Genomic DNA, 72,089 nt, shown 5'->3' with positions numbered 1-72,089 from the left:
TGGCATTTAACGTTTGGGGCTTTATCAATTGTAATGTTCTTTTTGAGTAAAATGTGTTGCTGGTGTTTGGCTTGGTAGTGCATTCTAGGATGTGTGTTCATATGACCAATTGCCGGCGGTGACATTATTCTCATATGAAGCAATGTTATCATTACCATAATGATGCAAACATTGGAGATTTCAAAATAAAAACAAATGACAATGCTGATATATAACGGCTGTCACTGCTATCCGTGTGACGGAAAATTATGGCAGGATATTTTCATTGCTGGGCAACAGTCATGCTTGAACAGAACAAATATTCGGTTAGAGACGAGCGTGATCCTTAAACTTGCGCTTGACACATTTCACGACTCATTGCCTCGTTCTACCGATATATTCTTATAAAATTCATGGAGTGAGAAAAAGTACCCTTATGTTCCATGACGTAGAAGTCACTATCATTAAATTATATTATTTGGCGATTAACCCCGGCTGGAAGCGTTATATTTCATGGCATTAGGTGAGTCTTCTGTAAACGAACCTCTCTCCCCGAGCCGATCTGGTGCGATCCATTTTCACCCTGAGGAATTTGTCATTATAATCATCACAGCCATGATTTTTGCCTTTAACTGTTTTAACTGCGCTAACGGCGGCTTTGACACCACTCTCCAGGCTCACCTTCAGCCTTTCCAGGGTTACTGGGACCAGATCTCCCTTGTCGCTCATCAGCAGCCCCGTCTCGTTCGTTGCCTTCTGTTTTGTAGGTAATGTTTAAATATGTAACTACGTAGTATGTATCGGTCGTCATTGATTTCATACAAATGCTTCAAACAAAGCAAGTTTCGGTGATAGTAAAATTACCATTATGATCATCTTGAAGATGAGATGTCTTTGAGTAGCCATATTTGATGTGAACGGTCGTTCCAGGAATATATTCGAAAAGCAGTTTCACTTCTGCAATGCATTGTGAAGTATAGTTTATTTATTTAAAACATTGGACGACGAGCTACTTTCTAGACCACCAGCTGCAAAAGTGTTCCAACTGCGAGATTGTCCAAAACATACGTAATACAGGAGTCTTGACCTCCTCGTCCTCGCTTTATTATTGCAGTGTTTGGGTGTGACGTCCTTAAGTTGACATTGCTCGCCAGCGCCATACCGGCAGGTCACTAAGGTAGAAGCCGTCGTGTGTTTGGAAACCGACTGGCCAGAAAACACGTTAACTGTACAACTCCTATGGTTCTCTTGTGTATCAAATTAGGTAATGACCTACAGCCATTTCTCCTTATACTTTCAAGCAGACAGGATTGCCATAGTTCCCACAACGGGCGAATAGATTGTAATGTCGGCGGGCATCCCTTAGGTGAGTAAAGGAACCGATTTACTCACCGAGCTTGTGAACAACGTATCAAATATTCAGTTAAGCAGCACACGATAAAGTATATCACAAAATGCACTATATATTGCCATTACCACAACTATACGAAACCCGCTTTGAAGTGGTCCGACATGGCTTATATATGTTATTGTGTGAGAGAGGAGTTCGCGAATTTGTGGCTGGGGTGGTGGTGATGATTTTAAGTAGGGTTCAACCATTTTGTTCTGTTTTGTACCTTTCTGTAATTCAAAAGCTCTAAATGCGAAAATTGTAGGTTTCCTCTTTTCCTCAGTTTCAGGTTCTGATTTTTGAGCTCACTGGGTATCTTTTTCAGTTTAAAATGGAGTTGAAATGCTGGTTCCAATCAAAATTGCGACAATACCAGTCTAATTTACTGGACTGTTCACTTAGGAGTTAAAGGGTGATTATGATGATTGCTTTCTTTGCTTTTTGGGGATTCACAAATGTACATATGCTTCTCCATAGAAATCATCTTTACCCCGCCTAGCCGCAAATTACCGACGGTTTCTAGAGGTGTTCGTCTTCATGTACCCGCTGTAACAATTCCTTCCGTAATATTTCATGCTTTGTACCGCCATCTACCGCTTAATTATACCAAGCAGGTACATTGCGCTATATTATACTATCCTTACAGTGACCCTTTCCGACGCAAGGGCGTATTTACGCAGATAGAGGCAGGAGTAACTCTTTAATTTAACAGATATTGTGCGCGAGGCGTTCAACTTACTTTGAAGTTGGGCATGCGAAGTTGTCTCCCCTTTAGTAAGCTACTCGCGAACGTACCAAAATTGGCCCAGCTCATCCACCAGCGAAATGTGCTTGCTTTGTGAGTTATTTGGCTCTGGGTGATAAAGAAACAAATTTGTATTTCTAATTTGTTTTAAAGCCGTCCTGTTTGTTTTAAAGTAACAATCAAGTGATAAATTATTCACGAGGAGGTTTGAATATTTACTCCATCGCTAAATCTGTTCCAGAAGCGGGATTGCTGCCCCAAGCTGAGTATTGTGTGTAGCGCCGTTAGCACTGTTCTCAGGAAAACCACAGCGGAACTTATTAAATTACTCTTGACCCTTCAGCAGCCTCGCACGCCAGGTATCCCTCCTCCTCAACCCTCAGTAGATACAATGTGTAATCACAATTACAACATCAATTGATCATGTTGTCAGCAACCGGTTAACCGGTTAACATACTCTAGGGGGATGGTACAATATATAAAGTATTGATAAATTGAGTGAGTGAGTTAGGTTTTACCCACTTTTACTTAATATTCCAGCCATATCACGACAGGAGACACTGGAATAGGCCTTCACACATTATACCCATGTGGGTGAATCAGACCCGGGTCTTTTACCGCCTCTGCTGTCTTCCCCGTCTGGCTGTCAAAAGTAAACACTCAGTGCGAGGATGCAACTCTCTAATAACCCCGCATGCTCATAAACACAGGTCTGCCTGATACATCTGTATCTATCTTCGTTCAATAACTTGACCCCCGAAGAAAAGAGACTTTAATCCATATCGCTAATATTATTAGTTAGATCATTTCAGTCTGAGATCTGTGCTCGTATATACCACAGTTTAGCCAGAGTTGATTGACAGATTGGGAGACGCGAGAGCTTTGCTCGAGCTTCCTCACACTTGTCAATCAATCGCTCAACACTTATGAACATCACTGAAGACAGATCGATGGATTTGATGATCAGACTTCGCTTGTACGTTGCCTATTAATAATGAAGGAAGCAGGGAAAATCTTCAGAAGTTTAACGACCGTTTCATTCTCAGTCTATGGATTACCAAGAATGGAAGTGCACTTTTTGTCTGGTGGACGAGGGACAGGAGGGCGACTTCACTGCTACGGAATGATCGCATCAGTCGCTGGAAATGAATTTCGTGCATTTGGAGGGACTTTTCCAGCTCATCTCTTCTGGCGAACAGTGAACTGAGTACGATCGCGGTACTCTAATGGTGGGGACTTTCCGGGTGAAATCGGTAGATATATGATGATTTTTTTCTGACTTCCGCCAGACTGGAAACACTGACCATTAAGAGCTTGCTGAAGAACCGATTTCGCGATACAGGCGCCCGACTGGCATAGAACCATTGAACTTTCCTGCACAATATTGAAGGTTCAAGTCACTCTTGCCGTGGGGCGTGGCTTTAGACGAAATCACCTTCAGGAACGAAGGCATTTATCTTCCGGCACCATGGACCACGGATAAGATCAAAGGAACCGGACACCTTGTACGGAACAACATTTGTATATTTTTCATGCACCAAGAGATCTAAAATTTAAAAATTAATAAAATAGTTGTACACAATGAGGTGAAAGCGATTTTTGTACCATTTCTCGGTAATATTCCCTTACGTTCCTCATGTTTGACACGAGTAGGTTTGGCTGACGCCGACTACTCGATTGTTAAAGCCTACATCATAGTACAGCGTTCGGAAAATACCGCTTGGTTAGCCGGTCGTGGTGGAGTGAGTGAATTTGATTTTACGCCGCAAATAGGCGTATTTGGGCGGAATGGAGGCGGTCTGTATATAATTCGAGTCGGACCAGACAATCCCGATCGATCAACAACGCGAGTATCGATCTGCACGATTGGGAATACCGATGTTGTTCTCAAACGCTAAGATCGAAGCGTTCCTGACCACTTGATCCGTCCGATAGCTGCCCGCATTGAAGCACCGGAGCGGTAAATGTGGTAAAAGCACTCCAGGCTGGCTACCTGCAAATCTCAGATAATTTGTTCCCATTCAATGGACATGAACATGATGAAGTCCATTATGATGGTGTTAAAATTCCGATCTAAAAGGGACTTTCAGCGGTAACTGAAATACCTTGTCGCTATAAAGACCGCTTTATCCTTCTGTTGGCAATTTTGCGCAGAAGGGAGGTAAAGAACCATCATTACAATACAATGTAATCATTTAACACCTTCGATTCAAAAACATTACACCAATTCGATAACGAATCGATAATATTCAATCGATATTTTGCGCTGAGCGGTGAGGACCGCGATGGCGAACTTCAGCGGCATTTATACGCTGAAATACGCGCTACGACAGTGACTTTTCAATCTTCATTAGATGACACAGATTATACGTATATATGGTGTACCTTGGTGAGACTTAAAATAAACTGTGTGTCTGACTGTCTGATCATGAGAAACGCATACAACGAATACGGATGACTTCTCAAAGGGCTTGAATAGTGCGCTGGGCAAATGCACTGGCAAATGCCATTAACCGTTATCAGAGCTCTCAGTGAATGTGCCTCAACACTCTCCTATCGAAGTATGTACCGAAGTGAATCGAAAGGTTACAATGGCGATACACCAAGCTCACTGCCAATAGACCATGAGCTTTAAATGTCAGGATATGCACCTGATTATAATAATACAACACGGACCCAATTAACAAAATGAAGCTGGGGCCGCACATTCTTGGTGGGCGTGCCTCTCCGCCACAGACAGGGTGTTCATTTCGTTCAGGTAATGTATGGCGCTATATTACTCATGTAATTACAACAAGACAATCTTTAAAATAATTGACCTCAACTCCCTAATTCCTTAGAATCTGCTTGGCTTCGAGCAGGTTAGGAAGCTGGACTTGTGTGCTGCTGAGTGATTAGGTGCCTGACCCACCAGGTAGGGTGTGGGTTCCAGATCCCGCATGGGACCTTCTGGCAAGCAGAAGTAGGTACTTAGACTCTTGTAATTTGGTAAAAGAAGTGTAATCCCAAATATAACGTGTTACGACAGATCACTTTCCTAAATGGCTATCATGTAATCATAGCCTAACATAATATTCTACAAACACCCCACAGCTTCTGCTGTATATCGCTCTGTTGTACATTGCTATTCAATTGGGCATTGTTTGAAAAAACAATACCAGCTGATCTGCTTAGGCCACCACAAGATCCTGTGGCCACTGGATTTTCCAGAGATGCTTGAGGTTCCATGTTGGGGCAGGGGAATAGAGTGTGACCCGTATGCATCATAATTATAGAAATGGGAATGTCAGATTTTGGCCTCTCCTGGAGGTTACTGAATCAATAGACATTTTGGTAAAAACTATAGCCCAGGTGTATTTTACAGAGCTTATTCGACATTTTAGAAGTTTCATAGTTGACTTTATTATTGTATGTTACCTTTATTTTGCAAAATTGTAAAGGAAACTAAATGCGATCATCATTCCAAGTGTCCATTATTTTCCATCAGTTACTATGTCATCTTGAGTCACCTTTGTTGTGATTTACTAAACCTTACCACAAGCCATTTTGATTATTAATTATTTATTGTCTACCTGTGTTTGATTTTAAAATTGTGTATGCTTCTCAAGTCTATAAAATGTAAATCATTAAGGAATAATCAAAAGTGATAGATGTTTGAAAAGGAAATTATTGACTATGTTTTGACTTAGTTTTCCTGGTTCTCGATCACATTTGTCTGAAGTGTGACACTGCAGCTAATGTGTAATCTAGCACTCAAGCTCATTTTCATCTTAAAGGCCAGGACAGAAGTTTATTTCTTGTTTTACGGATCATAGGGTCATATTTTTTTCAAGAATAAAAGAAAAAATAGGAATTAATTTGCCCCCGCTCAAAAAAATAATGTCCCATATGTTTTATTGGCCAAAAAGGTAAACTTACACAAAAATATTTGTTTGCCTTGATTGTTTTTTGCTTTATATAAACTTCATCAATTTCCAAAATAAAATACTTCTTAGTGCATTTAAAAGGTCTCTATTACTTTGACTGGTGATTTAAAAAAAAATGTCCCTCCTGCCTTTTAGGTTTTTCCTGAGGACAAAGATCCAAATAGAACAAGAAATAAACCATTGGTCTGGCCTAAAATGCCTAATCACCTCCAGATATGATGTGCATCGGCGTGAGAATCTCAAAACAAATCCACTGAAACCAAATATTTTGAAGTTGGAGTGAGTTTGGGTTTACCCCGCTGATAACCAATATTTCCAGCAAACCATCACGGCACAGGACACCAGAAATGGGCTCCACATTGTGCCCACGTACATGGGAATGAAACCAGGTCTTCGACGTGAGGGCTAACCAAGGCTTTAACCACAGCCCCTAATTTGAAGTTGCTTGTGTACATATACTTCTTATTAAGAGTGAAGAAACCCGATGGCACAACAACAACACTGCTATGTCGGGGTAAAATCTCAAAACAAATCACTGATACCAAATATTATTAAGTTGCTTGTGTACAAATACTTATTAAAAGTGAAGAAATCCAATGGCAAAACAACACTGCAGGCAATCAGTCCATGTAGCCTCATCAGTGTGTGTACCTGAATATCATTACTCATGATTATTATCCAGTCAATGCTTTAATTCAATGAATAACTTACAAATACTGCAGGCTCACCTATTGCAGTGACAGACTGTATCCTGTTCTTGAGCTAATGCAGAAACTGACACATTTTGGGTCAGCACACAAAACAGAAGAAAGTTAACAATTACCTGAAAACTGCAAATTATGTTAGAAATGACCACTATTGGTCTATAAATACTGGATCAAAGGGGTATAATATATTTGAATCCACCCCAAAATGTCAAAAGTCAATACCCAGTGTAAAGGGTGAGTATAGTTACACCCGCTTTTATCAATGTTCCAGCATATCAGTGGGGACACCACAAATGGGCTTCCCTGCACATTGTACCCAGCTGGGGAATCGAACCCTGGTCTTTGGCATGACGAGCAAACGCTTTATCCACTAGGCTACCCCACCACCCCAGTGTAAAGGATGTAAGTGGGCTGAATGACTTAGTTCCTTTATGAGCACAATAACTTTGGGTTATAATACAGAGGTTAAGCCCCATTTATACCATGTAAGCTTATATGGCGCTCTGAAGTAATAGTTGTCACAGTTCGCTGTGCTGAGTTCTAATCCTTTAGGAATGACATGACCCCTGCTTCACTAAGGACTTACCGCCTCCGTGGTGTAGTGGTTAGAGCGTCCGCCCGGAGAGCGCGGAAGGTCACGGGTTCGATCCCCGACCGCGTCATACCAAAAGACGTTAAAATATGGTACTTGTTGGTCCCTGCCTGGCGCTCGGCATTAATGGGTACAACAAGGACTGGTTGGCTCGGTGTCAGTATAATGTGTCTGAGTGGGATATTCCTGCTTCACTGCAGCATGGTATCTCAGTGGGCTAGCACTATAAAACCAGCTTTTCAGTCTGGGCTAGTACAAGCAGCCGCACATACACATAAACACGTCATCATGTGAGCGAAATATTCTCAAGCACGACGTAAAACCCAATTTCACCTCCCCTCACCTCACTGAGGACTTCCCCTCACTCACTCACTCACTCACTCACTCACTCACTCACTCACTCACTCACTCACTCACTCACTCAAAGGTTACACTTGAAGAAAACAGATGGCGTATAATCTGGATCCACAGGATGATGGTATATACAGTCAACTCCTCGTTAATCCGACACTTGTGGTTGCAGAGAAATATGTCGGATTAACGAAAATGTCGGATTAATGAAAATGTCGGAAAATATCAGAAATTGTAGATCTGGTTATCGTCTTCGTTTGTTTTTACCAGTCGTCGCTATGTAACTCTCAGCAGCCATTATGACCCGGATGTTGAATGAGTCACTGTTTACATACAACTAGTTCCACACTAACATATGGATGTCTGGTATGTCTAACATATGGAGTTTCCTGTAAATATCGGACGTCTTCAGTAGCTTAGCAGGTGGTGTACTCGTGATAGACATCTTGTCGTGATGAATGCTCATGTCGGTTGTAAACATTTTATACAGCCTCGCTCTTTGTTATTTCTTGATTAAATCGCCTCAATTAATTATCTTGTGTTTCTAATTAACAAGTGTGATGTTCACCGACGTGGGTGTTAAGCAGCCAGTAAGGTTGCTAGATTGGTGTGTCGGAGTCGGAATGCGAGAATGTCGGATTAACGAGAGTAATTATCACTGTTTTAAATGGTTCCCTAATTTTTTGTCGGATTAACGTGATTGTCGGATTAATGAGTGTCGGATTAACGAGAGCTGACTGTACTGTTTATTTTAAAATTATGTAGCACAAAAACAATTTAACCATGAATACAAATGTTAACCGGTTCTATGGCCCAGCAGGATGCTGTTTGATTCTATAAAACATGTCCATGTACAACATATTATTGAAAATTGCAATGTCATATTTACGTCTGCAAACGCCAAGTGCTTGTCTGTGTGTGAAATACGGATGTCGGAAAACACTCGTTAGATCTCCGAATCATCATCAAGTGCTTGTAAATAATATACAAATTTGCCCCATCAAATGAGGATTTGACATGCTCAATGCCTCTGAGCATTCGTTAATCACTGTGTATTGTGTAATTTGTCATGCTTTCTTGGGTTTGATGTCATCAAACTGTGAGTACTTAAGATTATGCACACGTTCCCATTACGTTTTACAACAATGCATCATTAATTAACGTGACACTGGCATCAGACCAGCATGATTCAACTTTGATAAATATATGGGACCATGGTGAAACCTGGTTTAGTTTGGTATTCATGTCAACAAGCACCTGCTGCAAATTATCACAAGCTCCTTAGATAGATCCCTGCCTAGCTGCAAATCTCATAGGCTGTTAAGTATTTGGTATTGAACGTTTTTACGTAGCATATACCCTTCAGTGTAATCAGCAAGCTTTTTAACTTATCAGCCTTGTCCTTTTTTCTGTGAAAATGTGAGTTAAAGAATAAACGATCCTGCCACATTGAAATCATTAACTAGAAAGGAAGACTATTCCATGGATATTTTGTTACAGGACAGTGATCAATCAGTGGTCATGAAATAGAAATTGATTTTTGCTACTTTCAAGCTTATACCCAGCTCAATTAGGCGCCTAGCTTTAGGTCCATTGGGATACCAGGTAAGAATAGAACCCCAGGAATTCTTGACATACAATGAACATCAGTGGAATTAGAGATTGGTCTGTGAAACTTGGGCAAAGCTCTTAACATCATATTTCACAGTTTTCCATGTTACCATGAGGAATTGATTTGTTGAGTTTACTATAGAGAATAGAATTTGACTGAGCTCAGTGCCTGAAAGCGTTGACTGGACGAGTGGACAGACTTGGTAATTTGGATGACTGTTACATGGGTGGAAAACTGCTAAAACCACCCTCCCTCTCTCTTTCTCTCTCTCTCTCTCTCTCTCTCTCTCTCTCTCTCTTTTTTTTTATCTCTCTCTCCATCTCTCTCTCTCTCCCTCTCTCTCTCTCTCTCCAACTCTCTCTCTCTCTCTCTCTCTCTCTTTTTTTTTTCTCTCTCTCCATCTCTCTCTCTCTCCCTCTCTCTCTCTCTCTCTCTCTCTCCAACTCTCTCTTTCTCTCTCTCTCTCTCAGACTTCCTTGTCACATTATTATATTTTCTCGAAAGAACTATCCTGTTTCAGTCAAGAATAGCACTACAAAGATGAATCAAAATGTCATTGACTCCCTGAATACATCGTTATGGACTGGGTATATAAATAAGCAGTGATTTTGAGGGTTTGTACAAGGTTTGTTTGCCTTATGCATTGGGTGTCTTTATACGCAGTGCTGTACAGTATACCACTTGGTTATGTATTACATTGCACTGTTAACATGGCTCAGTGAGGCCTGGGCTGACAGCTGTCATACATTATACAATATTTGAGTGTATACTTGTGGTATGAAAAGAGAAGGACTGTAGTCAAGGATATACTGATCCAGTCAGTTAGCACCAATTGGCTACAAAGATCAATGTACGTCTATAATGGCAGCGATAAAGGGAGGCCTGTGCGCTAAAAATTGTAAAGGAACATATTTGGCAATGTTCAAAAAAGAGTAAAGTAAGGTTGAATAAGGATATTTGACTACCCAAACCACCACCACCACCCCACACCATCCCCAGGCCTGTAGTTCCCCCCAGTTGCGGGTTAAAGCATGTGCTCTTCATGTCACAGACCCGGGTTCGATTCCCCACATGCACAATGTGTCAAGCCCATTTATGGTGTTCCCCGCTGTGATATTGCTGGAGTATTGCTAAAAGTGGCGTAAAACTAAACTCACTCACTCCTTCCATTTGCGTCCAAATGTATTTAAAGATGGAACTTGTTGCTGTCCTGCTTAGTGCTCAGTATTAGCATTGTGCATTGAACCGTGTTTTAATTGTTCTGATAGCCTGTTTTGCAACTCATGGGCCTGCTGTTACATATTGAGCATCCAGTTTCAATTTATATGTAGTACACACTATTTGCATCCAGTGAACCAGAGTGCTCATGAGTCACTCCTTGTGTTACATACCCATAGTTTTGTGAAGATAAAACACCTGTTATTGTGTTCATTTCCTTCTACACATGGCCAGAATGACTCAGGGCAATATGCATAGTAACTTGATTAAATTAAGTGACAAAAGTTCAGTGTAGTAGTATCAAATAACATAACGAACATTTACAAAATTAATAATGCCATTTGTAGTGCACCAGATTCCACTCCTACTGTGTGGCCCATGGTGCTACATTATTGTCACCCATATCAGGGGATCAGTGTGTGTTGTTATCATGCTCAGTTCGTAGGGGAGTATATGAAAATGGTGATGCAGAGAGAATGAGTGTGATATGGTATCAGAGAGTTTTGTAAATTGCTGGCACATGGCCATGATAACTTTGCTTCACAGATCAGAACCTGCAAAATTAAATGCTTGGGGCACTTGCACCTTGTTGCAGGGTTCCAGATAAGGGCCATATCGGCGTATGTACGGGTAAAAAATATGCTCGATACGATAGGAAATAATTTAGAATACGTAGCAGATACACATCACAGCATTGGTGTACGGTCTTAGAATCATTTACAGACGTATTTACCTGAAATGTATTGTTTTATTGTTCATTGACCGGTTTACACAAGAGTAGCAATGTTGTGGTGCACATATGAAACGAAACACAAGATTTCAATTAAATTCCATTCAGTACTCTAAATGTACTCTTATTGCTTTCCAGTATTGCTATATTGAAAGAATAAGGAGTATGTACTTCTGATCATGAAAAATTATCTGGAGCCCTGTTGTTGTGCTTACACACCCTCTTCTAAACATTAACATGACATGAGTTTGCTGCCCAGGGGTGCGTAATCCCTGTCGACCCTCCTCTAGACATTAACATGACTTGAGTTTGCTGCCCATGGGTGCCTAATCCCTGAAGACCATACTGCAGACTGTCACATGACTTGAGTTTGCTGCCCATGGGTGCCTAATCCCTGAAGACCATACTGCAGACTGTCACATGACTTGAGTTTGCTGCCCATGGGTGCCTAATCCCTGAAGACCATACTGCAGACTGTCACATGACTTGAGCTTGCTGCATACAGGTGAACACCCCTGTAGACCATACAGCAGACTGTCACATGACTTGAGCTTGCTGCATACAGGTGAACCTTCCTGTAGACCCTCCTGATGATAGTCATGACATTACCTTGCTGCATACAGGTGAACCCTCCCTGTAGATCCTCCCTTAAGATAGTGACATGACATTACCTTGCAGCATGCAGGTGAACCCTCCCTGTAGACCCTCCTGATGATAGTGACATGACATTACCTTGCTGCATGCAGGTGAACCCTCCCTGTAGACCCTCCTGATGATAGTCATGACATTACCTTGCTGCATACAGGTGTACCCTCCCTGTAGTCCATACTGCAGACTGTCACATGGCTTGAGCTTGCTGCAAACAGGTGAACCCTCCCTGTAGATCCTCCCTTAAGATAGTGACACGACATTACCTTGCTGCATACAGGTGAACCCTCCCTGAAGACCCACCCTGAAGATACTGACATTTCATTACCTTGCAGCATGCAGGTGAACCCTCCCTGTAGACCCTCCTGATGAAAGAGACATGACATTACCTTGCTGCATACAGGTGTACCCTCCCTGTAGATCCTCCCTTAAGATAGTGACATGACATTACCTTGCTGCATACAGGTGAACCGTCCCTGTAGACCATACTGCAGACTGTCACATGACTTGAGCTTGCTGCATACAGGTGAACCCTCCCTGTAGACCCTCCTGGTGATAGTGACATGACATTACCTTGCTGCAGACAGGTGAACCCTCCCTGTAGATCCTCCCTTAAGATAGTGACCTGACATTACCTTGCTGCATACAGATGTGGCCTTCCCTGTAGAGCCTCCCTTAAGATAGTCACATGACATTACCTTGCAGCATGCACAAGTGGAATTGAGTTGGAAGTACTACACATGTAGTTCAACATAAGCATGATGCAACTCTTTTCATGTGACTTATATAGTGTTGCATTTGATGTTTAAGATCAAATTACAATGACTGCATTGCAGGCACTTCTGTATGACAGGATAAACAACTTGACATTGTTTTTGTTGGCTGGGGTTTGCTAGAGGATTATTTGTTGTGTAAGGCAAGAGTTAACATAACCGCACATTCTGCCTGTTGTATGTGTTCCAACCAAGTCCCACTGTTGTTACTGTCACAGGTAGTGCATAAGCCTGACATATGTGACCTGGCCCAGTGTGTCGTGGTGACCTGGCTGACAGTGTGTCGTGGTGACCTGAGGTCATTGCTCATGCTATGACCTTCTGGTGTCCCTGTTTTTGTCATTCCACTGGTGTATTGCTGGAACACTGGTGTACACTCACCGTTTCCTTTTTCCAGTTACTGCCAGTAATGTACTGGTAAAAGTGGCCATAGAATGTTAAGACTTTACACTGTCAGTCCATGATTTTGAAAGGATTTATATTGTAAAATTGTGCTATTCCAGTAGACAAATAAATGTATAATTGTACAATGCACTGATAGTTCATGATTCAGTGGAAGCATGACTCAGTAGATAACTGTCATTTACATTGATTCAATACTGTACTCCATATTAATCATACAAATTAGTATTCAGATTGGATAGAACTGTATCCTTAGTAACCTAATTATGCCCAAACTGCAACTCACTTGATGAGTGGCCAGAGAGCAGACTGTTTGTGGTTTGATCACAAGCCATGCCAAACTAAAATATGTTCCAATATTAGGGGTGGGTATTGCAGAGAAATTTCATATTGCGATATATTGCAATGCAAAAGCATGTATTGCGATATGTATTGCAATATATTGCGTGAAGTAAAAACTACTTATAATCGAGGTAATGCTTGATTTATAGAGCAAATACACAGCAAAATCACTATGCTTGATTAAGCTTTAATAACAACTTTTATTCATGATTAAAAATAAATATGTGAATAATATTTGGCACAAATGAAAAAAGGAAATATCCGAGGATTTCTGAGTGTTACGAAGTTTTCCGAATGCAAGTCAAAATGCCGGTTTTCGATCAGCGTATCGCAATACGTATCGTTTTCATGTCTGAACCGGTAAATACCAGTAAACCGGTTATATTGCGCAGCCCTATCCAATGTGACAATGGTTGCCCTGCCTGTCATTAAGGACAGGTCTGTACTGTAGCATATTTGTACACCATTAATTGTGCATTCTTATGTTTCAGTTGAAGGGGCCATCGCCATTTCAATTCCGAACAAAGAGGGTAAAAGAATATCTGACCTCCGTGACACGGGTTTCAATTTGACCATGTACATCACCGTAGGTCAGAAGTCAAACAAGGACAGAAGCACCGATAAAAACCCAAGCAAGACGATAGTTGTGTTTGTATCAGTCTCTTTCATTGTGTTGATGATTATCTCCGTTGCTTGGCTCGTCTTCTACTATATCCATAGGTTTCGCTATGCTCATGCGAAGGAACGACTTGCCGTAAGTTTGGAATGAATGTGTTTTGAAAAACATTTTCAATCATACCTGGTGTCCCAATATATTGTATTTCTATTCTCCACTATTCAACTTTTGCTAAGGACCACACACCAGAAATTAAAGATGACCAAGTTTGTCCTTAGCAAATATTGAGTAGTGTATTGTGATAAATACTGTCGCCAAATTTTCTGTCACTGTTTCCTTTTGGCATGTTTTTCAAGCCTGGTTCAAATGATGTCATGTTTAAATCAAGTTATTCTCATAACTGAAAACACACCAGTTGTAAAAACACTGCTTCATATCTATACATATGCCTCCCGACACGACAATGTACATTACTTCCTTGATAATGGTGTAACAATCTACACTGAAATGTTGATCCTCTTTGTTTATATAGGAGTTGTTGATCCATATATCCTATCTTAGTACTCCAGCTTCTGTATGGCTCTCAAGGAAGTTAGATGTTACACATGTTATATTTCGTATTACACTTTGCAAGTAAAGGATAGATTGTGGTACTTTTTATAATGCGTGGGGATATAGTCGACGCCTCGTGACCTGAAACCAATGTTCAATATTTTTCAACAATAATTGGTAGATATATCAAACAGATCCTGAAGTAGTGCCTTTTGCTATTTACAGAAATTTGTCATTTTTTTTATCAGTTTCCATGTAGACATTTTGGTTCAATCGGGAGGGGTGTGCTTTGTTTCCGGAGCCAATTTTCAACAAAAATTGGTAAATATATCAAACAGAACCTAAAGTGGTGCCTTTTGCTATTTCCAGATTTTTTTCATTTTAATCGTTTCCGGAGCGCAACTCAAAAACCTTTCAATATGTTTCTACAAGACTTGGCAGATATATCAAACTGATGGCGGTGCCTTTTGCTATTTACAGATTTTTGGCATTTATATTTTTCATGATTTCCACAAAAACGATTTGCACTTAGTCTAAAAAATCAAGTTAAACTGTCAGATGATTTGTTCTTTCAAATGTGTCGGGGCTCTTGTTATTAAAATCATCCTCTGGAACAGGTTACATGGGGAAAGTATTGATTGAAAATGCTTCCAGTATCCACACTGATAAACTACTTGTGCACACAGAGGAAATAATAAGGTATTCAGTAGACTATGTAGACACATTTGATATTTGTATCAAACATGAGATGATAGAACTGGGAGTTCAGGAATATGTTGGTAAGCTATTACAGACATCTATCCATGGAGCTACATCCTTACAACAACATCTTATAGGGAACAAGGAAACATGTATCTGAAGGAATGATATCCTTGCTTTTCCTTCCTATCTTTAGGAGACATATTTTTTTCATCGCGATATTTTTCAACTTTATAACTTGAATTTGCATTTTTGATGATTTGTTTCGGTAAGTCCATACCGAAAGGTATCAGAATCTGCAAAGTTGTGTTTTACGTTGCATGTGACCTTTAAAGAAGCCTCTGGAAGTAAGTTAAATCTTTGATGGGCATTAAGAAGTGGAATGCATTACTGTGACCTGATTTTCACCTGATGAAGGAGCAAGCATATGCTCCGAAACTTCGTGTTATTCACAATAAAGAAGTTGACATCCATAAATCTTGCTTTTCTTATTAAAAAGGTAAGTTATTAAAATCTGCTGAGCTGTAGGCTTGTTATTCATGTCGCGGTGTGATTCTCGCTAACACACCTGAGAGATTCGTCAACAGTGTGGTATGCACAGGCGGTGAAACTTGTATTGTATTACATTGGGTTGGTTGCATATTGTTTTGTGTTATGCTGTCAGTTTGTATGTATGTGTGAATGAGGAACCTCACATATTATGACATTGAAAACAGACTAAACTTAACATTTATTCCATGGTCAATATCGCAATGTTAGTGATATGGTAGTATACGCTAGTTTATTTCACAGTTTTGATAATACCTTCTTTTATGCAGATAAAATTATTAAAAAATGAACGAATAATGCCATGCTTCTCTCAGAGTAAGGGAAGATAATTCATATACTGTTTCTGATCAAATTAGATATTTCTTTATCGTCCGAACAGAATTCACAAATTACGGATGTTTTGTGTGGGTGTGGGTGTGTGCATGCACGCGTGTATAACATCTAACTTGATAGGTATTAAAATCAGGTCGTTTGTACCATAATGACTATATTGGTTGGAAGACTTGAGGAACAAAAATACTTTCACTCTTCAAAAGGAACTGGAACAGTAACATTTTTCATGTTTTCATATGAGCTTCAAAACATTGAATGAAATAAATGCTGTATGATGAAATGGATCAGAGAACATTATCATGGCATAAATGACGTGTGAATGACACATGTAATGGTCAAAAATATATAATCACTATGTTAGTTAATTGATGACCAGACACGTCAAACTGGTACCGATAGATGTATATTTAATACGTAAAAATTCAGTATTTCTTAGTACTTGAAATAGAAAACACGAATTTGGAATGAGATGTTTTGATCTGAGATCAATCTGTTAGGTAGCAGTTTACTAAAGTAGAACTTAAATCAACTTCAAAAGATTGGTCATTCGCAAAGTGAAGCAGATCTCACTTATACTGCAGTAAACAGTATGGGGATACACAACGAAACATACCACTTACGTGATAACAACTCCCTGTTTATTGCATAGAGCGGCATTTCGATGTACAACGTTCAGGATAAAACAAGCTGATTGAATGTTGATTGATTCCATCACTTGGAGAATGGAGCGGATTTAGACTTGTTGATCTTACTCTCCTGTTGGCCCCAACGACGTGCTACTTGCTGAATTACCTGTTGTTAATTTGCTGCTTGTCACTATGCATATATACCTCTATTCACCTGGTTGTAGTAACTTTTATCTTGATAACGGCGTGAGAATATACATGGAAACTCCCCTCTATCGACCTTTGATCCAAACGGATGAGTTAACAGAAATGTTGATGCCCGTCTGTTAGCAAATTAACATTGGATTATAGAGACAACGATACTTAGCATATATACATTGAAATATAAAACACATAAAAAACATAGAAGGCGTAGTAAGCCACGAGTGGTAACGGGAGACTATATGGACATATTTATAAGTACGTTATAAATATATTAAAGATGAGAAAGAAGAGACGCTGAATCAGCAAACTGTCTAACAGTTAACATTCCATTTTGAAACTGGTGCACCAACGAGGTGTAGGAATAAATTTCTGTTCAAGTTGAGCATGAACCATTTCGAAGTCGAATGTACACTTTCATGCTTCTTCTCATTATATATCCACATGTAATTAGAGGGGAACTGATCCAGAGCGATTAATGTTTCTCGCCAACAGTCTAATTTCCAAACCAAACTGCAAGCTTGTCGGTATCTGCTCCCTCGACCGTGACGGACACAGGGACTGGGCTTCTGGCCACCTTGACAAAATTTCTTCAACCCAAACAGCGGGACATTAGGAAGGGTGGATGCTCATCCGATGCTGTTATTTGAGAATACCCCTGGTAGTTCCTGTCTAACATGTGAAACATTTGTCACATCAGACCTTAACTCATAATGCTGAGTATTTACTCCAGACACAAGAAATGCGAAATGGGAACCTTTGTCGGGTAATCTGCGTGGTATTACCATCATACCTGTTATAAATTCATTAACTGACCATCAAGTGAATGATGACAAATAACATGTGTAGGTTTATACCACCAAACACTGGTTACAGCAAAGGGCGTAGTACTTGCTGAATTGCATGCAATGTTAATTGCCTGAAAAAACTTATTGGCCGACACTGTTTGGAGGATACGAACGGAACTTCATTGTTGCATAAGAAATACATATAAGCATTTGATGTGTACTGAAGTTAAAATTGCATATACCTAAGTAAATTTTCATTTGTCATAAATATAATATGCAATAGACATCATATGTTTACATGGCATGATTAAATATCGAGGTAAAAAACACAGAAATAAGATCAACTTGGATCAGTCACTATGCCATCTATGCATTAGAAAATCCGAAAAGCATACACTGCTGGGATACTTTATTGCAATCAGACAGGAACTACCAGGGGTATTCTCAAATAACAGCATCGGATGAGCATCCACCCTTCCTAATGTCCCGTTGTTTGGGTTGAAGTCTCCCGTTACCACTCGTGGCTTACTACGCCTTCTATGTTTTTATGTGTTTTATATTTCAATGTATATATGCTAAGTATATATGCTAAATGAGACTGAAATAAAACACTATCTTTATACATATATTTGGCTCGTTTTCTCATTAGGCGTGCTCTCATTCGCATAATCCGGAATATCCTCTTCTATCAACACGTAGACCTATCGTTGTCTCTATAATCCAATGTTAATTTGCTAACAGACGGGCATCAACATTTCTGTTAACTCATCCGTTTGGATCAAAGGTCGATAGAGGGGAGTTTCCATGTATATTCTCATGCCGTTATCAAGATAAAAGTTACTACAACCAGGTGAATAGAGGTATATATGCATAGTGACAAGCAGCAAATTAACAACAGGTAATTCAGCAAGTAGCACGTCGTTGGGGCCAACAGGAGAGTAAGATCAACAAGTCTAAATCCACTCCATTCTCCAAGTGATGGAATCAATCAACATTCAATCAGCTTGTTTATCCTGAACGTTGTACATCGAAATGCCGCTCTATGCAATAAACAGGGAGTTGTTATCACGTAAGTGGTATGTTTCGTTGTGTATCCCCATACTGTTTACTGCAGTATAAGTGAGATCTGCTTCACTTTGCGAATGACCAATCTTTTGAAGTTGATTTAAGTTCTACTTTAGTAAACTGCTACCTAACAGATTGATCTCAGATTAAAACTTCTCATTCTAAATTTGTGTTTTCTATTTCAAGTACTAAGAAATACTGAATTTTTACGTATTAAATATACATCTATCGGTACCAGTTTGACGTGTCTGGTCATCAATTAACTAACATAGTGATTATATATTTTTGACCATTACATGTGTCATTCACACGTCATTTATGCCATGATAATGTTCTCTGATCCATTTCATCATACAGCATTTATTTCATTCAATGTTTTGAAGCTCATATGAAAACATGAAAAATGTTACTGTTCCAGTTCCTTTTGAAGAGTGAAAGTATTTTTGTTCCTCAAGTCTTCCAACCAATATAGTCATTATGGTTACAAACGACCTGATTTTAATACCTATCAAGTTAGATGTTATACACGCGTGCATGCACACACCCACACCCACACAAAACATCCGTAATTTGTGAATTCTGTTCGGACGATAAAGAAATATCTAATTTGATCAGAAACAGTATATGAATTATCTTCCCTTACTCTGAGAGAAGCATGGCATTATTCGTTCATTTTTAATAATTTTATCTGCATAAAAGAAGGTATTATCAAAACTGTGAAACAAACTTGCGTATACTACCATATCACTAACATTGCGATATTGACCATGGAATAAATGTTAAGTTTAGTCTGTTTTCAATGTCATAATATGTGAGGTTCCTCATTCACACATACATACAAACTGACAGCATAACACAAAACAATATGCAACCAACCCAATGTAATACAATACAAGTTTCACCGCCTGTGCATACCACACTGTTGACGAATCTCTCAGGTGTGTTAGCGCGATAATCACACCGCGACATGATTAACAAGCCTACAGCTCAGCAGATTTTAATAACTTACCTTTTTAATAAGAAAAGCAAGATTTATGGATGTCAACTTCTTTATTGTGAATAACACGAAGTTTCGAGCATATGCTTGCTCCTTCATCAGGTGAAAATCAGGTCACAGTAATGCATTCCACTTCTTAATGCCCATCAAAGATTTAACTTACTTCCAGAGCCTTCTTTAAGAGGCATAAAAACTTGTTAATTAACAAGGCAGTAGGCCTTGTTAATTGGTGACTATTAACTGCCGTGACTCACTCATCAATCAACAAGGGATTAGGTCCCGGGGCGTGCAAATAACAATGATTTACCATCACCCACCAGTTATCTCCCCTTGTAGACATTTCCAAAATTGTAAATCTTTGGAAACATCATCTTTCCAAAATTGGAAATGTCTTGTAAACATGGAATTTTTTTCCAGTGGGGGAGCCTGACCACAATGTTCTTGGGATGCAAGCGAGACATTTCAAAGGCGAGGTCCGCATATTTATCATGCTTTTCCTGAATCTTGCCAATCGCATTGCTGTCAAAAGGGACAGAAAATTCAATGATATAAATAAAGTCATTGGCTTTATCAAAAAGGACAAGATCAGGTTTGTTGGCTGGAATTCTTCTGAGGTTGTATATGGGCCTATTCCACAGAAGTTTGAAAGCATCATTTTCCATGACATTTCAAAGGCGAGGTCCGCATATTTATCATGCTTTTCCTGAATCTTGCCAATCGCATTGCTGTCAAAAGGGACAGAAAATTCAATGATATATACTAGGCACATAAAGAAACTGTCCATACAAAAATTTAAAATCTAAATTTATCAAACCTGTGTAGACACATAAGGATTTAAACTCAGAGATTAGTGACATGTCTCCAACATGCATGCACGTGCCACGTTCCGTGACGTCAGTGGGTTCGTCCTTGAGACGTGCAATACGTTGTTGCACGTACATTCCGGGAAAGAGAAACAGAGCAAATGAATGCCACACAATACTGTCACTTTGGAAAGCTCGACCCCTGCCCTTGTGATCGTTCAAAAAATTAAACGGCTATTGAAACGCATAGCATGCCAAGGCTCACGTCTGCACAACGTCATGAGGCCATTGGGATGGTCCGTAGGGGAATGTCTCAACGACAAGTGGCTGCACATTTCCACTGCCACCGGAACACCATTTCTGCACTGGTGAGACGCTACCAGAACACAAATGACGTCATCGATCGGCCACGTTCTGGACGTCCACGTGTAACAACGCCAAGACAGGACAGATGGATAAGGGTGACCCATCTTCGCCACAGGTTTCAGACTGCAGTGATGACTGCCCGAACCATCCCAGGACTTCGCCGTATCCACCCCAACCCAGTTCGACAACGTTTACGTCATCACGGGATCAGACCACGACGTCCCGCCATACGGCCTATCCTGACACAACGTCATCGACAAGCTCGCTGAATGTGGTGCCGAAATCATGTCCGCAGACCCTTGTTTTGGTGGAGAAATGTTGTTTTTACAGATGAGTCCAGGTTTAACATTTCCCATAGTGATGGACGTCAACGTGCCTATAGACGCGTGGGAGAACGTTATGCACAGGCCTGTGTCTTGGAGAGGAATCGCTTTGGTGTAGGTTCCGTGACGATTTGGGGTGGAATAACAGCACGCCAAAGAACTCCTTTGGTGATTGTTCAGGTCAACTTAACTGGTGTGGGCTACAGAGATCAGATTCTTCGACCTGTGGCAATTCCTTTTCTGCAACGTCATGGCCCTGGGTTAACATTCCAACAGGACAATGCCCGCCCTCATACGGCAAGGGTTGCTATGGATTTCTTGCAACACCACAACGTTGACTTACTGCCTTGGCCTGCAAATTCACCGGATCTCTCCCCCGATAGAGCATGTTTGGGACGAGATGGATCGACGTCTACGACGTCTTCCTCATCCGCCAGATAACGTCCTTGACCTTGCAACAGAACTTGAGAGAATCTGGCGTGACATCCCACAAGCCTTCCTTGCACGTTTGATAGGCTCTATGCGTCGTCGATGCACTGCTGTTCTCAATGCCGATGGTGGACATATCCGTTATTGAGCTTGTGACATGGTCGTGTGACCCCTGTCCCGCTTGTGGACTCGTGACGTCATTGTGATTGACTTTTCAATTGAAATTCTCCCGACTTGTTATAGTCTCATGATCCCTCCATTAAAGTTTATATGTACCTTTGACATTGTTATCGTACTTATCAACTGGGATAATATTTTGACAATGCACAGTTTCTTTATGTGGCTAGTATATATAAATTCATTGGCTTTATCAAAAAGGACGAGATCAGGTTTGTTGGCAGGAATTCTTCTGATGCTGTATATGGGCCTATTCCACAGAAATTTGAAAGCATCATTTTCCATGACGCCCTGGACATGTTCAGGGTCGTACCATGGATGGACCTCGGAGTCAAAGCCACAGGCATGGCGGAGACGGTAGTAAAAGCAACGAGCCATGTCGTTTAAGATATGCTGTTTGTGCCAAGGAAGGGCATCCACTGACAAGGTGATGGACAGTCTCTGTGAATTCATTGCAAAGTCGACATTTCATGTTAATATTCTCTTTAAAGGTCACATGCAACCAGAAAATCAAACATAATTAAAACACAATTATCACTTATTCATGACATATAATATACATTGCTGGTTATGAAAAGACATATAAACAAAGTTATAAGCGTACAATCGCAAATCAAAAGTGCAATATTTTGTACTTGGGTTTACTTCCCAAGAAACGAAGCAGCCGGGATACCGAGCCCAGTCAGAGCGGGTGGGTGTGCACTCATGTGTAACGGCTGGTTCATTTGCAGATGCCTTCACGGCTCATTGTGTGTGTATATATAGAGATGTTGGGTTTTGTAAATACATGCTCATTTTTTTGTGTATAACTTTTTTGCAATCAACAGACATCATAACATGTCATGTGTTCAAGTATCACACCTGCCTGTCTGTGTAATTACATAATGTGACAGAGACCGAACTCGGGCCATAAATCAATGCGTTTTGTTTATGGTGTATAGCCTGATTGGTGTTAAGTTCAAATTGCATGTGGTCAGTGATCGCAGTTGTGTATTGAATATTGTCATTAGCAGACAGGCAGGCAGACACACAGGTGTCAATAAAACAAGACATTGAGTTTTGTCTGTGACAACGACATATCTATATCACAGTTAGAAATTCTGTCAACGCTAAATAATGACATTGCTTTTAAGTATCGAATTGAGAAAGTGACTCGGTAAGAAGAACGTGTGGTGAAATAGACAAATGAAATTATATAAACAGTTTATTTACTGACATAACATATAAAAAGCTTGCGCCTGTGAGATTTCAACAAAACATTATGAAAATAGCTCACACCAAAGCCTTCACCGAGTATTCACTGGACAGCCCGCTTCCAAGTTGCGCGAACCTCTTGCACTGCGCACGTGCTATGAGCGCAGCCCAGCTATTGAAACCCGTTTTCCCCCGAAAAGTCGGGGGAAAATTAGTGAATCGTTTGAACTCCGATTTCGCGCGGTTTTTTTCATCGCGTTATTTTTCAACTTTATAAGTTGAATTAGCATTTTTGATGATTTGTTTCGGTAAGTCCATACCGAAAGGTATCAGAATCTGCAAAGTTGTGTTTTACGTTGCATGTGACCTTTAAGAATCACATTTAGGCGATTGCGAGTTGGAAGTGACTGGTCCTGAGCAGCAAAAAGAAAGCCCTCAGTTTCACATTTAAGACCAGCCGACTTCATCCAGGCGAAGGAGTCGGTGGGAATGCTATTCTGTTCCACACACTGCATGTACACACGATGCAATGGTTAGTCAGAAAGCTTCTCCATGAATGACCAACTCTGGGCAGACTTGGTGAAGGACTTCACCTGGTTTACTCCCATCGCTGTACCGTCCAACAGCACATTGCCATCAACAAAATCAACCTCAAATTTCAGATTCTTCTTCATATTATTATTTTTATTAAAACCATTCGAAACTCTCCCAGAAAATTATTGTTTTCATAATCCCGCATCTATGATTTGATGATAAAGTGTTTGAAAGCACGCCCACACAATCCATATATATTTCTGGAAAGATTCATGGTAGTTGATTAAAACGTGGAGCAGCTTTCCAGTTACCTCTGACATAATCCACATCGCAGGCAGCACATTAAAGTTACCTTAACCTCTCAGTCGTTGCAATCTGTCACGTGTTGTTTATTTCTACATGTCATATGATCGAGTTCAACAAGCTATGAACGTTTTGTCATTTGTCAGCGATATGAACAGTTGTCAGTAGGGTAGCATTTGAGACTACAAAATGGTTTAAAATTTGCCCAGATTTCTCGAAACAAACTCAAGTCTGAGTTTCGACTTAAGTTAGCGTTTTTACTCAAATTTGAAAAAAGCGCAGGAAAATGCATTTCCCAGAATGAACTGAAATCGATATTATACTCAAACTTAGTAGACAATTTGAGTTTGGTGGCTAGATTACTTAAGTTGTTTGGGCTTTCATATTGTAAAACCCAGTTTGAAATCTGAGTAAAAACTTAAGTTTGTTTCGAGAAATCCTGAGCCAAATTTGTATTCAATAATTCCAGAGATATGTGAAATTTGTATTTGGCAATAATCGATTATTTTGACATTCTATATTGACTCTTATTTAATGTTGTGTTATAATCTCATAATATGTGTGTGATGTATATGTGTTGTGGTTATCTCTTATTCTTTGGCATATTAGTCTATTACAACTAGTTTTAAATTGGTTAACATTTCGTGTACGAAATTTGCCACCCTATTTTGCTTGTATTGTGTATCTTGTGTTGTAACTTTCAGTAAATCTGACCTGATCTCGTGTTTAATTTATCCGAGCTGTGGGCAGCTCTTGTCCACAGGCGGATGATGTATGGTAAAATGCATCCTTAAACCATGAGAATATTACATCAGATTCCTTATTTAGACCACAACGACGACCTAAGTACGACTTCTAAGTGAGTCAGGGGCGGTGGGGTAGTCTAGTGGTTAACGCGTTGACTCGTCACGCCGAAGATCCGGGTTCGAATCCCCACATGGGTACAATGAGTGAAGCCCATTTCTGGTGTCCCCCGCCGTGATATTGCTGGAATATTACTAAAAGCGGCGTAAAACCAAACTCAGTCAGTCAGTCTTAGTGAGTCCAACGATCAATGTGAGGCCTCTTTCTATCCGTGCAGGTGGTTGAGAAAACAATAAACTTTCGTTTATTGCCATGTTACACACCAACCGATACCCACTTATATTGGCTGAGCTAGGGCTTGACATGGGCGATGTACGGTGATCGTTTACATATCACATACGGTTAACTAAACTGACGTACAAAAGAAAGTACACACTTGGCGTTTGTGGGATTATTTTTCAACAAACAACTTAGACATTTTGAGAAATATATAGCTTGTGACTTACAGTTTACAAACATTACGTACGTTTTGCCCAAACAAGACAGATATCCTTCACAGTTTTGAGCGTTGGACACCATGAAAATCATGATTCTACTGAATCGCAACTTCATGTTACGCATCAACAGTGTAAAAGCATGGATGGTTAGCAGTATACCACTATAAGGGAATACATCGAAATGACAAGATCGTTAGCAGCGGAACGAGAAAGAGCGATTGGAATGTCAGAGATGGGGGCTTAAACAGGCATACTGACAGAACATTCAGATGGACAAACACAACTATCATGAGTCTAATGAGACGCGTAAACCAGATTTTACAGATATCGGATAGCCCCAGAACTGAAAGACCGAGAGTGACGACCCCATAAAATGACCATCACCTGCGCGTTCTTCGTCTGCTCAGCTGATGCTCACAGTGACGTCATCAGCATCAATAGCGTTGGGTCACCTCATCAGCAGCAGGTACACAGTCATGAGTGAGAGACTGCATGCTGTCGGCATCCGGTTCAAGCGACTATTTGGTAAATGTCATGAACCCGTCAACAGTGACTGTATTGTTGGGTGAGGAACGTGAGGTGCTGGCAACATCACAGCTGGGTACTCCCGCCCCTGTGCCAACACTGTTCCCTCCCCTTACATTCTTCGCTGACCCTGTTCCAATACCCTTTCCCAGCCTATAGCTAACACCCTTCCCTGTGCCAACATTGTTCCCTATCCTTACATCCTTCGCTGCTGTCCCTAATCCCATTACCATTTCCTAGCCTAACACCGTTCCCTGTCCCAACACTGTTCCCTATCCTTACATCCTTCGTTGCTGTCTCTATCCCAATACCCTTCATTAGCCTAACACCCTGCCTTGTCCAAAGACTGTTTCCTATCCTTTCATCCTTCGCTGCTGTCCCTATCCCAATACCCTTTCCTAGCCTAACACTCCTCCCTGTCCCAACACTGTTCCCTATCCTTGCATCCTTCGCTGCTGTCCCTATCCCAATACCCTTTCCTAGCCTAACACTCTTCCCTGTCCCAACACTGTTCCCTATCCTTGCATCCTTCGCTGCTGTCCCTATCCCAATACCATTTCCTAGCCTAACACCCTTCCCTGTCCCAACATTGTTCCCTATCCTTACATCCTTCGCTGCTGTCCCTATCCCAATACCCTTTCCTAGCCTAACACTCTTCCCTGGCCCAACACTGTTCCCTATCCTTGCATCCTTCGCTGCTGTCCCTATCCCAACACCCTTTCCTAGCCTAACACCCTTCCCTGTCCCAACACTGTCCCCTATCCTTACATCCTTCGCTGCTGTCCCTATCCCAATACCCTTTCCTAGCCTAACACCCTTCCCTGTGCCAACATTATTCCCTATCCTTGCATCCTTCGCTGCTGTCCCTACCCCAATACCCTTTCCTAGCCTAACACCCTTCCCTGTCCCAACACTGTTCCCTATCCTTACATCCTTCGCTGCTGTCCCTATCCCAATACCCTTCATTAGCCTAACACCCTAGGCCTGCCTTGTCCAAAGACTGTTTCCTATCCCAACACCCTTCACTATACTAATCATGTCGTAACATCGCTGTCCTCAGACTGTTCCCTGTCCTAACACTGTTACCCTACCCTAACGCTCATCCCTGTCTCCAGTCTGTTCCCTATGGTAACACCCTTCCCTGTACTCAGATTGTCCCCAATACTCTTTTCTGTCCCCACACTGTTTCCTATACTACACACTTCCCTGCCCACACACTCTTCACTCTCGTCCCCAGTCTGTTTCTTATCGTAACATCCTTCCCTGTACTCAGGTTGTTCCCTGTCTCAAATTCTCTTTTCTGTCCCGACTCTGTTCCCTATACTAACACTCTTTCCTGTCCCCACATGCTTCCCTCTCTTCACACTGTTACCCACCCTAACACTCTTCCCCGTCGCTACACTATTCCCTAGCCCTAGCCCATTACCCGTCCTCAGACTGTTCGCTATCCTAACCCTCACTATCCTATATATGAATTTTAGGTGGCTTAGGTTCCTTCTCCACTAAAGCTGCACATTGTGAACTGGTAACTGACCAAAATATAACTTCTGGATCTCTTCATTTTTCAACATAATAAATGGTAATGGTATTGAGTTTCAATGGTATTGTAACCACATTCAGTTTACGCTGAGATGTGTCCAAAGATACAACATAATAAAGTCAACCTGTCCATTTTGGTTAAAACCAGATACGATAATTAGTACATCAATTCATTCATACGTTGTTTACAGAAAAAAAACTGTAGTACAAATCCAAACGAACAACCACAATGGCCGCTATTTTGTTAGCAGTTACAAGGGATTCGTTCTAGTTTTCTCAGTGAATAAAGTGACTTCCCATAAAATTTAGCTTTTATCCTTAAATAATAGTTCAATATCATGTCAATAATCAAACCAACAAAACATGGGCAAAATGTTCAAAACAAAAAACACAGCAAAAGGGGCCAAAATAAAGGTAACGTATCTGGCCTTTTCAAGTCACAAGTGACTTTTAACCAGTGAGGCATAACGGAAAATGTTCAAAACAAAAAACACAGCAAAGGGGGGCCAAAATAAAGGTAACGTATCTGGTCTTTTCAAGTCACAAGTGACTTTTAACCAGTGAGGCATAACGGAAAACATGGAACCACAATCGATAGAATTCAAATGTTAACTACTTTTCCAAGCACTGGTTATTGCAACTCTCTAATGTTTGGCATATCACAGCAAACTATCGACTCATCACTGGTGCAGGCAAATATGAACACATCACGCCAACATTACGTACACTGCATTGGCTGCCAATAAGACAAAGAATTGTTTTCAAGGTGTTGGTGTTTGTGCACAAGACCCTTAACAACCAAGCTCCAGAATATCTGACTGAACTAGTGTCATGGTATCAGCCATCACGAACTCTGAGATCAGCCTCTGCAAAACAAGCAGCAGTGCCCTCTAGCTACCCGCAGACTGAGTTATGCCGATAGAGCTTTTGCCTCTGTTATGGAACCAACTACCTGAAATTTGAAAAAACTTGTCAGACATCATTCCATTAAAAAAAGAACTAAAAACAGTTCTCTTCAACAGAGCATTTGACCAAGCGCCTTAGAGCCAACCTTGGATTCAGGCGATTTACAAATATTAACATTATTGTATTATTATTATTTTTAGATTTCTTTAGTTGAAAGTCCATTGAATTATGGTGCAGAAATGAGTGTACGCAACACCCAATTATCGATATCTTACTGCTCGAGTACAAATTTACTCAGTCTTGCTTACGCAAAATCTTTACAAACATGCGCAAGTTAAACATGTGGAATCGTTATATATTTGGTCCAGACTGCGCCTAGACACATAGGCATACAACAGCTGCGGTCCGTATATAGAACTGTTTTCATGACAATCTGTTGATTACTTCACAGATCAGTCATGGCTTGTATTCCCCGGCAGAGACACGTCTACACCAGTGTGGTGTTATTGTGCATATCCGTGTACATTTATGTCAGTGCATGGGCCATGATGTATCGGTCTATACGGAAACGAGACATACTCTGTGGAGTTAATCATGGGGTGGTCAATGGTGGAGGGAACGTCGTTACTCATCTGTGGGGAAACGTTTCGTCACATGGAGTTGAGGAGCGTGACATTTCAAACCCAAGAACCACCAGGAAAAGTCTGCTGAACAAGTGGCGTAACATCACGTCTTCCTCTACAACATCAGCACCACAAAGAAACGCAACGATGGCAAAATTCCCTCCTACCTTAGTACGAGGTAAAGACATTACTCCACTTATATCGGAATTCTTTCAGTTAAAGACTAATGAGACGAAAGACGATTTTGTCAATCTTCATAGGTACAAGTTTTCCCTTGACTCCAAGCGATGTAGATATGGTTCCACCTTCTTGGCTATTATCGTTCATTCGGCTCCTGGGAATACTCAAAAGAGGAATCTGATACGAGAAACCTTTGGATCGATTGGATCTTACAGAAACAGAAACATAGCTGTTGTGTTTATGTTAGCAGCAGTCAAGCAGCAACGAGCACAGGTCCTTTTACGACACGAGTCCCGGAGATATGATGATATTGTGCAAGGGAATTTCCCAGACTCCTACAAGAATCTCGTGAGGAAACATATTATGGCAATGCACTGGTTCAAGTATAGCTGTAAAGCTAAATACATTCTGAAGTTGGATGACGACACGTTTGTCAATCCATACAGAATTATTGACCATATTCTGAGAACTGAACCTCAAGGGCTCACCATTGAATGCAAATTGTTACAATATCGAAGTCCTGTCAGAAACAAATGGTCAAAATGGCACACTCCAGAATCGGAGTATCCCTTTTCTGTTCTACCACCATTTTGTTTAGGTTTCGCTTATCTGACAACTCCAGAAAGTTGGGCTGCCATGTACAAAGTTTCTGAAGCCAACAGGCTAATGAGCATGGATGACTTGTATGTCAGTGTTGTGTTGGCTATGAAAGCTGGAGTACAAAGGACAGACTTCAGCAACATTCTGGTACAGTGTCCGAGGAATAAGGCATTTGATTATACAGAACTAAACCGGAAAGCGATAGTCATCGACCGGGGAACATATTGTGGATCAATTCCCTTCAGCCATTGGAGACAAATAGAGTATGACAATGAACACTTTTGATTAATGAACAGCAAAGTGGCAAAGCAAGGTATTTCTAACTACTGTAGTGTATCATGCTGTTTCATAGAGCTGCAGTACACCCCCTGTGGCACATTTCATGAGCTTAATCGGTTCTTTACACTCCTTTATTTATCTTTACACAATAAACAGGCATTAGTCAAACCTCCACCTAATTCGCATTATACCTAAATCAACGCTGTCAACCTTAATTTGGACATCATTTGACAATAAAATTGATCACATACTCAAGATACAAAAGTAGGCATTATTACTGATCCTGAATTATCTGTTTCCAAGTATTTCATAGAACGTCCAGGTTACCATTTATTATTCATCGATTCTGGTGGTTGAGCTAAAATGTGAGCATGGTTTATAATGTCACTGGTAGTGTATTAGATGAAAGGAATAAATTAAAAGTATTCGTGAGGTTTGTGTCGCATTGTTCATAAGCCGTGTCAGTGTGTCATCGCTCGATGATGCTACGTCAGTATATATATTTCTGCTATCCAGGTGATGATAAAACGATTTACCAGCACGAAACCTTCTGTCTGTACTCAGTTCAAAGTCTCTGACCTGACCACACTTTTCAATATAACGGTAACGCTATGTTTCAGGGCATTATCATTTGCAGAAGCCCGAAGTCTTTCATTAACTGCCCGATGAAGGATGGCAGTTGAAAAATCCGAGGGCTTCTGCAAATGATAATGCCCTGAAAAATAGTGTTACCGTTATTATAGCTAAAATGGATAGAATTTTTAATACAATAAATACAAACAACGGTAGATCGGTTTTGAATAATTTACTGCAAACAACAAACGACAGGGTCACTGATATGCTTTTTACAAATATGGAAACGTCATAGAACATATAGCTCTTACACAGTTCTCGAGCATTCTAGCAAAGCTAGGCTCCATCATTATTCTCTTAGCACGTTATGGAATCATGTGGAACACACGGCATGATGAAAGCCATAAATATACAAGATTGCCAAGGGAGGAAACTCTGAAGCGCTATCAAAAATGCATGCCACTACAAATACTATTGACCCACACTCAAAACTTTAAACATTGTGATCCATAATAATTATCACTTAATCAATGTGATGTTACAAATTACAAAAATACCCACTCTCATAACTTTCTGTTACAATCATAGCAAGATAACTAACATAATTAGATGACATGTAATAATATGAATAACATGAATAACATGAGAAACATCTGGCAGAATTACTATGATATAATGCATATACAAACATACAGCAGCATCAAGTCATTATGCATTTACAACCTGGAAAGTACATCAGCACAAACATTGTCTTTGCCTTTAATGTGCCTAATCACAACATTGAACCCTTGCAATGTCAAACTTCACCGCATAAGTCTTTGATTCTTGTTCTTCATTTTGTGGAGAAAAGTCTTGAATCAGGACAGCACCCGCACCTACACCTACATCACTTGCATCAATTTGTAACTTAAATGCTTTCTCAAAATTTGGTGCCTGCAATACTGGAGAATTCATGAGTATGGTTTTGACCTTTTCAAATGCAGTCTGACAACTGCTATCCCACTGGAACTTTACCTTTTCCCCAAAAAGGTTGGTAAGTGGTGATACAACATCTGAGAAATTTTGACAAAACTTTCTATAATAGCCTGCCATACTCAAGAATCTCATAAGTTCTCTCTTAGATTTAGGTACTCGAAAATGTACAAGTGCTTCAACCTTAGCATGAACTGGCTGTACCTGGCCATGCCCTACGATATGCCCTAAAAATTCAACTTGTACCTTCCCAAATTAATACTTTGCAAGAATCACAGTCACTTTTGCTTCAGACAGTCTTTTGAAGAAAGCATGAATTCTCTTCAGATGGTCTTCCACTCCATGTCGTAATTGATGACATCATCCATGTAAGCTTCGACACTATCAAGACCAGATGTGACATTGTTGACGAGTCTCTGGAATGTTGCTGGTGCGTTTTTCAGACCAAACGGCATAACTTTGTATTGATACAGTCCATCTGGTGTCGCGAATGCCGAGATTTTCTTTGCATGGTCTGTGAGTGGAATCTGCCAGAAGCCCTTCAATAAGTCAAACTTACGTATATATCTAGCTTGACCAATGAAATCAATGCAATCGTCCACTCTCGGATTTGGATAAGAATCAGTTTGTGAAAGTGCATTGACAGCTTTCATATCGGCACAGCAGTGCCAACCACCTCCACCACTCTTCGGCACAAGAACACATGGTGAACTCCACGGACTGTCACTGGGTACAATAATGTCATTGTCCAGCATGTATTTCACTTCTTTCCACAGAATCTCAGAATTTACAGTATTCATACGATATGGGTGTTGTTTTACAGGCACAGAATCACCTGCATCTATATCATGGCTAACAACATTAGTTCGGCCAGGCACACAGGAAATAAATAAAAAAACTCATGAATCAAAACTCACATTTGAACTTTCTGCTCAGGGGATAAATGTGATAGTTTCTCATCAAGGTGAGCTAACACATAAGAAATGTTTTTAACTTTGGTGAAACATTATCACTAAGGTCATCAAACTTCACATTGCTAACACCATCATCAATATTGTCACCATTGTCTTTAGTACAATCAGTAACTGGAGAGAGTGTGGCAATACAATTGACCTGTTTGGTTTCTAACCTTGTCATGGTATTTTTGAATCATGTTACATGACACAACCTCTTCTGTTTATGACGGCCAGGCGTCAGGACGACATAGTCTGTGTCACTAACCTCATTTTTGCTTGTGAAGTTTTCTCTGGCCAACTCATATGCTTTTGAAAGTCTGTCCCGAAATGTAGACACATAGTCTAAAAGATTGATCTCAGGATTGTGATTGAGCCATTGTTCTTTTAGATGTTTGAGTGGCCCGCACACACTATGACCAAATACAAGCTCAAAGGGGGCTAAACCCTAAACTTTCCTGAACTGACTCCCATAACAGCAAACAACAAATGCACACCCTCATCCCAATCTTTCTCTGTCTCAAAACAATAAGTCTTGATCATATTCTTCAAAGTTTGATGAAACCTCTCTAAAGCTCCCTGTGACTCCGGATGATAAGCAATCGACTTAACTTGCTTAATACCCAACTGGTACATAGCTTGTTGAAACACCTTAGACATAACATTTGAGCCCTGATCAGACTGAACAACATCTGGCAAACAAACTAAGGTGAAAAACTTGATCAAAGCCTTGACAATCACAGGAGCAACAATCCTACGAAGTGGAATTGCTTCAGGAACTCTGGTAGAAGCACACATGATAGTGAGAAGATACTGATTACCAGACATATAATAACTCTACGGAAAGGTTCCTCAAAAGCCGGTATTGGTTTTAAAGGAGCGGCAGGAATTTTCTGATTTGGTTTTCCAACAATTTGGCATGCATGACAGGTCTTGCAAAATTCAGTCACATCTTGTCTCAAACTGAGCCAAAAGAAATGTGCCAAAACTTTCTCACACGTTTTGTTTACACCCAGATGACCTGCCATGGGACTTTCTTGTGCCAAGGAAAGTACATGCTTTTGAAATAATTTTGGTACCACAATTTGATGATACAATTTCCATTCATCCTCCGCGGGAACTTCCGGCGACCTATATTTCCTCATCACAACACCATCCTTGAAGAAATAACAAACTGGAACCTAGCTAACCTCCTCAAAAGAAACAGCCGTACTAGCCAACTTCTGCAATTCAACATCCTCGCCCTGCGCACTAATAAGCTGCTCTCTGGAAAGAATGTGATCACCACCTGACAAACTATCAGACTTGATACGTCATCAGCCTCTGCCTCAGGAAACGTATGATCCATGAAAGTACCTGACAAATCATTAATGAAATCATTTGACAAAGAAGTCTTGAAAGAAATGCCTTTCCACATTGAACGAGTCACTGCACAAGAAGGAAAAATACCCGGAAATTCATCCTCCAACTTGTCTGTACTAACTGAACTCTCCAGAGAAACAGTGACAGTGGGATCAGCACCAACTTAGGCCCCCAGAAGATCATTACCGATCAACAAATCGACACCCGGAACTGGCAGAGAGTCAAGAACACCAACTTTCACCTTAACAGAAATCAGATCTGAAGTCAAATTCACAAAACGGAGAGGAGCAGAAGAATTGCCACCTATACCCTGAAGCAAAACATCCGAGTTCACTGAAAGAACAAATAAACTTTGTTTTTTTGTAGTCTTGTAACCATTACATATAAACGATTTGTGGTTAGTTTTATGCAGAACACCAAATTCATTCTTAACAAAACTGTGGTTAATTAATACCGAGCGATTGCCAAAAGTCGCCTGCTTCACTCTTGCCCGCCAACGAAACCACAGACAGGTTACGTAACTCTGTTGCCAGAGCACTGCAGTGACGCCATTTCAGGAAGGATTTTCAGTTAGTTGTATATAAAGTGTGTAGCAAGCTCGTATTTTGATGATTTCTCGACATCAACGAAGACATGCCGAATCGTTGCGTTGCCGTCAATTGCTCCTAGGGGTCGGGCGATGGTGTCACCATGCACAGATTTCCACACGACCCCACAGTTTGTGCTAAATGGGTTATGTTTGTGAGTGCGAAGCGAGCGTTGTGGAAGTCTGAAACGATATCTTACTTGTGTTCAGATCGCTTCACGGAAGTTAAAGAACCAAAACCACTTACAAGCTGTAGTAAAATATGCATATGATTGATGACCGTAAAGATTTTCCATGACACAACTTGTGACATAACGATTTCTTCCTCGGAAGCGAGGTTGTGGTCGATGTAACAATAATATTGTAAGTGGTATTATATTGACACCTACTTCGCTTCCACGAGAGAAATTGTTATGTTATAAGCTATGTCATGCAAAATCCTATTGGCCATCCATCAAATACATATTTTACTACCAGTAGAAAGTAGTTTTGATTTTGTAACTCGGTGAAAACAAAACTAAATAGCATTTATCCTCAGACTGGCGGATGTTCGCGACAGGGCGCCGCCATTTTTGAAAATCGTAAAGTCACGGGCTAAAGTCTGTTCGAATTAATGAGATTATGGTTTGTTTTCATCAAGTTAGAAAATCAAAACTACTTTCTACTCGTAGTTAAATATGTATTTGAATCATGACCAAAAGGATTTTGCATGACACAACTTGTAACATAACGATTTCTTCCACGGAAGCGAGGTGGGGGTCGAAGTGACAATAGTGCGCGATAAATTTCTTGCGACATTCACGTGGTTAACGTCCACTCAACAGTATGTAGATACTAGTCAATGTACGTCTTTATATTTTGTCTTATAATCCTAATTAGTTTATTATCATGCTTGTATGCATTTTGAAACTAAATAAAAAGCAGACTATCTGCTGATACTTATAGTGAATTTATAACAGGACTGTAATATCTAGACATTTTATAGTTTTCCCAATGTGAATCATAATTCGCACACACGCCCTAGTGTATGTTGTCTGTCTCATTACACTTCACGGCGAAAACAATGATTCTGTTGAATGCTACGACAAATGAATAAAACAAAATGCAAATATTAAAATTAAAACAGATTAAAGTTATAGCAGAGATAATCTACAACATATTATATATGGTTTCCCAGAATATTACCGTGTTCGAGGAATGTATCCATCAATATCCACAAACACGAGTGATATGACTTTCATCTGCAGCTGTTCAAAGTGATATGTCTTTTAACAGTCTAATATACGAAAAGTGATATATCGTGTCAGGTATTTCACATTGGTGTATAGTCTCATTGGTCACCCAAGATAGCACACCTGGCAACTAATTGCATATTGTCCGCCATTTAGTTAGCCAATAATAAGCAAGCAATCAATGTATTGGCGGTTAATCCTTTGAAAGAAGGACGTTGTTTTTACGCAGACACAGCCACAACAAAGTGTATTCAGTATAGATTAGTAAATCTACATACATAAACACTACCTTTTGACAAATCAGCTGTGTAAGATAAAAGTAATTAATCAATCAGCGTGTTATCGGTTAATCCTTTGATCGATGTTTATAATGTTGAGTATTTACTCCAGACACAAGAAATGCAAAATGGGAACCTTTGTCGGGTAATCTAAGTGGAGTGACCACTAATTATACCTGTTATAAATTCATTAACTGACCATCAAGTGAATGATGACAGATAACATGTGTAGGTTTATACCACCTAACACGGGTTACAACAAGGGAGTATTAATTGCTGTATTGCATGCAATTTTAATTGCATGTGAAAACTTATGGGCCGAAACTGTTTTGAGAATACGAACAGAACTTCATTGTTGCATAAGAAATACATATAAGCATTTGCTGTGTACTAAAACTGTATGTACCTATTTACCTAAGTAAATTTTCAGATTCTTCTAGCAATGGCAAAGTAAGGTTGTTTAGTTTACGGATTCAATTAGATCAAATGTCATTTTTTAATATCATAGGTAATAGACGTCATATTTTTACATGACATGATTAAATATCGAGGTAAAAAAACCAACAGAAATGGGATCAATTTGGATCAGTCATTATACCATCCAGGCATTAGAAAACCTGAAAAAGCCCACACTGCTTTGATACTTTATTACAATCAGACAAGAACTACTGGGGATATTTTCAAATAACTGCATCTGATGGGCATCCACCCTTCTTAATTTAGCACAGTTTAGGTTGAAGAAATTAACCGTGATGAGCGAGGCTGATCATCGTTTTCACTATCACTATCGTCTGGCTCGAACAAATAAGGCCTAGCGACACCAAGCGATTTTGACAGAATTGTCTATGAAAACAAGTTCTAACTCGGAAACTAGCCAAAGCAGGAGACAAAAGTAAATGACAGTAGATTGTGAGAACATATAGCTTTCATTTTTCATAACAGTTGTCACGGTTTTAGGTTTATACAAACCTGTAAATAACTATACTGGCCACATAAAGAAACTGTGCACACAGAAAATATAAACATAGGCACACAGCGTATTTATACATAAAGACATTTGTGAACATAGCAAGTATTGGAGACAATCAAACGCTCATGCACGTGCCAGGCGAGGTGACGTCATTAACGGTGGCCTAAGGCCTTGCAATGTGTTACTGCACGTGCAGCTCGTACAGATACACCAATTCACATGAGAAGTCACATGCACATCATGCCAAGATTAACATCTGCTCAACGTCATGAAGCCATTGGAATGGTTCGAGCAGGAATGAGCCAACAACAGATGGCAGCACATTTCCGATGCCATCGTAACACGATATCTGCATGGGTCAGGCGTTATCGAAACAGTAATGACGTCGCCGACCACCCACGTTCTGGGCGTTCCCGACGTAACGACGCTAAGACAGGACAGATGGATTCGGGTGACTCATCTCAGATACAGGTTCCAGACAGCAGTGACCACGTCCCAGACCATTCCCCAGTCCTGCAATGCTCATTTGCTAGCCTCTATGCGTCTTCGATGCACTGCTATGCTTCACGCACACGGTGGTCATACCCGTTATTGACTTTGTGACTTCGTCGTGGGACCCCAACTCGATTTTGAACTTCTGACGTCATCGTTACGGATATTGTTCATGTTCTTTTGACATTTTCTTGTGGTCAGATACTTCAGCTTATAACGTATCTACATCATTTCGTCTTTGCTGTTTTGTATTCCAATTATGAAGGCATTTTCTGTGCAAAAAGTTTCTTTATGTGGCTAGTATACTATAAATATACTGAATGAAGCTGTTGCCTGGGGACACGAACAAAGCTCAACATATTGTTGTCCTTCTTACCTCACAACTTGATACGGCCTAGTTACTGTAGACACCGTTGCATCAGACCTAAGTTGGAACTGAATGGTCCTGATTCTCATAATATCTCAACGCAGTTTGAACTTTTGACTCCGTGTTTGTGTGTCACTATAGATTTAGATAAACGTAGTAGTAGTAGTAGTAGTAGTAGTAGTAGTAGTAGTAGTAGTAGTAGTAGTAGTAGTAGTAGTAGTAGTAGTAGTAGTAGTGAGTGAGTGAGTGATTTGTGTTTTACGTCGCTTTTAGCAATAATATCACGGCGGGGGACACAAGAAATGGGCATCACACATTTTGCCCATGTGGGGAATCGAACCCGGGTCTTTGGCGTGACGAGCGAAAGCTTTAACCACTAGCCTCCCCACCTGCCCAGTACTAGTAGTCGTAGTAGTCGTAGTAGTGGTGGTGGTGGTAGTGGTAGTAGTGGTGGTTTGGTTTGGTTGCTGTTTAACGCCGGACTCAGCAATATTCCAGCTATATGGCGATGGTCTGTAAATCAACATCATGAACATCGGTCTACGCAATCGGGATTCAATGTGTCAACCAAGTCAGCAAACCTGTTAGTCGCCTCTTATGACAAGCATGTGTTGCTGAAGACCAATTCTAACCCGGATCTTTACGAGTAGTAGATTTATACGTGTTTATTTCCGACTTAATGCCGAATCAAATCCCGAATGCATGTTTGTTTCCTCAACATATCTGAGAAGGACGCTGATATACATAATTACTGACCTTTTCACATATATCAGTCGTCATTTTCCTACTTCTCTTGAAGCCACTGCTTCATATCAGTTCCTACATGCGGCAGTTTGACCCCTGCCTACACTTGACCTCCTCGGATTCAAATGTTGATAACACAACGGGTTAAAGAGTCTCGTCGTACGTGAAGAACGCTAAGCGTCTTAAACCCGTGAAGCTCTAGTTGAAAACACTTTCATATCGTGTGGCCACGTTATGATAATAAATACGACGGCTGTTCCTGATAATATCGGGTCAGCCTGAGTGACATGTTGATGTTCTATCGGTCTACTTGAGCGTTGCCAATTGCGTACTTCGCGTCGTAACTGCTGAAATGCGTTATCGCGAGAAAAGCACGTCTTTCTACTTAGATAGGAAAGGAGAACCATACGTCACCCCATACAAGTAATGCAAAGTCTACTTTTGTATGCTGAAGATTAATAACTGACCACGAACGATTTTCGCGTTCAAAACGTTACCTTCATATTCAAAACTGTTTTATTAAAATGTATGAAATATGCAAAAATGTTTTATTAAAATGTATGAAATATGCAAAAACTTTCATGTCTTCAAGATGTTATAGGTGCATATTTCATAATCATTCAAAAGGGGTAATATATGTATCATATTAAATATGTATCTTGTGCGTTTTACTTTGGTCTATACGGTGGACGGATGATTTCCAGATTTGCCAAAGACGTAGATATAGCTCAATTGCAGTTAACATGTGTAGAACGTGTGGTTATCTCCCAATTGACAGACACCTATTTGACAGACAGTCAATTGACAGACACTGAACTAGAAGGTTAATTAGGGTAACACCTACGGGTATAATGGAACAGTCCACTGTCTAGTGCATAGAGTGGGGTGAGCCTGAAACAGGTTCGTTACTGAGACGTTTGACTGTGTGTAAATAGAACTTTGTTCGGATTATATGTTAATCTGTCTTCTATTCTCAAAACTATTTTTTACTATCAATTATTATCAAATATAAAAACAGGTTTGTCACTGAGAGGTTGGATTGTGTTATTGATTGAAACATTTTATGCATTCAAGAAAAGGACTGGGCACAACTTATCCAACTTAGAAAATCCCTCTCCCAATAATAGGATATGTACAATAGAAGTTAACCGAGAAAACATTTTGTTAGAGAGATAATATAGAAAAATGGCATTGTTTAATCATAGATATAGATATGTACATATTTGAAAACAGTCTGCTTTTCAGTTAATGAGAGACCTACATTGCCATGTAAGATCAGATTAAGACCAGTCAATGTTCTAGTTTCAACAATACTATCTAAAGATTGTAACAGTTTACTTTTATTAGTATACAATGGACATTCAAGGAAGTAATGAAAAACATTCTCACATCCATTGCCACATTGACATGATGCATCATTTTTTTATATTTATTCTAAATAAATCATAATTAAGTGTACTCGTCATATATACTACCCATGTGTATACCTTTAAACAATATGGAATATTTTGCAAAATCTAGTTTTGCAAAATATTCCATATTGTTTAAAGGAATTGTTTACACATGAACTGATGTATTGTAAAACAAATTCGTAAGGTTGAAAAGATTATTGTCATGAGTTCAGTAAATGATGAAAATCAGTGAAATTTGGCGAATTCTTAAAGATAACATGCAACCAAAAAATCAAACATAATTAAAACACAATTATCATTTATTCATGACATATAATACATTGCTGATTATGAAAACAACATAAAAACATAATTATAAGCCTACAATCGCAAAACAAAAGTGCAATATTTTGTACTTGGGTTTACCTCCCTCGAAACGAAGCAGCCGGGATACCGAACCCAGTCAGAGCTTGTGGGTGTGCACTCAAGTGTAACGGCTGGTTCATTTGCAGATGCCCTCACGGCTCATTGTGTGTGTATATAGAGATGTTGGGTTTTGTAAATACATGCTCATTTTTTGTGTATAACATTTTGCAATCAACAGACATCATAACATGTCATGTGTTCAAGTATCACACCTGCCTGTCTGTGTAATTACATAATGTGACAGAGACCGAACTCGGGCCATAAATCAATGCGTTTTGTTTATGGTGTATAGCCTGATTGGTGTTAAGTTCAAATTGCATGTGGTCAGTGATCGAAGTTGTGTATTGAATATTATCATTAGCAGGCAGACACATAGGTGTCAATAAAACAGACACTGAGTTTTGTCTGTGACAACGACATGTCTATATCACACTTAGAAATTCTGTCAACGCTAAATAATGACATTGCTTTTAAGTATCGAACTGAGAAAATGACTCGGTAAGAAGTACGTGTGGTGAAATAGTCAAATGAAATTATATTAACAGTTAAATCGGTAATCTACTGTCATAACATACAAAAAAGCTCGCCGAATCGTTGCGGTGTCGTCAATTGCTCCTAGGGGTCGGGCGATGGTGTCACCATGCACATTTCCACAGGACCCCGCAGTTCGTGCTAAATTGGTTATGTTTTTGAGTGCGAAGCAAGCGTTGTGGAAGCCTGGAACGATATCTTACTTGTGTTCAGATCGCCTCACGGAAGTTAAAGAATCAAAACTACTTACTAGTTGTAGTAAAATATGTATATGATTGATGACCGTAAAGATTTTATATGACACAACTTGTAACATAACGATTTCCTCCTTGGAAGCGAGGTTGTGGTCGAAGTAACAATAATATTGTAAGTGGTATTATATTGACACCCACCTCGCTTCCACGAGAGAAATTTTTATGTTATAAGCTGTGTCATGCAAAATCCTATTGGCCATCAATCAAATACATATTTTACTACCAGACAAACAGGTTGTAACTCGGACACTAGCCAAAGCAGGAGACAAAAGTAATGACACTAGATTGTGAGAACATATAGCTTTCATTTTTCACAACAGTTGTCACGATTTCAGGTTTATACAAACCTGTAAACAAGATAATTTACTCCCTGAAATGTACATGAATTCTGCATCGGCCCTCATATCTAGTCCTCACATGACGTCACAGAGACGCGCCGCTCTGATTGGTTGCAATTTCGTTCGCTGCTTAGAATTGTGTAGTTTTAATGACGGGGTTTCATTTATAACGATGCCAATTAGTGATTTATGTATTTGTATCCTCCTAGAGTATATGTGATCTTTAAGTTCAAAATTGCATGTGGTCAATGATCGAAGTTGTGTATTGAATATTGTCATTAGCAGACAGGCAGGCAGACACATAGGTGTCAATAAAACAGACATTGAGTTTTGTCTGTGACAACAACATGTCTATATCACAGTTAGAAATTCTGTCAAGGCTAAATAATGACATTGAAAACTGAGAAAATGACTCGGTAAGAAGTACGTGTGGTGAAATAGTCAAATGAAATTATATAGTCAGTTAAATCGGTAATCTACTGTCATAACTTATAAAAAGCCCGCGCCTGAGAAATATTAACAAAACATAGGAAAAATAGCTCACATCAAAGCCTCCCGACTCGAGTACTCACCGCCAGGAAAGTTTTTCTGTCTTAAGAGGCATAAAAACTTGTTAATTAACAAGGCAGTAGGTCCTGTTAATTGGTGACTATTAACTGCCGTGACTCACTCATCAATCAACAAGGGATTAGGTCCCGGGGCGTGCAAATAACAATGATTTACCATCACCCACCAGTTATCTCCCCTTGTAGACATTTCCAAAATTGTAAATCTTTGGAAACATCATCTTTCCAAAATTGGAGGCTTCTTTAAAGGTCCTTAATGATAAGTCCCTTTTAAGAAATTTTTGTAAATTTAGAATCTCTCTACATGCCTTAAAAATACAGCGTTATAGAAAAGATAAAAATACATTGGAAGATTTATCATGTTCTCATTGTTCTTCTGGTAAAACTGAAGACGAACGTCACTTATTATTAGACTGTGAGGCATTCTCTGCTGGCCGAAAGAAGTATCTAAAATGCTTTAATGATGCCCCACAAACGATATATAAAATACTTAATTCTAATAACGATGACACTATTAAATCAGCTGCCATTTTCATAAAACATTTGATGTCCATCCTTAAATCACATGTAAAACCATAATTTCGTGTCACGTGATCAATATTTGTTAAAATGAAAATTCAACTGCACTATGGGCCACTGTGCCTACATTACTGAATAAAACCTGTCTGTCTGTCTGTCTGACATGCAACGTAAAACACAACTTTGCAGATTCTGATACCTTTCGGTATGGACTTACCGAAACAAATCATCAAAAATGCAAATTCAACTTATAAAGTTGAAAAATAACGCGATGAAAAAAACCGCGCGAAATCGGAGTTCAAACGATTCACTAATTGAAAACTGGTTTCAACAGCTGGGCTGCGCTCATAGCATGTGCGCAGTGAAATAGGTTCGCGCAACTTGGAAGCGGGCTGTCTGGTGAATACTCGGTGAAGGCTTTGGTGTGAGCTATTTTCATAATGTTTTGTTGATATCTCACAGGCGCGAGCTTTTTATATGTTATGACAGTAAATAAACTGTTTATATAATTTCATCTGTCTATTTCCCCACACGTTCTTCTTACCGAGTCACTTTCTCAGTTCGATACTTAAAAGCAATGTCATTATTTAGCGTTGACAGAATTTCTAACTGTGATATACTATGTAGATATGTCGTTGTCACAGACAAAACTCAATGTCTTGTTTTATTGACACCTGTGTGTCTGCCTGCCTGTCTGCTAATGACAATATTCAATACACAACTGCGATCACTGACCACATGCAATTTGAACTTAACACCAATCAGGCTATACACCATAAACAAAACGCATTGATTTATGGCCCGAGTTCGGTCTCTGTCACATTATGTAATTACACAGACAGGCAGGTGTGATACTTGAACACATGACATGTTATGATGTCTGTTGATTGCAAAATGTTATACACAAAAAAATGAGCATGTATTTACAAAACCCAACATCTCTATATATACACACACAACCAGCCGTGAGGGCATCTGCAAATGAACCAGCCGTTACACCAGCCCTGACTGGGTTCGGTATCCCGGGTGCTTCGTTTCGAGGGAGGTAAACCCAAGTACAAAATATTGCACTTTTGATTTGCGATTATACGTTTATTATTTTGTTTATTTGGGTTTTTTTCATAATCAGCATTGCATATTACATGTCATGAAGAAGTGATAATTGTGTTTTAATTATGTTTTCGATTTTTTTGGTTGCATGTGACCTTTAAGAGGCATAATAACTTGTTAATTAACATGGCAGTAGGCCTTGTTAATTGGTGACTATTAACTGCCGTGACTCACTCATCAATCAACAAGGGATTAGGTCCCGGGGCGTGCAAATAACAATGATTTACCATCACCCACCAGTTATCTCACCTTGTGGACATTTCCAAAATTGTAAATCTTTGGAAACATCATCTCTCCAAAATTGGAAATGTCTTGTAAACATGGACATTTTTTCCAGTGCACATTGTTCTCGGTGCCCTTGGTTTGATACCTCCTGATGTCTTGGCGCAGATCAGGAGAGTGCCCGGGTTCTCCACCGGGAGCACAGCGCTTCTGACAATCTGGGTAATGCGGAAGGCTGCAGTGTTGGGGAGCCTTCATATTCTCCGGACAGTTCTTTGTGGGTTCGACTAGGCAGTATTTCCTGGGAGAAGTCCCATTTGCTGTCTCGGCTGCGTGTAGAGGGGGCGAGGGCCCTGAGCTGATGATGAGCCTTACCAGCCTGACTGTGCCAGGATCACCCGAACCCTCTCTGCTGCATTTTTATCTTTAATCTGTAAAACATAATAATTGCATATTTGTAACGCGCATATATCCATGCTTATGCATGCTCAAAGCGTACAAATAAAAATGCAAGTAAGGCAAAGAGCTACAGTTCAAAGGCTATCTTGAACATGTGTGTTTTTAGATTGGATTTAAAGATATCAAAGTCAGAACAGTCTGAGACTCTGTGGGAGACTGTTCCAGGCTATTGATCCTCCGTGGACAAAGGACCTGTTTCCATACTGCACTGTCTTTACTTTGGGTACAACAAGCAAGTTCTTATCCTGTGAGCGAAAAGATCGGGAAGGTGTGTACACGGTTAGAAGGTTGGAGAGATAGGAAGGCGCAGTTCCAGTGAGACAGCGCAAAACAAGGCATAAGAGTTTAAACTTGATCCGGAACTCGACTGGAAGCCAGTTAAGAGTGTACAGTATAGGAGTAATGTGTTCATATTTTAATGCGGGCGAATTGAAAAGTTCCCATTAGGTGAGATTAGGTGGGTATAAGTTTGAAGTTATTGTCTTTTACTGACAATTATTGATTTTCATGTCACAAATCAATCAGTTTCAGCCCACAGTGGCAAGGAATTTTACATATACAAAATGAGTTCTGTGGAGGGAGGAGCTCAATATGTCTTTCCCAACTCGCTATTGCAGACCAGCTGACAATTTCACATTGTCACGCCGTCGCCACTACTTTATGCTTTCGTTGTGGAAACGTTATGATATTACGTCCGTACAACGTTATTCGGTGGACTCCCGTTTACGTTGTCACAACTTTGTGACGTGACGTTGTGAGACGTCATTTTCACGTCGTCTCAATGTTACGGGAACGTAATGATAGTACGTCCATACAGCGTTTGTCTGTTCACTTCTATTTATGTTGTCACAGCGTTGACATTGTAATCCCACAGATAGCATTCTGGTGTATCTGAAGCGACACATTTTTCAAATTGAATTCATCTTGGGCTCTATCCACGAAACACCACTGAATAGCTAGATGTTGGCTCAAGAAAAATCTAAAATATTTCTGAATACAATTAGTTAAATTAATATTCTTATATGTATATTTCAAAACTATTTTCAAGTCCATATTTATCACAAATAATTTAAAACAATATGAAAATATAATTGATGTTCAAATTTATAACTAACGGGACCTGCAAAAACGTCCAACACAATGCTGTGAAACATTTGAATTTTTCTTGGCCTTACCCAAGAAAGTTAACATTGAGGGCAAGAGTGAGAGCTGCAGAATAGTCTATGCATCTGCATTTTCTGGATCAGTTAAACATTTGATTATAACAGCAACATAATGGGCAATAGACAATTCTGGTTCAGGTGACCATTATTTATTTCTTAAATATGAAGTCACAACTTGGGCTAAGCGGGAGGCGAATCTCATATTTTAAGTCCCCAAATGAAGAGGCGGAAGAATTATTTACCGATCCTAATCTATAACAAGGTCTCTCCTTGTGCCTTGGACTCTGAAAAAGCAATGACATAAACATCTAATTGCAAGGCATCTCTCTTGTATAAACAAACATGATAATGAGATGTCTGGTGACATTATATCACAGGAGCATAAAGAGCCCCACTGATTTGACTTAAAACAAAGGATTTATTTCAATACTTTCATTTCATCACCTGCACAGAAACCACAAGCCGTCACATCCTTAATTTAACCAATAATGAATAATCCCATTTGTTAACAGTATGATGTCATTTTTTGAAGATAATGTCTAAAGCAGTAAAACACCTTTTTATTGTATGTGTCTTTCTATAGAAACTGGCTATTCAAATATAGATTAAAATATAGCAAAAAAACATATGTTGTAAAGATTTAGATATTGGGGAAAGTTTTAAAATATGATATTTTAGATAACATAAATAACAGTTTGTACCAAGTTTAATTAATCCAATCTAATGCGTAACGTTAGTTTTAACCATCACACACAGCGATCACGACCAACTAAATGATAATGGCAAAATCAAAGTTCTGTAGATGTTGGAATGCTACATATTACAAGCCACCAGTGACGAATGATGGACATGTACCTGTTGCGCTTCTGCCATGATGTTCGGGAACTTATTGTTTTCAATTTCAAGAAAATAATCATTCATGCTGCTGTTTCTGAAAGAACCATGACTGTTTTTCGCTGGGCACAGTTCGGAAATAAAGCTGAACATAATGAAAACATAATGAATGAAACACTTACTGCTATACACATATTCAAGGGAATCTTGTAATCTGCGATGGCCAAACTTGTGATCATGTCGCGACACCTGCTGGAAGAGAGGTAGGTGTACCAACCACTGCGCCCACTCTGAAAATAGGTAACAGTTTGGAGTTGCGTCCCTTGAGTAAAATTTCAGCGACACAAGAACAGAGGTTTATCAAGTGACGGGCCAAATGGTTATTTTGGTCGTGTTTCCTAAAGCTGTCGCTGAATAGTGAAGAAAGTCGGTTGGTTGGTTTGTTGTTGAACACCGCACTCAGCAATATTCCAGTTATTTGGTGACGTTCTGTAAATAATCACGTCTTGACCAGACAATCTAATGATCAACAGCGCAAGCATCGATCTACGCAATTGAAATAGGATTGCATGAGTCAACCAAGTCAGCAAGTCTGACCACCCGATCCCGTTTGAAGACCAATTCTTATATGGATCTTCAGTCGTGGGTCTATTAGTAAAGAAAACATCTCAAAGTGAAAAGGTTTACAGAAAACCGTTGCACCAAGTTATAAGAAACATTGTTATAACGTTGTGCACCAAGTTATAAGAAACATTGTTATAACGTTGTGAGGAGCCCTAAAGCATAACGTTTCCACAACGTAAATTTGCAACGTTGTTATTACGTTTTGACGTAGCGTTGCACAGTGACGTGATATTAACGATGTCAGTAAGAACGGAAATTACATTACTGTGATTTCAGTATATTTATGGTATGGTAATCACAAAGAGTAATATAATAGGTAAATAACGCAATACAGTCTTGTTTTCTGCAGAAATTACGAATACAAAACCACAAAACAAAACCTCAGAGAATTTCATGATTTTAGCATTAAAATTTGTCTCTGGCAGCCTACATATGCACTGCTGGTCAGAGGAAACCTGGCTCGATTGATCATGAACTGTGCCTTGGTTGATCGTGTGTCAACGTAAACCTACGGTTTAGAGGCTCATGCTATGGATCACTGCATTGTCTGGTCCAGACAATCATTAACGGAATAATGTTGCGTGTGGTGTATATTGAGATAGACTGACAAAAAGACATAGTTACAGGCACACGCACACAGAGGTATGCACAGGTATTATCAGTGCAACATGTTTTCCTATCATTGTCAGTGTCACAATTGTTTTATTACTGTCGAGTATGGCGGGAAACAAATATAGAAAGGTGTGTTTACTATGATGAAAATGTCACTGGGCTTCCTATCTTCAGCAAGCAAGCGTAGTTTCGAGGACCACTAACCTCTTTCACCGTTAAATAATATTGGCAACTAACAAATAACACTATCATGTATCTGATTTTGATACTTTGATAAATGATACTTTGCTAAGCATTACAACCTTGCCTCAAAATGGCCAGATATGTGTGGAATCGGACCCACCTCATATTCCATTGTGGGATATTAACATTTAACAGAAAATAACATTCCAAGTCGTGCACTGTCACAAGATCAGGGGACTGACGGAATGTAAACTAGACGAGTACTCGTGATTTTACATGCGCACCATGAACATTGCGCTGGACACAACGACAGACTGCACATCAGAAACCAAGAACAATGTTCCCTTCATTCGTCAACACTCACCCCTTTCAGATAACCTAGAAATTTCGTCCCCGCATCGACGAATTTTAGGTACGGAAATACGACAAACCAATCAGAATGATCGAAACGATTTAGGTACTTTGATAAAAATTTCAAATAGTAGTTCTTGTTTGAAGTAGTTATGATGTTCGTGCTACAATATGAAATACTTCCAGAATGACACGAATCACTATTCGTCTTGCCCCGGAATAACACAGAAATCGACACAAGGTATGTGCTAGTCAGACTGGATCTGCGTCGTAATGTTGCAACTAAATACGAGGAATATTGACGTTATGCCTGCCCTTTCCCCCCTTCTCATCCAATCGCATTTGAATGTTGAGTCACAAATGTACCGTTTTATATCAACACAGAACTGAAAAACCCGCCGTGATGTTGCTGGAATATTGCTGAAAGCGGCGTTAAACCAAATTCACTCACTCACTCACTCACTGAAAAAACCTACAGTACATTTTTCGTAGCGCTAGTGCTGAATAAGGTTTCAGATCCGAAACACAAATCTACACAGGCTCATTATCATTTAATCATATACACTTGACATGTTTTGGGTCTGAACATGTTTAGCATTGTGTTTAACAGCTGAACATGTAATGGTATCACTAACATTGTCATAAACATGTCATCGTGGTAGAGATCTGGTATAGAATCTGTACCTGTTAGGATATTACAATATGGCTCCTGCTGAGTATATGTCTTATTAGTGTTTAGACAACAAAAATACATTCTTGCTTCACATTGACAAATAACTACAGTGGACGACAGTTTTAACTAACTACTAAGGGACCGGCACCCGTGAAGAGCCACCTCCTCGTGGTGGGTACTGGGTACAGCTAAGAGCTCTTCACACACACACGCACGCACGCACGCACGCACGCACGCACGCACGCACGCACGCACGCACACCGTGTGGACCCGGGGGCATATTTGGTCCACCAACCTGTTTGCCGTGGGTTGCGCCCCTGTGTCGATGGCGGACGGGATTTTGGTGGTTGAGGGCACTGGGAGCCTGGAATCGTGTTCCTTTAGCCCAACATCCACTTTGGCCCTTACTTCACCTAGACGGGTGGTGTCGGCATCTTGGATATCCGGTGCTATTTGACACTGTCCTTGATGACACTCTGTGGTGGGTGGGGAGCAGGGGTGCTGAATATTTTTCCTTTCATCATGGCACTTCTACCTTCTGGTTCATCTATAAACAAAACAAGAGACGTTTAGAGGATTTAGATCTCTGTACTGGGCATATGTCTTCTAACAGTGCCTTATGGGCTAGATTTTTTGTTGTTATTCAGGCTTCAGACTTTCTTCCACTTAAACTTAATCCCTTTGCAATTTCAAAGGCCATCTCAGGAATTTGTGGAGAAGTTACAAATGTTACCCGTTGTCGCAGTGGCTCACTTCTTGTCGAGTGTGCACGGAGACAGCAATCTCTAAATCTGTTGTCGATCAAGACATTTGCAAATATAGAGGTTGCTGTATCTGTGCAATGGGCGCTAAACTCTTGTCGTGGCATCATCCGAGACAGAGGACGTTGTCTCGCTGATATGTCAGAGGAGGACATTGCTTCAGAGTTGGCAGATTAGGTGTATCTGCAGTGAAACGTTTCACGATTAAGAAGAGGGACTTATCGTGAAAACCAACACGTACCTACTGACTTTTGACCGTTCCTCTCTTCCAAAGTCTATAAAACCAGGTTATTTCAACATCGGAGTGGATGTGTATGTCCCCAGTCCACTGCGTTGTTATAAATGTCAACATTTTGGGCATGGATCGCAATAGTATGCTATCGTTGTGGTGATCGACGTGAGGGTTCCGACTGTGAGAAAGAGTATAAGTGCGCAAACTGTAATGATGTTTATTCCGCTTCATCCAGGTCCTGTCCCGTGTTATCAACGGGAATCACAGATATTGAAAATCAATTGCCAAAACAATATTTCATACCTTGAGGCAAAAACAAATATTGACTCCATCAACTCAGACTCCGTCAAATCTGACCTACTCTGCTGCAGTCACTCGCTCTGTAGCAACGTCCTCCGTTTCATGTCAGATCGACTTGACATGGGTAACATCAAATGAACCTATTACTTCAGCTTCAGCCCTTCAGACTATTCCGAAACTCACACAATCTACGTCGGCTTCTCAAACAGAAAATCACCATGAGCAACAATCTAAAACGTCTGTTTCTAAACCAGTCAGTAAAACTTCAAACAGAAGAAATCAAAGAGACTATACAGAGACAAACAACCTACTGTCCCTTCATCTTCTGAGGTTCTACCACAGAACACATTTGCACCTCTAGATATGGAGGTTACTCTGTCCTCACAGAACAGGCGGAGGAATAGTTCCTCCTCATACTCACGTGGACTCAAATTAAGCCACCATGAATCAATTGTCCAATCTAATTCAGTGGAATTGCAGAGGACTGAAGAATAACTTCAATGAAATAAATTTACTCATACAAGATCTTCAAACGCCAGCATTGTGTTTCCAAGAGACATATCTTAAAAATACTGAGAACTTTAACTTAAGACGGTATAGTGATTATCATTCTTTTTTCCCTCCAGGTGATAAACCTACTGGAGGCGCTTCTATTTTGGTACATCAGAGGGTCACTCATAGCCCTGTCATTCTAAATATGGATCTTCAAACTGTGGCTGTCCATCTGACCCTGCACATTGCGCTGACATTGTGCAGCTTGTATAAACCTCCTTCTTCTAATATTCAACAATCAGATCTTCAAAATCGATATGATCAACTCCCGAAGCCATGTCTTATCATGGGCGATCTGAACGGACACAACCCGCTTTGGAGAAGTGCCCATACTACTAATAAAGGTGAAATCCTCGAGAATAATACTTTATGTATTTTCAATGACGAATCGCCCACTTATCTACATCCATCTACGGGAACATGTTCTTCCCTGGATCTATCACTCACCGAATCAACCTTATATACTGAATTTGAATGGATGGTACATGATTACCTGTGTGGGAGTGATCACTCCCCCTCCATTCTCAAAACAATCAACCCTGGTGATGATCCACCTTTATCAAGAAGGAACTTCGCCAGGGCTGACTGGTCATTATATGAAACTCTGTGTGTTAAACGCTTGAAGCATGATCTTTTCAGGATCAGTGAAGATCCTATACAGTCGTTTTCGGATATTTTAAATGACATTGCTGACAGAACAATTCCACACATTCGTAAACCATGGTATAATAATGAATGTAAACAGGCCAGAAAGTGCAGGAAGAAAGCGGAAAAATATTTCCGCAAACATCCCACAGTCCTTAATTTAGACAAAGTTAAAAATTCAAATGACGCTCATTTAAACAGAATGAGCGCCAGTCTTGGAGGAACTATGTTTCCAAAATAAATTCACGTACACCTATGTCAAAGGTGTAGAACATGGTCCAAAGAATAAAGGGCAAAGGTTCTAAATCTAATGTACACCATCTGAAGGATGGTGATAATCTATTGACTAATAAGGCTGAAATAGCAAATATAATTGGCAAAACTCTTGCCAAACATTCTTCATCATCAAATTATGTCCTTGAGTTTAAAAAATATCAGAAACAACAGGAGAAGAAATTTTAACTCAGACAATAGTGACGATTATAATGAATTATTTTCATTACATGACCTACATACCGCCCTTGAGCAAGCTCATGATACAGCAACAGGAACTGATGATATCCACTATCAGCTCCTGAAGCATTTACCCGAATCATGTAAAACGCTGCTGAATATATTTGATATGATATGGACTACAGGGAATTTCCCAACTTAATGGCGTAATGCCATTGTAGTCCCCCTTCCAAAACCTGGCGAGGTCATACTGACACGTCTAATTATAGACCAATCTCTTTAACTGTTGTGTCTGTAAAACCGTGGAACGAATGGTAACAATAGATTGACTTGGTATTTTGAAACTAATAACCTTATAACCAATATTCAATGTGGTTTCAGAAAAAAAACGAAGTACCATTGATCGTTTGGTCCGTTTAGAATCCTTTGTTAAAAATGCTATAGTAAATAAACAATATGCAGTATCGATATTCATTGATCTTGAGAAAGCATACGATACCACCTGGAAGCATGGCATTTTAAAGGATTTACATGATTTTGGTTTGAGGGGCCGTTTACCTAATTTTATCTCACAGTTTTTAACCGACAGGCAATTTCAAGTCCGAGTGGGTTCAACCCTGTCTGACCATTACAATCAGGATCTGGGTGTCCCACAAGGCAGTATTTTGTCTGTCACTTTATTTAGCATCAAGATCAACAGGTTATCCAAGGTTTTAAACGATTCAATAGATGGATAACTTTTTGTGGATGATTTTAATATTTCTTGTCGTGATAAAGATATGCATACTATTGAACGGCAACTGCAAATGTGTTTAAATAAAATAAATAAATGGTGTCTTGAAAACTAATTGTCTACAATTCTGTAGAAAACATAAGCCTCATAAGGACCCAGTACTATCTTTAAATGACACTCCCATCAAAGTTGTAAAGAAGGCCAAGTTCTTGGGCCTAATGTTTGACTGCTATTTAACTTTTCTTCCGCATATCAAATATATTAAAAATAAATGCCTGAAGGCGCTTGACTTGATAAAAGTCGTTTCCAATTCTAAGTGGGGAGGTGATCAAGCTACCCTCTTACATCTATATCGATCACTGGTCCGTTCGAAACTTGATTATGGCTCCATCGCATATGGTGGAGCCTGCAAAAACAACCTTAACATTCTTGATTCTGTTCACCATCAAGGTCTAAGACTATGTCTTGGATCCTTTAGAACTTCTCCTGTTGACAGTCTCTGTGGTGAGGCCGATTAGCCATCTCTTACACAACGCCGTATAAAATTATCCTTGCAGTATATAACAAAACTTTATTCTAACCAGTCAAATCCTGAATTTAACTGTGTCTTTAATCCTTTTTATGAGGATTTGTACAACAAAAAGTCTTCTCTTGTTCCGCCTCTTGGTTTAGGAATTAAACCATTCATTTCTGCTGCTGGCATTGAGCTGGCAAATATAGCTCCTTCCCGTCTTCTTTCTTCTCCTCCTTGGCAATTAGTGCGGCCACAGGTTGACCTAACACTGACAAAGTATAAGAATGTAGAAACTAATGAATTACAATATAAACAAGAATATAATCAATTAAAAAGTAAATTTAATATATACTAATCCTTATTTACGACGGGTCCAAAGATGGTGGCGCGGTTGCTTGTGCCACTGTCATTGGATCCAGAACAATATCCTCCAGATTACCTGATGACAGCTCAATCTTCACAGCAGAAGCTAATGCAATATTAACAGCTCTTAAATATATTAACAGACATCCTAAATATATACAATGTATCATATTTTCAGACTCTCTTTCTTGCCTTCAGGTTATTAAACATCGTTTTAATAAGATAATAATGTAATAATAATAATTATAATAATGTCCACTTGTATGGCGCCGTTTCCACACACTAGTGTATGCTCATGGCGCCCCGTGTGTACAGCTAAAAAACAACTGCAGCAATTGTACAAGTCATTCGTAATATTTCCTGAAAAGATGGGTCTTCAATGAAGATTTGAATAAGTCAAGGGATTTTGCTGTTTTGATGGTTATGGGAAGACTGTTCCACAGTGAAGGAGCAGCATAGCCGAATGATCTGTGACCGTAGTTCTTGAGATTGACAGGGGGTGTTTTTAGGAGGAACTGTTGGTGTGATCTCAGCTGTCGTGGCGGTGTGTACACTGAGATGAGTTCAGAGAGGTACTGAGGCGCTTGGTCATGTAGACATTGGAACACAATGGTCAAGATCTTGAATTCGATTCTGGCTTGGATGGGCAACCAGTGAAGAGACTTTAGGACAGGGGTTATGTGAGATCTTTTAGATGTTAGGGATACAATGCGGGCTGCAACGTTTTGGATTTTCTGGAGTTTTGTCAAGTGTGCAGAGCTGAGTCCAAACAGAATGTTTTTGTAAACATCCACTTTAAATTGAGATTATTGAACTATATAATGATCTTGCTACTGTCCAATACGACATCGTCCTCTGTTGGTTACCCAGCCACGTTGGTATTTCTGGGAACACAATGGCTGATTGAGCTACTAAGGCAGCACTCAACAAATCTGTGACGCCACTTCTTATCCCATACTCTGATTACCAAGTTAGCATTAGAACTTACATCCGTGACCTGATGCAGAAGAAGTGGGACACCCAGGTAGGTATCAATAAATACAATACATGCAATAAAACCCTATATTGGTTACACCTACTCGGGTTGTCAGTCCAGATTTGAAGAGGTCATCATGCGACGATGTCGTATTGGCCATACTAGATATACTCATGAATACCTGTTAAAAGGTGAGGATCCTCCGTTTTGTATCCCTTGTGATGAAAGAATCACGGTCAAGCATGTCCTGCTTGACTGTATTGATTTTTCCATCACAAGGGATAAGTATTTCAATGTAAAAACTGTTAATGATCTTTTTAGTACTGTTAATTTTCATTTAATTATTGAATTTTTAAAAGAAATATAATTATTAGATAAATTTTGATGAATAGTTTGTAAATAGATAAATATGTTATTATTGGTAGTTTAGGTTAGTAACTGAGATTGTTAGTGGCTGTACCCTAAAAGGGGGTTGAAGTATTGTGAAATTATTGTCATCCTGAGAGGGTACGTAAGTCCCAAAACTTTCAAAGCTTAATTTAAACTTACCAGATTTTTAAAACGTAGTATTTTTGTTCTTTCAAAGATGGCTAAATATTTCCTACAATCGCCAGCGGCTGAATTGATGGTGTAAATCCAACTAGGTTCCATGCAGGCAGCAAAGGTACTGTAAGTCCCCATGGTCCCTAGAATGGTGATCTACCTTCAGTTGTTTGTGATCTATAGCCTGTTTTTATATTGTATCGTCCGCTATAGTTAAAGTATTTTATATGTAATTACTAGTTTTAAATATGTATCTGTGATAGTCTAGTTGGTTTTACTGTCCTTTGTCGACAGATTTCTTAAATTGATTACCTTGTTTTCATCGCTATATGGCTGTAATATTACCGATGCGATGTAAAATTTTAACTCAATCACTCACTCACTTAGGGACCACTAATGTCGTTCGACAGTTTGATATAACCATAGTTCATCATACGCATTGGACTAAAAATTCCAGCGACTGGTCGAGGCAAAAATCAAGAAAGGAAAAACGAAAGACACAGACCACTTGGTTATATTCGGCAGTAAGTTCATTATAAGCGTGTTAAATTTAAATTTAGAGCGTGTCCTAACTCCCTGAATCAAAAGCGAATCATATTTCCTTTGTCTTTATATTTTGACTTCGAGGTCTTGACATCATGTAAAAGAACCAACAACAAACATTCAATGCTTTGGTATGTCTGACAAAGCAGCGTTAAATTCAAGGTCAGGGAGATGGGTTGTATAACGGAGTTTTAGGCTACAGGGAGCCTGTTGGCAATAGCGAATGAGCATACAGTTGTTCAAGTGCTTAAAAGTCTAGCAGAGATAATTGTCATTTGTTTTCAATTCTCCCCAGTGAACCCTCAGCAGCAGACCGAGAGGTATTACCTTGAAGTAAAATCAGCAGAATCACGGTGGTGAGAGTAAATTATGTCAGAAGCAACCAGAGATATTATAACCTATTGAAAAGGTCCGTGGTCAGCTCAGAGACTTTGAACTGAGTACAGACAGGTTTCGTGCTGGTAAATCATTTTATCATCACCTGAGTAGTATATAGAATGGGGATTCTGTGACAGGCCAACTAAGAGCGCCATTATATGCCATTTCCGCTTCCAGCCCCCAGTATAAATTTATCGAGAGCACAAAAAATGGTCAGGACTACTAGGACTGGTACTACCTTTTTGCATTTTCCCCCCGCAACAGTAGTCGAAAATTGTTGGACTGTTCGACTGCATAGCAGAAGACAAGTCTCCTTGCTCTCGGAAACCATGTTTCTTCCAAAGGTATTCCACCAGTTGCTTGCAGTCCAGTACACCAGAGAAATCTCTTGTATAGTCGATAGAATACAGCCCATAGCCTGTGCTAGTAGTTGGCGTTCTAGTTTTGGAATCGACATTTGTAGCTTGCCGATGGGTATTTCGGAAACGTCTATCTTTGCTACGAATAGAGCGTATGCCTTCTCTTCCGGATATAGTTCTTGCCACTTGTCTTTCGCTTTCTTTCCGGTCTCTCTCTCTATTCTAGCGATGGTGCTCCGTATTGCTCCACAGTTGTCTTCTCGTATTCCTATCGTGTGTAGGATATTTGTTTGCACATGTTTGGGGTTCGCCAAAGACTCTTGTACTGCGATGGAGATTCTGGAAACGACGAGTTGTGCGGAACCTTCCCTTCCAGTCGTGCAGTATACCTTGGCGTTCTTGCAAACACAGTCTTTGCATTGGAGGTAGCCAAACACGTATATATCGTCTACGAATGTAGGTAGACCTTCCAAAGGTTGTAGATTTGTTCTACCAAGATGTCCAGCAAGATAGTCGGCGCCTGCGATATTCGACACAAGATTGCTGTCTACAGTATTTTCTAGGAGTAGATGTGCTCCTACAGACTTTTCGACCCGCAGGCCCATTTGTTGGAAAGTCGTTTCGGTTGCCATCTTCTGCTATATGTAGTGCTTTACATTGGAACTACCAATCTCTAATTGGAAATATTCGACTACTGTTGAGGGGAAAAAATGCAAAAGGTAGTACCAGTCCTAGTAGTCCTGACCATTTTTGTGCTCTCGATAAAATAAGGCTTTGCAGAGGCTTTTGTTGGACTTGGTCCCGGACAATCATTATATCTACTACTACCTGGATAGCAGAAATGTACATACGGACGTGGCATCATCGAATGATGACACACTGACACGGCTTATGAACAATGCGACACAAACCTCACGAATGCTTTTAATTGATTCCTTTCATCTAATACACTACCAGTGACATTATAAACCATGCTCACATTTTAGCTCAACCACCAGAATCGATGAATAATAAACGGTAATCTGGATGTTCAATGAAATACTTGGAAACAGATAATTCAGGATCAGTAACAATGCCTACTGTTGTGTTATGAGCATGTGATCAAATCTATTGTCAAATGAAGATCGATGCTCATGCTGTTGATCACTGGATTGCCTGGTCCAGACTCTATTATTTACAGACCGCCGGCGAATAGCTGGAACATTGCTGGGTGCGGCGTAAAACTAAACTCACTCACTCACTCACTTTTGTCAAAAGATCTTTGTGTAAAGATAAGTTAAGAAGTGTCAAGAACCAATTAAGCTCATGAAATGTGCCACAGGGGGTGTACTGCAGCTGTATGAAACAGCATGATACACTACAGTAGTTAGAAATACCTTGCTTTGCCACTTTGCTGTTCATTAATCAAAAGTGTTCATTGTCATACTCTATTTGTCTCCAATGGCTGAACGGAATTGATCCACAATATGTTCCCGGTCGATGACTATCGCTTTCCGGTTTAGTTCTGTATAATCAAATGTCTTATTCCTCGGACACTGTACCAGGATGTTGCTGAAGTCTGTCCTTTGTACTCCAGCTTTCATAGCCAACACAACACTGACATACAAGTCATCCATGCTCATTAGCCTGTTGGCTTCAGAAACTTTGTACATGGCAGCCCAACTTTCTGGAGTTGTCAGATAGGCAAAACCTAAACAAAATGGTGGCAGAACAGAAAAGGGGATACTCCGATTCTGGAGTGTGCCATTTTGACCTTTTGTTTCTGACAGGACTTCGATGTTGTAACAAATTTGCATTCAATGGTGAGCCCTTGAGGTTCAGTTCTCAGAATATGGTCAATAATTCTGTATGGATTGACAAACGTGTCGTCATCACACTTCAGAATGTATTAAGCTTTACAGCTATACTTGAACCAGTGCATAGCCATAATGTGTTTCCTCACAAGATTCTTGTAGGAGTCTGGGAAATTCCCTTGCACATCATACCTCCGGGACTCGTATTATATTGTGTGCTCGTTGCTGCTTGACTGCTGCTAACATGAACACAACAGTTATGTTTCTGTTTCTGTAAGATCCAATCGATCCAAAGGTTTCTCGTATCAGATTCCTCTTTTGAATATTTCCGGGAGCCGAATGAACCATAATAGCCAAGAAGGTAGAATGATATCTACATCGCTTGGAGTCAAGGGAGATTGACAAAATCGTCTTTCGACTCATTAGCCTTTAACTGAAAGAATTCCGATATAAGCGGACTGATGTCTTTACCTCGTACTAAGGTAGGAGTGAATTTTGCCATCGTTCTGTTTGTTTGTGGTGATGTTGCTGCTGCTGTAGAGGAAGACATAATGATACGCCACTTGTCCAGCAGACTTTCCCACGCGGTTCTGAGGTTTGAAATATCACGCTCCTCAACTCCATGTGACGAAACGTCTCCCCACAGATGAGTAACGACGTTCTCTGGACCATGACCCCATGATTAACCCCACAGAGTGTGTCTCGTTTCCGTATAGACCGATACATCATGGCCCATGCACTGACATAAACGTACACGGATATGCACAATAACACCACACTGGTGTAGACGTGTCTCTGCCGAGGAATACAAGCCATTACTGATCTGTACAGTACTCAACAGGTCGTCACAGAAACAGGGCTATTTACGGACCGCAGCTGTTGTATGCCTATGTGTCTAAATGCAACCTGAAACAAATATATGACGCTTTCATACGTTTACCGTGCATGTTTGTAATGAACTTGCAGAAGCAAGACTGAGTAAATTTGTTCTCGACCAATCAGGATGATGATGTTGATAGTTGGGTCTTAATGTATGCATAGTTAGTATCATGATATGGATTGTACGGTATTCCAAATCAATGATGGATACAGCACAGTTCATGTTCACTCGTTTTCTCGGGAGTTTTAATGGTCATTTAATAAACATTCAGGACAAAAGGGGGGGAGGGGCACCCTGCACACAACCCACCATCCCCTCTGTATCCGCCTATGCAAATGCTACTATAGTGATTCGAAGGTCACCGATCATATTTTTAGGTTCATATCGTGGAATGTTTTTGGACAGTATAATAATCCTTTTGACAGTGACTTTGTAAGCTTTTGTAAAATAACACTGTGTGTTCGGTTTTGTCGAGGTATGCAACACCTGTTCCAGAAGTGATACTGAAAAGACATTTCCTGACCACAAAGTTTTAACAAATTATAGAAGTTTCAATAGCAGAGGTGGTGTAGCATTGTGTGTTGATTATGCATTTATTTCAGGTATTAAGAAGATTTATTTAGAATTTGTAGATTGTGTATAATGGACAGAGGTGTACTGGGTACTTCACATGATATCCTGTTTGGATTCATATACATACACCCCATAAACTCTTCTCTTAACAGTGATACCAGACCAGAAAAGGGCATTGACTATCAAGAATCGTGTCTCACAAGCATTCTCTTTGATGAAGCCTCAGCTGGTGATGTGTGAACTGTGATTATGGGACATGTGAATGCTAGATCAGGTACTCTACAGGATGCTATCATAGATGACAACTCACGGTATATACCATCTCTGGAAGACATGTCATACACTGCTGATGTATTTCAAACTCCAAGACGCAGCAAAGACGAGGTTGTAAATTGATATGGCATAGATTTAATTGATCTATGTACTACTCGTGGACTGCATATTTTGAATGGAAGAAGTGAAAGCAACCCACAAGGTGATGTTACATGCTGTGAGGGCGATGGAAAACGTTTGGTCGATTATTGTTTGTGTTCATCTTCAATCTTTGAGTTAGATATTGACTTCGAGCTTGTAACAAGATGTGAATCGGATCACCTACCAATACAACTGACAGTGAAAATAGATAATGTAAAATCGTATCCTGTTACGGAAACAGAAGTAAATGAGCTTATAAGATATATATAGTACAAAAATAATATTTTCTTCACAACTATCATGGAGTAAAGCAGTAAGCACGCTAAAGTAATGCAAACAAGGCTCTCTTTATTATAATATCAAGACTGTCCAACAACAAGACTCTCCAACAACGATTGAGAAATATGTCACCTCATGTATTATACAAGTTGTTCAATTCTCAGATGAAACCCCCAGTTCTTCTGTATGAAGCCGAAATTTGGGGATTCGAAAGAAGGTCTACAATTGAACAATTCCATGTTAAGTTCTGCAAATATGTCCTGGGAGCCGGAATACATGTATCAAACGCCGGGGCTCTAAGAGGCTATGGACGTTACGACATTGCTGTTGATTATCACGCAAGGGGGATTAAGTTCTGGTTACAGTTGATATCAATGCCTCGTCACAGATATCCGAAACAAGTCTATCTCTAACTAAAGACTCTAGACGATCAGAACAGAAGGACTTGGGTGACAAATATTCGGGAATTACTTTTCATTTAGCTCAGTCTGGCTTTACCAAGAGGGTTGGCGATATCAATTATTTTGTTAACGTTTTTAAACAGAGTCTTAAAGACTGTACGCATAACCAGCAGGAATGGCACGCACGGAACACAGAGTCGAAGAAACTTCACTCATATCAACATTTCAAATCTTTACTGAACATAGAACTGTACTTGTCCTCTTTAACTAAACGAGAACATCGACGTTTACTTTTCCGTGTTAGATCATCAGAACTACCATTGAGAGTTAATACCGGAGGCTGGCAAGGATTACTGTACTAAGAAAGAATAAGTCAAGTCTGTGATTACCATAGCGTTGAAGACAAATACCATTTCTGTCATATTTGCCCAACTTATGATATTTTAAGACCTTTACATCTACCAAAACACTATGTTTAAATGTAGTAACTCTTCTTCTTGTCCTGATCTATATTTTCTTTTCCAAAATGTCAATGCTAATATTACTAGGTGATTACATAATTAATGTTTAACACGTGTTTAAATGTATTAACTCTTCTTTTTGTCCATGCTAATATTACTAGGTGATTATAAAATTTGTTGTTTATTCAAAGAGGGACCTTTGACATGCCAGAAGTCTGTCTCCATACTCCAAACTTTCCGTCCAAATTGAAGCCAGTCTAGACTCCCTGTTTTCCCACTGGTTCTGAATCTCTGAGCTCACTGGAGCTACTTCAGTATAGACGGAGTAGGTATTTCTATCAAACTTTCCGATTTTCAGAGACTTATGGTTTGTATATCGTGCCAGGATTCTGTAATTATGGATCGACACATGCCCCGGATATGCTTATTGGTATTGCAAGACCATACCTATATTTCTGAAGTTCTCCCACATTAGACAACTGTGGTTGATCTAATATTCAAATATCACGCTGTGTAGCCTTTTTATGGTATTTGTTTGGGTTTTGTGTGTTTGTTTCTTGTTGCAGTTGTATGGGCGGGGACTTTCAAGATGAAATCCATCTATGCACAATAACTTCATTATTTTCTCACATTAACACAACGTGAACAGTTTTTCTGTGACCATTTTGTTTTAGTACTGGAAACATGAGCATATAAAAAGTATTTAAACACATACCTTTGATCTCCGAGATAATGCAACAGTTTTTAAGCCTTCAAAACATTTGAAAATTTAACAATTTACATATGTTTCCTCACCTAAGGAAATATTCATATTTCGAACCCTAGTAAACTTACAAAAGAATCGAAATTTGCATCACCTATTACATTCATAAGCAGAGTGGATGGTACAATTGTGGCGCTATCATGAGCAGATATGTGATGTTGTTTGTATATAAATCGGGTTTGGACCAGACAATCCACCGATAGTCACCATGTGATACGATGACAGAGCATGTGTTTATGAATTACCATGAAATAGTGATGATACCAGGTGTTCGCGAAGAGATAAGCGTATCCTGCCCCACCGGTTTCACCCGTCATAAACATATGGTAAGTCTAGTTTTTGTTCACCTGAAATAATTCGGGGATGTATGGCATAAGTCAATATAGGGACTTGCATCGGGCATCATTTTTCTCACTCAGGCCTCAAATTTGGAAATTTCCTCCACATATCTACCATAAATTGTATTGGAAATGCTGTATGATTAAGCATTTCAGAGGTATATGAGGAGAGTACATATTTTTGTTGGTAGAATACAACTACGCCTTTCTGATCAGTGTGTAATATATTTTACAATGTATTAATGATTGCTGGTGTAAAATAAATCAAGAAAACCAAAGTCATAATATTTCACATTGAAAACACAAACAAATGTGCACACCATAATAACATAATGCCACCTACAGACGTTCCATTAGGATGTCATGTTATTATCAATCAGCTTTTAGGGTTTTACAGCATATCACTGCAGTGCAGTGCAGCTGGAGCGTGAAATGACACAAATATAAACAATATTGACACTTATCACAACATATCTCCTTCTGACATCAGCTGAAATTTGCAATGTATGATAGTCCAACAGTTTCTTCGACATATTTGGTACTCTTAATACTTTCTAAAGCATGAACCTTCAGTAACCCATGCTTGTCGTAAGAGGCGTCTAACGGGATCGGGTGGTCAGGCTCGCTGGCTTGGTTGACACATGTCATCGGTTCCCAATTGCGCAGATCGATGCTCGTGCTGTTGATAACTGGATTGTCTGGTCCAGACTCGATTATTTACAAATCGACGCCATATATAACAGGAATATTGCTGAATGCGGCGCAAAACTAAACTCACTCACTCTAAAGCATGGTCATTATCTAATATTTTGCTAGTCTAAATGCAAAGTACAGAACTTTTGTTTCCTTGTAATGGCTTTTCAAGCATACAGTGCAAACCAAACGTATATATGATCCTAAAATGATATAGCTGAATTAGAAAAAAACATAATTTTAATAAAATTATGTTTAATGTGTAAAGTTTAATTCATATGTTTCTCATCAAATGCACTTTCTATTAAAATTGAACTTTGACCTTAACAAAATATTTTTTGCGATGAGCATATACATGTATATAATTTTATATAGGGCCCCTGCACGGTAGTCATGCACGGTAGCTGATGACAATCGGCTTTGAATCAAAAAGTTGAATTATTCCTGATTGTGAAAATTCAAATCTCATTCGGTCGCCAGAACTGCACTACATTTTCATCATTTTGGGGCTCTGGCTTCCGGACCAACAGAAATATAAAGAAAATAGTTAACATTTGAATTCGATTGGTGCCATGTTTTCTGTTATGTCTGATTAGTTGAAAGTCACTTTTGTTTCCAAACTTTTAGAAATTTTGCGCAGGATGTTTTGATTTCTTTATTGTCATGATATTGAACTATTATTTAACGATAAAAAAAATAAGACGTTATGGTGAAGTCACTTTATTCACTGAGAAAACTAGAACCAATCCATTGTAACTGCTAACAAAATAGGGGGTGGTTGTTGTTCGTTTGTACAGCAGTTAACATTTTTTCTGCTGAACAGCCTATTGAATGAATTGATATATTGAGTCAATTCAATGCTCTAATGTTACAATAATAATGTTGAAAGATGAAGAGATTCGGAAGTTTTCCTTTGGTCAGTTACTAATTCACTATGTGCAGGGATGAGGGATGGTCTGAGGACGGAGAAGGGGCTTAAGATAGGTAATAGTGTAGGGACAGGGAAGAGTGTTAGGATGGGTAGGTAATCGTGTGAAGAGAAGGAATAGGGAGAGTGGGGATAGGGAGGGTGACAGACAGGAGTTTTGGGACAGGGAAGAATCTGAGGGATTGGTGTTAGGGAAGGGTGTTACCATAGGGAACAGACTGGGGACAGGGAAAAGCGTTAGGATAGGGTAAGTGTTAGGACAGGGAAAGGTGTGGGGTCAGGCAAAAGTATTAGGACAGCGATGTCACGACAGGATTAGTAAAAGGGTCTTGGAATAGGAAACAGTATATGGATAGGGACAGCGATAGGGTGTTAGGTTAGGGAAGGGTATTGGGACAGGGTCAGCGAAGAATATAAGGGTGTGAGGTTGCCAGCGCCTCACGTTTCTCGTCCAACACAGTGTTTCATGACAGGTACCTGTGTTCGGACAGGGAAGGGCGTACCCAGTTGTGAGGTTGCCAGCGCCTCACGTTTCTCGTCCAACAATTCAGTCACTGTTGACGGGTTCATGACATGTACCAAATGGCCGCTGGTACCTGTTGCTGACAGCACAGTCTCTCACTCATGACTGTGTTCCTGCTGATGAGGTGACCCAACGCTATTGGTGCTGATGGCGTCACTGTGAGCATCCGGTTGAGCAGATGAAGAATGCGCAGGTGATGGTCATTTTGTGGGGTGGTCATTCTCGGTCTTTCTGGGAGTATCAGTTCTGGGGCTATCAGATATTTGGAGAGTCTGGATTACGCGGCTCATTAGTCTGAAAATGTCTTTCTTTGTCTAGCTGAACGTTCTGTCAATATGCCTGTTTGAAGCCCCCGTCTCTGACATTCCAATTGGTCTTTCTGGCTCCGCTGATAATAAGCTTGCCATTGCGATGTATTATAATGTTATACTTCTAACCCTCCATGTTATTACACTGTTGATGCGTAACGTGCAGTTGCGAATCAACAAAATCAGGATTTGCTAAGAAATATCCAAGTTGTTTGTTGGAAAATAATCCCCAAACACCAAGCGTGTACTTTCTTTTGTACATCAGTTTACTTAACTGCACCTTATATGTAACATAGCCCAAATCAAGCATCTATCTGAGCTGAATAAAACAGGTATCGGTTGGTCTGTAACATGCTAATTTGGTATCACCATACCCTGGCGAAGCGGAACGTTGGTGGTTTTTCAAACCACCTGTGCAGATAGAAATGATTATTTCACACAAGGATCGTTGGACAGACTTAGCTCATCGATAGTTGCGATCAACTGGATCAGGTGTTAAGCCCCGAGTGACTGAGTGAGTGAGTGAGTGGGTTGGGTCAAGTTATTGAGTGAGTTTGAATGAGTATGGTGTTACGCAACTTTTAGCAACATTTCATCAACATCACTGCTTGGGACAGAAATGGGTTCCACTCCACCTAACGATCAATTCCCCAATAGGGGCGGTGGGGTAGCCTAGTGGTTAAAGCGTTCGCTCGTGACGCCGAAGACCCGGCTTCGATTCCACACATGAGTACAATGTGTGAAGCCCATTTTTGGTGTCCACCGCCGTGATATTGCTGGAATATTGCTAAAAGCGGCGTAAAACCATACTCACTCAGTCACTCAAATCCCCAAAACGCGGTCTGTGGTGGGTGGAGCTGTTCCGGCGAACAGCAACGTTGACTTGTGCAAAACGGAGTGGTTAGTCTGTTCGCTGTGAATGAACATATACGTAACTCAAATTATACACTGATAACAGGTGTCACAATAGGCATCCACCTGTTGCTGTTGTAGTAGTGTCATATGACATGTATGCATATTTCACCAGTCTGAAACCCCAAAACTTCGGAAGAGTTTGTATGCATTTTGTTTAACGTCGCACCCCATATTGTCTAGCTGTGTGACTGTGATATGCAAACTATCAAGTTATCATTCGATCTCATACATTAACAGGTTCCCATCAATCGCCTCTTGCTTAAGACAACCCAAACCCGGATCTTCACAAGTGGTACTTTGTGTTCACAGGTAGATTGTCTGCACAGGTAAATGTAGTTTATGTGCACCGGTAGAAGACTTAAGATCCTCGTATATAAAACAGGAAATGACATGTGTAGAGGGTTACGAAATAGGACGAAGAGTTTATGATAGTCGCTGGTCCCAAATACGTTTATGATTGTCTACTTTATCTTCCAATGATTGTCATAATATGAACATGTCGAATCGTATTAAACAGCTTCCATGTTGACATCAATACAAAATGCCAGCAGAATCTGCGTGCGTTTGAAAATGTATTGTTATTTTTGTTGGAAAATGTCAACTACTGATTAAGGGATAGGTATTTCCACGCCAACAGTAGCCTGAAACAATGGGGCGTACGTTCGTGCGTGATCATCAGAAGTACTTCAAACAAGAACGACAATTTTCTTCAGGAATAGGCATTTCATGACGATGGTGATGATGATTTGTTCAAATTGTTTACCAGCTGTTCAATTTATATTCCCAAATTTGTATTAAAAGAATCGCAAAATGGGATTTTGTTCATGGATAGGCATTTCAAATAACATTTTATTTCAGCTGTAATAAGATACACAAAATGACTTAAATCAACATCAGAACTACTTCAAACAAGAATGAATTTGTTCATGAATACGCTTGATCATCATCACTGCAAATTCGTACTGTGAGTGAGTGAATAGAACAGCAACAACACCATCTACAGGTTGTGATGGTTTAGACTATTTTAAAACCAATCTTTCAGCTTCAAACAGTTAGGATATGTGAAAGGGCACACCCGAAATATTACCCCAGAGTATGATGATCTCAGTATCCACTTTTCTATTAACACAGAACTGAAAACTCCCAACGGTACATTCTTCGTAAGGACAGAGCTAAATATGGTTTCAGATCCTGAACACAAACCTACACACCCTCCTAATCATATAATGTTGACATGTTTTGGGTCTACACATGTTTAGCATTGTGTTTAACAGTTAAACATGTCACAGTAACACTAACATTGTCATTAACATGTCATCGTGATAGAGATCAGGGCCCACTTGCACAAAGCGATCTTAGGGCTACGACCATTTTAAGCCTATGTTGGAGAATGGGATTTACAATCATTGTAGCGCTAAGATCGCTTTGTGCAAGCGAGCACAGGTATAGAATCTGTACCTGATAAGACATTACATTATGGCTAATACTGCTTATAAAAAGTAGTTATTTGTGTTAGAACTGATGAATTATTGTGTTATTAGTGTTTGGACAACAATCATTTTATGTTCACTTTCTTGTTTTACATTGACAAATAACTACGTAACAGTACATGACAGTTAGAAGGACCTCAAAGGGACCACTAAGTTCGATAGTACGATATAACCACAGTTTGCCATATGCATTTGGCCCCATGAAGGCCCGGGTTAGAATTGATCTTCAGTAACCCATGCTTGTCGTAAGAGGCGACTCACGGGATCGGATGGTCAGGCTCGCTGATTTGGTTGACACATGTCATCGGTTCCCAATTGCGCAGATCGATGCTCATGATTTTGATCACTGGATTGTCTGGTCCAGACTCGATTATGTACAGACCGCCGCCATATAGCTGGAATATTGTTGAGTGCGGCGAAATACTAAACTCACTCACTCACTCATACGCATTTGACTGCAAATTTCAGCGAGAGGCCGAGACAAACAAAAAGAAAACATCTGATTTGCTGACAGTAAACTCGATGGCACCGAGGTGGGGTTATGCGAGCTGCCATCATATGTTAGCTAAACCACCAGAACCAATGAATAATATAGCAATTTGGACGTTCTATCAAATGCATTGTAACAGGTTATTAATGAACAATAACAATGCCTGTCTTTGTATGATGAGTATATTTGATCAAATATTTTGTCGAAAAATGTCGACCCCTCTGGTTTAGCTACGATGTGAATTAGGCGGAGATTTACTGAGTGTAAAGAACCGACTAAAGCTCATAACATACACCATAGGTTGAGTACTGCAACTCACTGAAACAGCTTGATACACTAGTTAGCAAATCACCAGTGTTCATTTTCATACTGTATTTGTCTCCAGTGTCTGAAGGGAATGGATCCACAATGTGCTCCGCGGTCGATGACTATCGCTTTCTGGTTTATTTCTGTATAATCAAATGCCTTATTCCTCGGACACTGTACCAGAATGTTGCTGAAGTCTCTTCTTTGTACTCCAGCTTTCATGGCCAACACAACACTGACATACACGTCATCCATGCTCATTAGCCTGTTGGTTTCAGAAACTTTGTACATGGCAGCCCAACTTTCTGGAGTTGTCAGATAGGCGAAACCTATACATAATGGTGGCAGAACAGAAAAGGGATACTCAGATACTGGAGTGTGCCATTTTGACCTTTTGTTTCTGATAGGATCTTGACCTTGTAACAATTTGCATTCAATGGTGAGCCCTTGAGGTTCAGTTCTCAGAATATGGTCAATAATTCTGTATGGATTGACAAACGTGTCGTCATCCAACTTCAGAATGTATTTAGCTTTACAGCTATACTTGAACCAGTGCATTGCCATAATGTGTTTCCTCACAAGATTCTTGTAGGAGTCTGGGAAATTTCCTTGCACAATATCATCATATCTCCGGGACTCGTATTGTAAAGCATCCTGTGCTCGTTGCTGCTTGACTGCTGCTAACATGAACACAACAGTTATGTTTCTGTTTCTGTAAGATCCAATCGATCCAAAGGTTTCTCGTATCAGATTCCTCTTTTGAATATTGCCGGGAGCTGAATGAACGATAATAGCCAAGAAAGTGGAACCAGATCTACATCGCTTGGAGTCAAGGGAGAATTTGTACCAGTGACGATTGACAAAATCGTCTTTCGTCTCACCAGCCTTTAACTGAAAGAATTTCGATATAAGCGGAGTGATGTCTTTGCCTCGTACTAAGGTAGGAGGAAATGTTGCCATCTTTGTTTTTGTTTGTGGTGATGTTGCTGCTGCTGTAGAGGAAGACATGATGATACGCCACTTGTCCAGCAGACTTCTCGTCGTGGTTCTTGGGTTTGAAATGTCACCCTCCTCAACTTCATGTGACGAAAGGTCTCCCGACAGATGAGTGCCGACGTTCTCTGGACCATTGACCACCCCATGATTAACGGTGACTCTACAGAGTGTGTCTCGTTTCCATGTAGACAGATACATTATAGTCCATGCACTGATACAGATGTACAGGCATATGCACAATAACAACGCAATGGTGTTGAAGTTTCTCTGCTGACATGTGCAAGTCATCACCGATCTGTTATGTACTCAACGGATGTCACGAAAACTAGACAGCAGCTGTCGGTTGCCCACTTCACAACCTGGAACAAATATGGGATGGTTTTATATGTTGAGCTTGTGCATATTTGTAATGAGTTTACATAAGGCTGCATAAAAAAAGTTAAATGTTCCTGGGGCACATTTTTTTCAAAAGTGATGAGGGCGGTAGGACTTTCTTTTTACTTTTTTGATCGAAAAAAGGGACGAGGGAGGAACACATTTTCATTTTTTTCTCTCAGAAATACAGCTTGGGGAGTTAAGCACGTGTTTAATGAGTTGTAGATTCAGTCAAGCATATCGTCAACTCTTCTTTGGCCTTTTTGTTGGCCCAAAGGTTCCGTCTCCTCTTGTTTCCATGTGTGGACATTGGAGCAAGGAACACACATAGGGTAACTCTCTTTTGCAGCATCCTCACCTACCAGAACATGAGCCCTGGCACAGTAGAAACACACATCTGGACATGATCTGCTAGCCTACTGAAATATGGTACCTCAATTGGTGCCATACAAACCAAGTTAGCCCTGTCGAACACTTTGCTGACAATACTGTCAATTCTGGGAGTACTACCATCAACAGCTTTCATGTCTTTGAGTTCAGTTCCACATGTGTAGTCAAAGGGCTCAATAAACCAATCAAGCCGAGCTAAATCAGTTGGTGTTGGCTTGGATATTGGTATTTTTATGATTGATATTTTATCAGTGTGTCAATTAATAAATACATCGTTATTCATAACTTCAAAATAAACGTATATCCCTAACTATACTGAGTCAAAAAAGAAACTTCACAAAATGTAATTTGAGAAATAATGAATAATTTTTCTCTGATGATACATCTATGTATCCGAAATGGGATCCCTATCTTTCGACTCTAGAAAAACGTTAGCAAAACCCACTCAAACCCATCCATTCGTCGTGCAAATGACGTTAGTGCCAAATCAGGTTTTGCACGTGCAGTCGATCACGTGATCTTCGCATCGAAGTTTTCTTCATATGCACGTGTTTACATTGGCCTCAAGAATTGAAAAAACACTTTTAAACCACAGTTCTAACGGTACTTGAAATGCCACGATTGTCAAATGTGCAACGTGAACGTGCCGTTGGCATGTTGCAAGCGGGAAGATCAGTTATTGACGTCGCAAGAGCAATGGGATGCAGCCGTCGTACTGTGTATGACTTGCGAGGTCGTCTACAACAAACTGGCACCACTTCTGATCGCCCAAGGTCGGGTCGTCCACGTGTGACGTCACGTGCAGAAGACCGTCAAATCGTCCTACGTCACCTACGTGACAGATTTCTGCCGGCTACACGAACCAGGGCTGAGATGTTTAGAGGTCGACTGTCCTCACAGACCATTCGAAATCGGTTGCGGGCTGCCAATCTCCATTCTCGACGTCCATATCGTGGGCCAATATTGACGCCGTTTCATCAAGTCAACCTCTGCTGTGGGCCCAACGTCACCTCAGATGGACCCAGAGAGACTGGAATCGAGTCGTCTTTAGCGATGAATCCAGGTTTACCCTCAGATTCGCGGACGGCAGGCATAGAGTCTGGAGACGACGTCGTGAACGGTATGCCCAATGTTGTGTACAGGAAGTCGACAGATTCGGGGGCGGAAGTTGCATGGTGTGGGGTGCTTTCTGTGGGAACAACCGTTCCCGACTTCTGGTCATCCGTGGAAACCTCACAGCTGCTGCTTACCGCGACCAGGCGCTCACCCCTGAACTCGTTCCTTTCATGGCGGCTCATGGCCCAGTTCCAGCATGATAATGCTCGGCCGCATACCGCGATGTTGACACGAAATTTCCTTCAAAACGCTGGAATCAACGTCATGGACTGGCCATCGAGGTCCCCTGACCTTAATCCAATAGAGTACGTTTGGGATGCACTTGGGAGAAGGCTTCGTGGTCTTAGGAACCAACCTCAGAATTTGCAGGATCTTGGCGCTGCCTTGCAAGAGCAATGGCGCAGAATCCCCAACCACGTGTTCACAAGCATCAGGCAGTCGATGAGGAGACGGTGTTTGGCAGTGGTGAATGCGCGGGGCGGCCATACACGACATTGAACTGAGAAATTTCGCATTTTTATTCTTGTGACTTGACATTCTGTATACCCATGTTTTGGAACGGCGGTGTAGCCTAATGGAACTGATTATGGAACTGTCAGTGTATCGAGTACATCACACAGATCTCAGCAATGAAATAATAACAATTTAACCATCTTACCATCTCTTGTTCTTTTATAGTGCCCTGAAGAAAGAATGTGAAGTTTCTTTTTTGACTCAGTATATATATGTTTATTTGTAACAATGACCTAAAGACGAGTACTACTGAGATCTGGTGCCGACATCACATCACGACATACTGTGAACTGATTGGAAGACAAATAATATTATAGTGGAGCGGCTAATGTTAATTTAATGATAAAAGCTTAACACTTTGCACATATATTGAATAATGCATAGTGAACATTCTCAGATATGGAGACACTCAAAATAATTTCATTTTGCACATGCGCAGGTTCGTATGTTGTTAACAAACAACAATATTCCTGCTCCCTCCTGTTATATGGAAGCAGTCTGTAAATAATCGACTCTGGACCAGACAATCAAGTGATCGACAGCATGAACATTACATAACACCATTACCATCACAAGGAGGCTGCGACGTCTGAGGGTACGTCGTCCGAGCACACGTCCCTTCCTCACAGATAGGAGCAGGCAGAGACGTCTGATGTGGTGCAAACTCCAAGAACTGCAACTTAAGAAAATGGCTTAGGGTTCATTGGTCTCATGGACGTCGCTTTCTTCTACACGTTGCCCACTGCCGTAGGCACTATACAGACGTCGTACAATCATGAGATGATCTATGCAGCTGAACCCATCAGTGACGATATGGGGTTGCGTTCGATCTCCCTGTTAGGCATCCTTATAGAAATTGGGAAACACAAGGGTCAACGTTTTCGACAGCAAGTACGGATACGGCCATGGGGCCAAGTTATGTTATCTTTACCAATCGTCACATATTCATGGATGAACATCGCTAGGCCGTCTCGTGCCGTCATCGCCATTGTTAGAGAGCAATTCCATCGAAACATTACCATGGCCCGCAACGTCATTGAACATGTTTCGGACTGTTAGATGCGAAGTTCGAGCTGGACCTTTT

General features: G+C 40.2%; 3 protein-coding genes across 3 annotated transcripts; 1 reads left to right on the top strand and 2 right to left on the bottom strand.

Moving 5' to 3' along the window:
• Positions 1-25,996: 25,996 nt before the first annotated feature.
• Positions 25,997-26,762, bottom strand: LOC124273307 (putative per-hexamer repeat protein 5; the record flags this gene model as incomplete). Its single annotated transcript, XM_046708548.1, has 1 exon — positions 25,997-26,762. A coding segment is annotated over exon 1 (766 nt), but the record flags the coding sequence as incomplete, so codon positions are not given.
• Positions 26,763-28,666: 1,904 nt separating this feature from the next.
• LOC124273306 (beta-1,3-galactosyltransferase 1-like) lies at positions 28,667-30,446 on the top strand. The gene has a single exon (XM_046708547.1). The coding sequence runs from the start codon at positions 28,700-28,702 to the stop codon at positions 29,927-29,929; it is 1,230 nt and encodes a 409-aa protein (XP_046564503.1). The 5' UTR covers positions 28,667-28,699; the 3' UTR covers positions 29,930-30,446.
• A 37,211-nt stretch (positions 30,447-67,657) lies between these two features.
• Positions 67,658-68,966, bottom strand: LOC124273304 (beta-1,3-galactosyltransferase 1-like). The gene has a single exon (XM_046708544.1). It carries the CDS (start codon positions 68,897-68,899, stop codon positions 67,658-67,660), a length of 1,242 nt encoding a protein of 413 aa, XP_046564500.1. The 5' UTR covers positions 68,900-68,966.
• Between the last annotated feature and the right edge of the window lie 3,123 nt (positions 68,967-72,089).

This window comes from Haliotis rubra, unplaced genomic scaffold, assembly GCF_003918875.1.
Source record: "Haliotis rubra isolate DU_JTF1 unplaced genomic scaffold, ASM391887v1 Scf1793, whole genome shotgun sequence".
Lineage (NCBI taxonomy): Eukaryota > Metazoa > Mollusca > Gastropoda > Lepetellida > Haliotidae > Haliotis > Haliotis rubra.
Note: the sequence above shows the minus strand (reverse complement) of the source record. Positions and strands in the feature narration are given on the sequence as shown.

What these genes read in the sequence shown, in the direction of transcription:
- LOC124273306 (XM_046708547.1), top strand. Translation starts at nt 28,700, where the DNA reads ATGGCTTGTATTCCCCGGCAGAGACACGTCTACACCAGTGTGGTGTTA.
- LOC124273304 (XM_046708544.1), bottom strand. Translation starts at nt 68,899, where the DNA reads ATGACTTGCACATGTCAGCAGAGAAACTTCAACACCATTGCGTTGTTA.